The sequence below is a fragment of the Homarus americanus genome, unplaced genomic scaffold (genome assembly GCF_018991925.1).
Source record: "Homarus americanus isolate GMGI-L3 unplaced genomic scaffold, GMGI_Hamer_2.0 scaffold16894, whole genome shotgun sequence".
Taxonomy (NCBI): Eukaryota; Metazoa; Arthropoda; class Malacostraca; order Decapoda; family Nephropidae; genus Homarus; species Homarus americanus.
In genome coordinates this window covers 1,456,208-1,528,296 of record NW_024746541.1, presented here as the reverse complement: position 1 = coordinate 1,528,296, position 72,089 = coordinate 1,456,208, and the positions used below count along the sequence as shown (strand labels likewise).

At 41.1% G+C, this 72,089-nt stretch overlaps 3 protein-coding genes across 9 annotated transcripts; all 3 read left to right on the top strand.

Moving 5' to 3' along the window:
• Positions 1–21,466: 21,466 nt before the first annotated feature.
• Positions 21,467–44,085, top strand: LOC121879299 (succinate-semialdehyde dehydrogenase, mitochondrial-like). Of its 5 annotated transcripts, none has more exons than XM_042385899.1 (10): positions 21,467–21,491; positions 24,116–24,312; positions 25,411–25,541; positions 26,147–26,317; positions 30,589–30,705; positions 30,974–31,117; positions 32,538–32,681; positions 34,411–34,569; positions 40,926–41,148; positions 42,920–44,085. In XM_042385899.1, exons 2-10 carry the CDS (start codon positions 24,165–24,167, stop codon positions 43,120–43,122), a joined length of 1,440 nt encoding a protein of 479 aa, XP_042241833.1. In that variant the 5' UTR covers positions 21,467–21,491; positions 24,116–24,164; the 3' UTR covers positions 43,123–44,085. The 5 variants fall into 5 exon arrangements, with proteins under 5 accessions (XP_042241833.1, XP_042241834.1, XP_042241832.1 ...); XM_042385900.1 differs by lacking the exon at positions 21,467–21,491 and adding an exon at positions 21,603–21,627; XM_042385898.1 differs by lacking the exon at positions 21,467–21,491 and adding an exon at positions 21,616–21,637.
• A 20,726-nt stretch (positions 44,086–64,811) lies between these two features.
• LOC121879306 (keratin, type II cytoskeletal 2 epidermal-like) lies at positions 64,812–66,124 on the top strand. 2 transcript variants are annotated; one of them, XM_042385911.1, is made up of 4 exons: positions 64,812–64,916; positions 65,064–65,325; positions 65,710–65,742; positions 65,979–66,124. In XM_042385911.1, exons 1-4 carry the CDS (start codon positions 64,824–64,826, stop codon positions 65,990–65,992), a joined length of 402 nt encoding a protein of 133 aa, XP_042241845.1. In that variant the 5' UTR covers positions 64,812–64,823; the 3' UTR covers positions 65,993–66,124. The 2 variants fall into 2 exon arrangements, with proteins under 2 accessions (XP_042241845.1, XP_042241844.1); XM_042385910.1 differs by having other exon boundaries at positions 65,064–65,343.
• A 3,015-nt stretch (positions 66,125–69,139) lies between these two features.
• LOC121879302 (keratin, type II cytoskeletal 2 epidermal-like) lies at positions 69,140–70,453 on the top strand. Of its 2 annotated transcripts, none has more exons than XM_042385905.1 (4): positions 69,140–69,230; positions 69,378–69,654; positions 70,039–70,071; positions 70,308–70,453. In XM_042385905.1, the coding sequence occupies exons 1-4, from the start codon at positions 69,141–69,143 to the stop codon at positions 70,319–70,321; spliced, it is 414 nt and encodes a 137-aa protein (XP_042241839.1). In that variant the 5' UTR covers position 69,140; the 3' UTR covers positions 70,322–70,453. The 2 variants fall into 2 exon arrangements, with proteins under 2 accessions (XP_042241839.1, XP_042241838.1); XM_042385904.1 differs by having other exon boundaries at positions 69,378–69,672.
• Positions 70,454–72,089: the final 1,636 nt, after the last annotated feature.

Below are 72,089 nucleotides of genomic sequence, written 5' to 3'. Positions count from 1 at the left end.
ACCCACTTAAAAACTTCTATCATATCTCCCCGCACTCTTCGTCTTTCTAGGGAATTCAAGTTTAGTTTCTTTAATCTATCTTGATATGGAAGGTTTCTAAGTCCCGGAGTCATTTTCGTCATTCTTCGCTGCACCGACGCTAGTGAATTGATGTCCATTCTATAATAAGGGCACCAGAACTGAACAGCCGGGACCTGCCTTGCCCGAGCAACTCTACTGCCCTACTCTGTAAATTTTGTTTTAGTTTCAATATTATTAGTTTGGTAATGATCTGAAAAATGTTGTCAGATGTAATATGAAGTGGATGTTTTGTTTCTTATAAGTATAAGCTAAATAAGACTATTCTGGCTCGACAGCTCTATTTGACTAATGACCTGTGTGTCGGAGCCGTGTGTGGCGGTGAGCTGTGTATGGCGATGAGCTGTGTGAGGCGATGAGCTGTGTGAGGCGATGAGCTGTGTGAGGCGATGAGCTGTGTGAAGCGATGAGCTGTGTGAAGCGATGAGCTGTGTGAAGCGATGAGCTGTGTGAGGCGATGAGCTGTGTGAGGCGATGAGCTGTGAGAAATTAAAATTAAAATTGAAATACTTTATTGACCATAAAACTATTACATCATAAGGACAGGGTAGTATACTATTCCCACCCTCACCTTTGCCATCTCTTTCTGGGGCTTACAAAAAGTTAAAAATGTTAAAACAATACAATAGCTATTTTACAGAAGTGAAATAGCTCATTTTGGCATGAACACTGTACTACATTAAAAGAACAGATAATGTAATCCTACACAAAGAGAAATGTCATATCCTTGGAGCAAAATTCTTATACATTGCAAGAATTATTTTATTCTTTCCATTATTAATCATCCAACAAACTTGTTTCAATAAAGTAGGATCTCACTGTTCCTGTATGGTTGGATTTTTTCACATCCTAATACATAATGTTGTAGTGTATGACTGTGCATCCCTAAGACGACACAGTTGACCCGCCCCTCCAGTAATATTTGTATCCCAATCTTAGTCTCATTATAACAGTGTCAACAGATGGTAAGTTAGTCCCATAAATTACATAGTGCTGAAAACTCTCGCTACATATGGCTATCAGTTCTCTTCTTCCTTTTTCTCATTCCTCTCTTTTTCTTTTTCTTTCATTCTTTATCGGTCTAATACTTTTGTTTCAGCCTTCCCGCAACCAATATCTTTTCCTCTCACTTAAATTCTGTATTTTATTAATATGTAATGCAAAATGATCACTAAGCAAATCCCTAACTATGTCATCATTCGCTCTTATTTCACATGTATTATAACATACTGATAATCTAACCTTCCTCCATGTATGTGGGTAGGCTTATGATTCTCCAATATTTCAATATCATCAAATTCCTCCAAGAAGTGTAACCATCTCCTTCCATTAATGTTGCTGGGTCCCATAGTACCCAGGACTTCGTGTCTAGCATTAATATCACCAACCATAACACAAGCATCATTAAATAGCCACTCAGGCATGTCATCAATATCCAAACTTTGAGGATGTACTGTACATAGATGTTAACAGTACATATAGACCTTCCTTGGACGTAGATTTTAACATACAAACTTTCAACCCCATTCTGCTTGTCAGCCATTACCAATTCAACCGGTACATTTTTCCGAACATAAGTTAACAGACCTCTTGTATTAATTCTATTATTAGCTGGTAAACAGAAACATTGATAATCACGTCAATTCATCACATTACCATCCTCCGTGCCCGTCTCTTGTAAGGCTACAACATCCACCTTACACAACAGTGCACATCTGTGGTCCTAGGACGTAAGCTATTTGCATTCCATGAAAGTATACTTAAACTAGTGTCCTCCATTTTCCCTATTAACAGAAACTAACCTTATTCGCTCATTCACAAGCTGTTCCATTACTTCTTTCACTCGAGCTAATACTTTATCATGTAATACTTCGGGTATGTCACCTCACTTGCGGGTTATCTCTTCACTTATGTCCACATTTCCGGTCCCCCAAAGCAAAGATGGTTTGCCAGATTTTATGACTATTATTTTCATCCTTCTTTCCTTTTAGGTCAACATCCATATTTCTATGTTCACAAAAATGGGCAATTACCTTCTGGTTGTCCTCTAACTTTTTTTTTCTAAGCATCTGAATTTCTTGTCTGAGTTGATCTACTACACCATACACATCACTAAACTTGTCAATTACCTTCTCTTCCTGAACAACTTTTGGTGCAGCTCCTGCACCATTTACTGTTACCCTCAACGTGTCACTCTGTTCATCCTCTTCTTCCACACGTTCTCAGTTGAAGGTAGAGTTGTCTCACCTGCAACTCCTCGTCCTTCCTCCTTTTCTCGCTGCTGCACCTCCCCCATGTTCTGCCACCCCACACCACGCATCTGTGGCTTCTTATTGCAAATTGAGGAACCTGCATTATGTGTGCTTCCACAATTGCAACAGCACGACACAATATTTTGCCCGGAATTTATTTTATTTCCACATTCTATAAATTATGATTTTTTCCACAGTAACGACACCGACATTCACTTTGACATTTCCAGGCCATATGGCCCCACCTGCTGCACTTGTAACACACAACAGGTTGTTCAATAAACTTTGCAATTCTCCTATATCTTATTCCAGAAATGAATATCTTCTCCGGAGTGTTTCCCTTCATCAAGGCTACCACTTGGCTCTTCTTTTCACCCCGGATTAGCGTCGCTTTGCCCATACGAATCGTGTATCATCAAGAAGAAAATCAGGATCCAGTATAACCGGAAACATGAGGACGATCACCTTGGTGTGTTGTGTCCTGTGTCATCGTCATTATCACCTCCTTAAATCCTGTCATCGTCAAAAACTTTACCGCTTCATCCCCAGCTACAGTCACACAAGAATTATTACAACCCCCCTTAAGCCCGACTGCAAACCGAGGCAGACAAGCGCCAACACCGGAAAGACGCTGCCACCGCCCCTCCCGCACTAGATGCAGCCCTCCACATGTGCAACGAATGTGGACGACCCTGCGGGACCCGTATCAGCCTCTTTAGTCACCGAAAAACTCACCAACCGAGGTGAGAAACTTAATAACTGGATCATAGCTGGATGATCGTCATACTCGATTCCCAGTGACAGCAAAGTAGTACAGTAGTAGTAGTGAGTGTTGTGTGTGTGTGTGTGTGTGTGTGTGTGTGTGCGCGTGTGTGTGCGCGCATTTATGTGCTAGTGTTCGTTTATTGATGCGGTTTTGCGTGCACTAGTTTACATTAATATGTTCGTGGGTCTGTATGATATGTTTATAAATGTGTTTTGTGAAGGCTGTAAGTGGTTTATTTTATCATACCATTTTTGCCGTATTCAGGACGTATTCATTGACGTCAGAGATTGACTGCATACATATTTACTGACGGTATTGCATTATGACTGAAATATATATGTGTACCCAAACAAACATATCATAAAAAAACTAACATTCCTTAACGACGATGACAACGACTATGACGATGATGACGATGACGACTATGACAACAACTATTACGATGACTACGACGATGACGATGACGATGACTACGACGGTGACGATGACGACGACTATGAAGATGATGACTATGACGATGACAAAGACTACGACAATGACGACGACTACGACAATGACTACGACTAAAACGATGATAACGACTACGACAATGACGACGACTAAAACGATGATAACGACTAAGACGATGACAACGACTGCGACACCGGGTTCTATACACCCCGTTCAAGCTGACATTTTTTTTCCATTTCTTCATTACCAAATGCGTGAGGCTCTATAGGATTAAACCTGATAACTGTAATACTGAAAGATGACGCATATATGGTAATCCTCCCTCTCCCAACCTTCCTCGTCTGGGAACATTGATATGTAAATGTAATTTATATTCTCTTAGCTCTTATTAACTTGATATAAACTATCATAATCACCTGAAATAATAGATCATTAGTGTCTATTGTGTGGAAACATACAGTATTTATGCTAATACATGAAATGTTTACTATAATAGAAGAGAGTTTGATGAACCTTTGTTTTACTGCGTAACCTTATTTCCAAAAACATAAAGCTACTCTGTATGAATTTTGATGGCCTGTTTGTTCACCATTTGCATTTAATTATGATTCCACTTGAATCTTCTATCCAACGACACCCTTGTTAATTATCGTGCATTCATGGAGTGTTTCCCGCACAGGTTCCGGGCAATTAGGAAACATTAGCTTGGCTTAACATTAACACATGTGACAAAAAATACTCAAGTGTCTTCACAGTAAAAAGATAACTTAGAACGTTACACCTGTCATCAGTATACTGTTATAGTCAATTGAACTATGAGATATATTCGTCAGACTGTTGACCTGGCCGTGATGGACGAAACTATCCCATTACCTCAACAGATTGGAAAATTCAGGACCTCTCCTTATAATAAACTGCACCAGCAGCTGTTTGCGCGTGACTTTGTCACACGTATTGTCAAGGACAAGGCATTGGTACTGACTGATGCGCGCATAAAAGATGAAACCCTACCAGTATGCCTCTAAAAACGACCTGAAGTCCATACTGCCCTTATGACAGAATTCAGCGACTGGTTGGAGGAGATGGATGCTCACATCCTTCCACACGCCAATTGGGCTATTAACAGGAGGTTCCAGCATGTCATAGTGGTATCAATTGACCCAGTTTAGATGCTATACTACGCTCACTACCTTGTGAATATGGGTCTGACGGAGTTATGGGTCCATTTTGGGGTGGGTGAAAAGTGGCGGCTTATACCTTTATACATACTGTCTGAGAAATTAGCTGCTACACTCTGTCAGGTGCTTGATAAAGCACATGTTGCATCCAGTGAAAATCGGTAGGAAGCGTGGTGCCGTGGTATGCAGTCCTCTGGCTTATTTAGCCAACCTTGAGTCCCTCCTTCTCAGCGAGCAGGATATCCAGATGATAGAGCTTTCCTTGTTCAAGTATGGTCAGGGTCAAGGTCAAAACATCTAGTACTGACGTTTGATGAGTTGCGAATTAAATGTCATACTCGATGTTCCACTATCAAAGCGTTCAGTGAGCTCCCTTCTACGCCAAATGTGGTTCCGAGGGCCTTTTAGAAGGTCATACGACGTGATACTGGTGTGGTCACCCGTTTTGGCAATCACAGTGGGAACATGTTGGACCTAACTGAATTTGGATGGTATAATGTGAAGGTTTCTCTGAAGCCCTCAAGTACCAGAAACTATTACCCGGGAAACATCTGACAACATGTGAATGCGGTGGTGTGACACCAAGCATTGTGGCTGCAAGTCTGAGGGCGTCCATTGTGTGAGATTTTGCCACAAGAAAGAGAACCATTGACAAAACAATTGAACTTTAACTACTTCCTAACCTCACATTATCATATTTTACCTTTGACTTTGCATGTTAGGATGAAGTCTGGGTGCATCAGACACAAGTTAATATTAGGTGGGAATTCCATACAGAGACTTTCAATGCGTGCAAAAGTTTGGCCATTGTATTAGGGCGATTCTAGGACCATTGGAGTCCGCTCTAGGGGTGGGGCCAAAGTGGCATTCCATTGGAGGGAGGGGTTGAGGAGCCAGCCCCCTAGACGCATATAAGCTATGTCTGTTATTTTTCATCACATTGCATATATATATATATATATATATATATATATATGCAAGTAAATCACTGTAAGTGAGTGTGATCCAGGTATATGCTGATAACCACAAGGAAAAAAGAAATCACGAAGTTCCCAAGCGCTTTCGTGTAATTCACATCTTCAGGGTGAGTACAGACTAAGTAGAAGTATATGGTTATCAGCATAATTCTGGGGTGTATTCCTGAGAGACACAAAGATAAATGACTTCATGACCATTGTGACAATACCCATTAGTTGACCGGATATAACTTTTCACGAACGAGGTCATGGGTTACAGATCATTGCCGGGACTTACAGACTATTTGAGCTAACAAAGGCTAGGATGGATCGCTGAAGCTTGATGGGAAGCTTAAAATTAGTCTTTGCTCATAGTAGACACTGGCGTGGTTTGGAGGAAGATCACACATGAGTCGAGGGAAGCTAACATTGCCTGGCTTAATCAAACACTGCCGGGCACACTGCTGCTCCTCACTAGGTGTGTATTTAGGAAGTAACAATATACCGGAAGCTTGTCCTGAGCATACACTGTAAAGGAGATTGGAATTCCACAGAGAGGAGAATTTGATTAACCTTTAACAAACGCCTACTGAGTCCATGGATGGGAATCGGATATTTACAACTCCACGAAATATCTGCGAATGGATACTACAGTATATGATCATATAAACGGGAAAATACACACCGGTAGTTTACGGCTACGGTGTGTGTATATATATATATATATATATATATATATATATATATATATATATATATATATATATATATATATATATATATATATATATATATATATATATATATATATATATTTTTTTTTTTTTTTTTTTTTTTTTTTTTTATACTGTACGTGACTAGAAGCCAAACCCAATTTGCATAAACTCTCCTCGTTAAAGTAAAGTTTTTTGTCTCCTAACTGTTTCACAACTTACTAGCTTTGGAGCAGTTCGGGCAGATGGACTGTTCTTTTTAATTTTGTTATGAAAATTATTATCTCGTGATACTACAGATTACCTGGAGGAAACCTACGATGTTTGGTAGTGCCAGACTAGATAACACCCTTCCCACGTGTGTCTTGGTGAGAATACCGAATAGCACAAAGAGGTATTAACGGCAAGGTTCGTGACAAGAGAGTTGTTTATGCAGATAATAATTTATGCAGCTCATTAATAGAGGTAAGGAAAGTGAGTATGATATACAGTCGTGGACAAAAGTTTGCAGACACCGTCCTGGAGGTATAATGACATTGAATATTTGAACCTTTGAGTCTGAAGCATCATAAACAAGTTGTTCTGTTTACAACGGATGATGTGTGTATGTGTGTGCGCGCGTGCGCGCACAGACTGGTGAAATGCGTGGATTGTGGCAGTATTATGTTAGTGTTAAGGTGCAAGCATTGTTTGTTTCCTCGTGGTGAACAGGGAAGCAACTTGCATAAGTTCTCTCCTGCCAAACAAGACCCCAACGGCGGTAGAGGCGGAAGAGGTGACCACCATGGTAACCCAACAACTACACCGGCGGAAGAGGGCAATGCATGATGGACAGGCTACTATAAGGCAAAATACAAAATACTGGGCTTTCGGCAGTCCATTGCAACTTCCTCTCCCCAGTCGTTGCAACATTTACACCACTGGATCAGAAAAAGGGAGAGCCAAGATGTGTGGTTGCAGCCTACGCTCCTGCCTTCCCAAATAAATCAAATCACACGCAGCCATCATCCAGCTCATCATACCTCTCATCATCATTAAACCCTTATACCCCAAAAGCCCTTTGGCGACCGACAAATGGCGACAGGGACAGGCAAAGAGGACTGCCGGGAGTCTTTAATCACAGCTCTGCACATGGGCGGCACAGATAAGATGGTCGTTTATGCACTGGGATCTAGGCAACAGTGCAATCTGATCCTGCCTGTGCGACTAAGCAGCCCTTTCGAGGAGCCACTCTGCTCACCCCACATGTGGAGGGGGCTAGAAAAGGTGCCCTAAACATAGTCTGCCTAAAGAACAAGCTTGACTTTGCAACCGGACTCAGTAAGGTCATTCTTATGCGGTCGAAAGCACAATTATAATCACAGATCAAAATAAAAACAAAATATACAACCTCTTACGGTCGCTGCATGGAATGTCAGGACCCTTCTGGATACTGGCACAAATGCGCGTCCTGAAAGAAGAACCTCCTTTGTGGTGAAAGAGCTAGCTAAATATAAAGTGGACATAGTAGCCATCAGTGAGTCCCGGCTCTGAGACGAGGGTCGACTCACAGAACGGGGGTCAGGCTATACCTTCTTCTGGGGGGTAAGCCTGCTACGGAGAGAAACTGCATTTAAGAAGTTGGCTTTGCCATCCGCCAACGCATCCTACGCAGGCTAACTGAAATGCCTGGGATCAACGAGCGCCTCATGACGCTCAAAGTCCCACTGAATCACTCACGTCATGCCTTTGTCATCAGTGCATACGTCCGAACACTGAATGCAGAGGATGACATCAAGGAGGCTTTTTACGCCAACCTTCAGAGAGTGCTAACCTTTATCCCCAGAGAAGATAAGGCTGTGCTTTTTGGTGACTTATAAGCCAGAGTTGGTAGAGGTGATGACATTTGGCATGGAATCATTATAGGGAGAAATGGACTATGAAAGTGTAATCCCAACGACCTATTCCTCCTCAGCAAGTGGGCTGCACACAACCTCACTATCACCAATACCTTGTTTAGGCAGGCCGACAAGTTCAAGGATTCGTGGCAACACTCACGATCCAAATACTGGTATCTCATTGACTTCATCAGAGTCAGAGAAAGAGGTCACTGAGATGTCCTCATCACCCGTGCCATGCGTGGCTCAGACCACTGCGACACTGATCATTGGCTCGTCAGAGCCAAGGTCTCACTTCGAGTCGCCCCAAAACGGCGAAGGCAACAAGCCTCCAGAAGAGGTTTTAACACTAAGCATCTGGAGGATCCAGTGGTAGCACATGCTTTCAGAGAGCAGCTTAAAAATGGGCTCATATACAACCCAACAACAAACAACCCAAATCCCTATGCCAAATGGGATATTCTCAACGCTGTCATGACAAAAACCTGCAGAGACCCGGCAATCAATGTACTCATCGATAACAAAAGTGCTGCTTTAACTGACTGGCAGAACAACCCTCAGTTTCGGACCAAAGCTGATACCTTCCACAAGAAGAAAACGGTAGTACAAAAAGAACTTCCAAACTAAATAACGACGGGTTTAAAATAAAAGCATGTGAAACGCAAAAACTTGCAGATCAACACAAGATGCGCGAATTCTTCGATTCCACTAAAACATTTTAAGGGGCAATCACTCATGGCACAGTCCCCATCCGTTCATCCAACGGTAACTTCCTAATTAAAGACAAAGAGGGCATCCGTCAGCGCTGGAAAGGGCACTACCATTCCCTGCTCAACCGAAACACCGATGTGGATGTCCTGACTTCCTAGCAGATCCCTCAGCATCCAGAGCTGACCCATCTCAGATATCCTCCATCCCTGGATGGGGTAGCTACTGCCGTCAAACAGATGAAAAATAACAAAGCCTCAGGGCCTGCTGGAATCCCGGCCGAGGTGTATAAAGCAGGAGGCCCCGCTTTTTTTTTCGCCTTTTTTACGGGGATTAGCACACCCAGGTACAGGTCAATGACCCACATCGGGGCCTGGGAACAACAACAACAACAACGACAACGACAACAACGATAACGATAATGATAATGATAATAATAATAATAATAATAATAAATAATAATAATAATAATAATAATAATAAACCATAAAGAAATAGAAATAATGAAAAAAATTCAAAAGTGAAAAACAAAATATGTATGTTGTGCTGTCAATGGTAAGAGAAACAATTGATATCCTGCAATTGTGTGTAAATGAGGCAGAAAATCAGATTAGCAACCTGGGAGTTTTGTAATGCCATATGGCAGCAGGGTCTACCATTAGACAACACATTATGCTTCTAATATCTTCCCAGGCGGTAGTACCTATTTGTTTGGTAGCTGCCAACTACCGTCTCCACTCTCTCCTGGAGAATATATAGGAAAAGGAGGAACTCCCTCAAGCTCCTAAAGACGCCTCCATCGTCAGTATTGAAAAGAACATGGGAGACCGACCAGACTGTGGCAGCTACCACAGAATCTCGCTGCTCTCCGTAGCTGGTAAGAATATCGCCTTGGTCCTCCTAAGCAGACTACTACCTGGGGCGCAAAACTTCCTCCCAGAATCTCAATGTGGCTTTAGACCATCACATGGCACCAATGACATGATCTTTGCGCCCGCCAGATACAGTTAAAGTGCAGAGAACAGCGTCGTGACCTGTACATGCCCTTTATCGACCTAACCAAGGCCTTCGACTCGGTCATCAGGGAAGCCCTCAGGCGGACCCTCAGCTGGTTTGGCTGCCCACCAAAATTCATCGCCATTGTGAGGCAACTCCACGGCGGCATGAGCAACAGTGTCCTGCACAATGGTACCCAGTCTGTGTTTTTCCCCATCCAAACTGGGGTAAAACAAGGATGTGTACTGGCGCTAACTTTCTTTACCATTTTCTTGGCTGCCTTCCTTACCCGTGCCAGTGCCAATTTAGCCAAAGGGGTGGACATAATGTACTGGAGGAAGGATCTTTTTCATAATAAGACGACTCCGGCCAGAAACAAAGATGTCGGCAGCTTCCATTAGTGAACTTCAGTTCACTATTTTTTTTTCATCTGTGTAGCAGTAATTGACTGAATATATAGTTTAGTTATAGACAGACGTGTAACGTAACGAAATAAATTTACATGTGTACTATACTCAAGTTAAAATTTTGGGTATCTACTTTTAAAGATATATTAAACAAATTTAGTACTTTCACTTTTACTTAAGTTTGGTTTTCTAATGCTTTTACTCCAATACAATTAAAAATTCGTTACTCGCTACTTGCCCCAAACAAAGAGTTTTAATGTATGCGGCTAACTAGTAATAGTTTAATTAATTAATAACGGTGTGGGGACACACCATGCAGTCACATACCTAGGGGTCACGTGAGGTAAGGTGAAGTCAGGTCAGGTGGCAGTGGCCATGACAGCGGATTTTCCCTTTAATCTTTTTGTGTCCATTTGCACCTTGACGACCCATAAGAACATAAGAATGGAGAAAAACTGCAGCGGGCCTATTGGCCCATACTGGGCACAGTGGGCAGTCCCATTTACATACCAGCCCCTATAGCTCGTATATCCATCCAACCTATGTTTGAAGCTATCCAGCGTAGTCGAGTTAATGATGATATTTGGTAACTTGTTCCACTCAACCACGACTCTATTTCCAAACCAATGTTTACCTATTTCGTGCCTAAATCTAAATTTGTCTAATTTAAAACCATTGTTACGAGTTCGCTCCTGGTTGGATAGTTTGAGTACCTTTGTAATGTCCCCTTTGTTCAGCCCTCATTTCCATTTATACACCTCGATCAGATCGTTCCTCACTCTACGTTTTTCGAGGGAGTGCAAATTAAGAAGCTTTAACCTGTCTCTGTACTCAAGGTTCCTAATGCCCGGGATTAGTCTTGTCATTCTCCTCTGAATTCTTTCCAAGGATTTTATATCCATTCTGTAATACGGTGACCAGAATTGAACTGCGTAATCCAAGTGGGGTCTCACAAGCGCAAGATATAGTTTTAAGATGACCTCGCTAGTCTTGTAACTAACACTCCTTTGTATGAACCCAAGTACTCTGTTAGCCTTGTTTCGAACAAATACACATTGTTTGCTTGGCTGAAGATTCCTACTTATCATTACTCCTAAATCTTTTCTCGCTGTGGGGATCAACAGAAAACGGGAGTCAACACAGCAGAAATTCGTGAAGCCCTCTATTTTTCGTGGAAATACAGCTGTTGCAGCTGCCTTTGACAGCCCAAAGTTTAGTTCAGAGTGCATGAAGTCATAGTGCACTAGTAGGTGTAAAGGAATTTTCTGGTGGTGGTGGACGTTGCCAGTTTTTTTCGGAAAACTTGTGGCATTGGTCGGCCACCTCACCAGGTCGAGAACACCATATGCAAGTGAAATGGTAAAACAGGCAAAATGGGGACTTACACACCCCCATTAAGAAAAAAAGACTCGGACTGTTGTTTTCAGGTAAGCCTGAATATGAAAATGTATGTGAGGTAATTTTTGACATACTGAAAATAAAACGGGAACAAATAGTTGGCTTTCAACTCTTAAGAAACAATAAGGTGGTGGTGAAATTTGGGGAAAACACTGCTTTTGAAAAATTTTGTGAGGAATATGAAGACAAAACTATAAGAACTCCCAACAGTGATGAGACTTAAATTGGTGAATTTTAGTAAAACTTTAACTTATGAATCAGTTAAAGATGCTCCCTTTGAAATGGGAAATGAAATTATATTGAACATCATAAGTAAATATGGTAAAGTGGAAGGAATGAGGCTGAACACGTATACAAAAGGACCAGCGGCCGGACTGTTGAATGGAACAAGAATCTTCAAGGTAAACTTAAAGAACAACATTCCATCATCAGTAACAGTAGGTGACCATAGTTTAACTGTCCTTTATGCTGGACAGGAATACTTGTTATAAATATGGACATGAAGGTCATTTGACAATTGATTGTCACACCGAGGAAGACTTCCCTGCGATACAACTTTCTGGTGAGATCCACAGCTCAAGGGCAGGTGTTAAAGAAGGAGTAGAAAGTGTCACAGTAAGTCAGGTTCCAGCAACAACCCGGCATGGGGTAGAAAGGGAAGAAGTGCCTGTTCAGACTATATCCCAGGATGCTGTGGATCCAGAAGGTACCACACACCCAGATTGTTCAGAAAATGCAGTACAGGAAACCTCCACTACATGTGAGGCCGAAATACATACAGAGAGGAATAATGTGAAAATATGGAATGTGATAAAGCAGGTAACATGGAAGCAACAAATATAACGGGGACAGAGTATGAAGCGGCAAGAGGTGAAAACATGGATAGAATGGAGGAAATTGAAGAGGTTACCTGTATTATGTCACCAAGCAGAAACAAGAATGATGCAAACAAGAAAGATCAGAACAAACTGGTGAAAAATGAATTAGAATTAACGGCAGTGATGATGAAAATCAAGTAAAAGTGAAAACAGATGGAGGAACGAATGGTGATATTTCAAAAAATTCTGGAAAAAAGGATTGTACGAAGCAAAAGAAAAACAATGAAAACCAAAATAATTTAAGTGGTCAAGTGAATAGCCAGAGAGAAAATGGATTAGAATGTGGGAAGGGAGAAAAGATGATGGGAAGAAAATAGATCCAATTGGAAAAGATGATTCATGGTGGGAAAAGGTTGAACATGTACAAAGCTGGACAGTACGAGCAGTTAGTGGTAGTAAGGTGATGTTAAGTAAGAGAGATGGAAAAGAAATAGCCAAAAAAGAGGCGAATAAAGGGATTAATAGTACAGATGAAGAAGGAAAAAGAGACGTAAAGAGGAAAAAAGTAAATAAATGATTTTTTTTATTACATTATTATAACAATAATAAAGATGTATATAATGTTTGCAACATTAAATGTGAACGGTCAAAATAGTTTAGGTAAACAAATGGAACTATTTTCTGTTGTTAAGTATTATAATAATGGCACCCTTAGGATACAGGATGTTAAGGATCCAGGGAAATTATCCTATCAAAATGATTACTTCGAAATTATTATGAACAGTGCACATTTGTTAAAAGGAGGAACTGCACTATTAGTTAGAAAAAATTCCACTTTCAAAATACTTAAATTTGAGATGGATGAGAATGGCCAAATTTTATGTGTTTACTATCCAGATTGGCCTTTGTACTAGCACACACATTGACAAAATTTGCTAAATAACTTACAATATAAAACTCTAGATACACCTTTTTAAGTAGTCTGATGTCAGGCCAACTGGTACTGAACTGTCCATATAAGATTCCTGTGTTACCGAGAGAGAATGCACGTACCTTCACGTGGACCTAAACCTGTAGGCCTAAATGTGCCACTGTTAATAAAACACCATGTCCTTATTCTGGCCCCCAGGTATACACTTTCTTAGATATTGTGACTTTATAACTTATAATTAAATACCCTAATTCTAAATTGCACGCTACAGCAAGTGTCAGTTATCAGGTTCTGGTAAATTTCTTTACACATTCCATTAACCTGAAACTGTGGCCCTCAGGGGATTTAGGCGCCAGCACAAACAAAGGCCTTGGTGCTTGGCTTGGTATATCCACTTCACTGTATTCCCAATATATGGGTCATCCCCACACTTTGCAATCTAATATACTATAGGACTAGCCGTGTGTGTATCTGTTCTGGGCAGCCGAAACGGCACAATCGTTTTTCATCAAACTTGGTGGAAAAATCGCAAAAAATTCGTAGAGTGGAACAAACCTGGTCCCATGTCGATGGTTTCTTTAGGAAGGCATTAATTAACCATTTTATTTATGCTGGCAAAAGATGTCGCTGTATGCCGTCTGCCGGCTGGACGATTGCAGTTATCGTACGGCTCCCTCCTCCTCCCCCCACTTCTTCTCTTAGCCTACTTTTTTTTAAATGTTGTTTGGATTAGTAAAGGAAGTAAGATGAGTAAATAGAAGAATAAAGAAGGGGAAACAACAGAAAATAGTTAGAGATAGCAGGTGGGGGAGGGAGCCGAGTTTCATAATGCGTCTGGATGCGCAGTTTCAATGTTACCAGACGACCTTACAGCTACAGTGTATACTTATTCCTGTGGGTGACTCTACATGGAAAAAGAGAAGAGATAAAAAGATAATAACAGGAGTGCATGGAGAAGATGACTAAAATAGACGCAGGGTGAATATAGACAGTGAAACAGAGAAGGAGGTTGACAAGAATAGACAGATTCATACATGCACAAATATACAATATGGCAACTAACATGACAGACAGACAGCTGACTGACTGGTTCACATTAGACAAACAGGCAGACACACGCCAACAACGGATAAGACAGACAGATTTGAAGACACAAAGAGTACAGACGGGTTCACAGTCAAACACTATGCAGACGAACAGACAGTTGGGATGGCAATAGACAGGACGGGTAGACTTGAGACAGATTAGAAGGCATTTATAAACACCAAATTGACCATAGCTCCGTCAGTGAGGGTAGGAGGTCTTACATCCACCAGCATAAATAATAAGATGCATTGAAAACTAACACCCTCGCGCAGAAAGAACATCGATGATTATAATAACCACGACCATGATTATAACAACCACGACCATGATTATAACAACCACGACTATGATTATAACAACCACGACCATGATTATAACAACCACGACCATGATTATAACAACCACGAATATGATTATAACAACCACGAACCATGATTAAAACACTCACGACCATGAGATTATAACAACCACGACTATGATTATAACAACCACGACCATGATTATAACAACCACGATCATGATTACAATAACCACGACCGCCAGTAGCCACACGACTATGATCCAACCACGACCATGATTATAACAACCCACGACCATGATTATAACAACCACGACTATGATTATAACAACAGGACCATGATTATAACAGCCACGACTATGATTATAACAACCACGACTATGATGATAACAACCACGACTATGATTATAACAACCACGACCATGATTATAACAACAACGACCATGATTATAACACGACCATGATTATAGCAACCACGACTATGATTATAACAACGACAAAACACTCACGACCATTATAACAACCACGGCCATGATTATAACAACCCGACCATGATCATAACACGACCGCCAGTTAAAACACTCACGGCGATGATTATAACAACCACGACTATGATTATAAAACCACCGCGATAACAGTTACGACTATGATTATAACCACGACCATGATTATAACAACCGACTGATTATAACAGATTATAACAACGACTATGATTATAACGACCATGATAACAACCGACCATGATTATAACAACCACGACTATGATTATAACAACCACGACCATGATTATAACAACCACGAATATGATTATAACAACCACGACCATGATTAAAACACTCACGACCATGATTATAACAACCACGACTATGATTATAACAACCACGACCATGATTATAACAACCACAACCATGATCATAACAACCACGACCATGATTATAACAACCACGACCATGATTATAACAACCAAGACCATGATTATAACAACCATGACTATGATCATAACCAAGACTATGATTCTAACAACCACGACCATCTGGAAAACGATGTCGCTGTACACTGTCAGCCGGACGGCGGTTGCTCGCTAGCCAAGCACGAGCGTTCGAACTTTCACGCCTCGGTAAACTGTACCACCGGACTCGCCACCGGGCACGAAGAGCCCACGATCGCTTGTTGTTTATTACTTTCATAAAATTCTCGAATCACTGGGCTATTCGTGGTTATTCGTCACATGAGTAACGGTGTGTATTAACCTCACACAAACGTATACAAGAGATTTTCCTTTTATCAACGGATCAACCCCAACACTTCACATATATCTGATACACTTATCATTTGCAGAGATCATTGTTCTCATATATTTTCATCTGACACCCAAGGTAGCTATGTATATTAATTGTACACAGACGTAAATACCATAACCTTCAAACACGGTCACAGTTATTCACAATATTATACTAGTACGTACCAATTTGGACTTCCCAACCATTATATAAGTACCACGAGTTCTCCCTTAATACTATATGTATTGTTACGACCGTGTCATATTTTTCTATTTTTTTTATATAACATGCTTCCATGTTGTTCTATATTATTCCTGTAATGATGTGTTATATTTACTATTATATAATCTAGTCACCTTACCCTGTGCTGTTAAGGTTTTAACTATTATTATTTGTTCAAGCCCATTTTATTTCTTCATTTAGTTTTGTAACAAGCATTCTTTGTTTCCCTAACGACCATCTGCATCGTTAAACGACCCATGTTTCACCGTCTGGTCGCATTGGCGCCAACCGACCATATATATAGTAGTCACCAGTAGACGGAGGGCAGTCCAGTCCTCTTGTCATTCAGTTCACGTTCTTTTGAGTGACACCCGTCACCTGTTACTTATACTTTAAATTTATTTCTGTGTTGTTCCTGTGGCCACCAATGTGGTATATCTATGTGAGTACCTATTCATGTCTCTTATGTGTCCATCAGTGTTTGCTCAGTTACATTTAAGTAATTCAGTGTTTCACGCGAGTTAATTTCAGTGTTAGTTATTTTATATGTTTATGTAGTGTTAACGTAATCCAGTGCTTTATTTTTATTCTATATGTTTAAGCAGTTCTTTTGATGTTTCGATGTTTAGTATCATTTGTGTCTTAAAAGTCTCGATAGTGAATCAATTTGTTGTGACAGCCTACGAGGCTCTTTATTGTGCTAATATTTAAATTAATTAAATTTTTAAAGGTTTACTTATTTATTTTTATCCCCTTTTGATTTACTTCACTTTTTTTTGTTTGGTTACGCCTAGAACCTGGATATTAAAGTAAATTAATAGACGGCGTAACAGTATACAGATTTAACAATATATGCACAGATACTGGTATAACCCGTATAAAACAAGAGACAACATGCGAGTTACCCCTTCAAAGTGCTTACCGTTTGCTGTGACACTACTCAATAGAAAACTTAGACACTCCCATAGTGCGATGAGTTTAAAAGTTGTGCAGCTGTAATATAAGTCATAAAAAGATTGTAGGGACTCATTACTAATGTTTGAATTACAAAAGACGCATTCATTTTTTGTCGAATTTTCCCCATGTTGCATCGAATAGCAACAGATGAATCTTTGAAGTATTCCATAGTTACCCCCTACAATTTCTCCATCATTGAAAATGAGTAAGTTTTCTCTGGGAGGGTAATGGGTTAACTTTATTATATATAGTTTCTTCTCTTCTTTTTTTCAGGTTAGAATATTAATTTTACGAGTCAATAACAGAATTGTAAAGTAACGAAATATATTTACTTGAATAATGAACTCAATTAAAATTTTCGGGTATTTACTTTATAAGAAGTAATCAATTTTTTCAGAACTTTTACTTCTACTTAATTCTAGTTTTATAATACCTTTACTCCAGAACAATTTAAAAGAAAATAGTTACTCGTTACATTACCCAAACAATAGAGTTTAAAATCCCCAATCACAGGACACAGGAGGAACTTGGAAACTTACTAATCACAAGCGTTTTTTCATATCGTTCCATCTCTATACCCAAGCGCTTAAGACCAATAAATTACCATTCTAATAAACAATGAATTTATAAACAACGGAAATTTTCACTAACAGCAACGGAAACGTCATTAGAATGGCAACTATGAGATCGGTTTACTCTATAACGAAATTAATGTTTCATTATTGGTCTAATTTGTTAGTGTTATAATGTTTCATGTTAAGTTTTTATTCTGGCTTTCGAATGCTATGAGTTGGGTTCATACAAACTTTTTGTTGCATGGCGGTGTTTGAGCCACAGCAGTCAGCCCTGGTAAATGATGATGTCAGGGCAGCTGCAGGGAACCTGCAAGTATGTGCTGGCCACCAGGCTGGGGGTGAAGCTGCCATTCACGCATCGAGAAAGATATTTGAGCAACGCGATTGTGAGGTCGTACTCCTGGTTGATGCTTCCAACGTATTCAACATAACAAGCTTCAAGGCCCAAAGAGATGATACCACCATACAGTCGACTGAGGGAACAACGCAGGGGGATCCTGTCGCCATGGCAATGTACACACTGGGTCAATTCATGCAACATACAATAAACTATGAAACAACCAACGTCAAGCAAGTGGCATATGCTGATGACCTTACAGGAGCAGGAAAAGTGGAGGACATCAAAAAAGTGGTGGGACCTGGTAACATCATGTGGTCCACAAATAGGGCACCACCGAAATGCCAGCAAGTCCATCCTCATTGTGAAGCCTGAACACTATGAATGGGTAATGGAGGTGTTCGGCGGAAATAACGTCAAAATAACAAAAGACGGCCAAAGACATCTATGTGCTGTAATCGGCAAGAATGATTTCAAGACCGAGTACGTAACGGGAAAGGTAAGTGAGTGGGTGAAGGAAATTCAAGCTCTGTCTGATATTGCTGAAGAGGAACCACGTGTGACGTTTGCGGCATTCACCCATGGAGTCAAGCATCGCTGGAATTACCTGATACGCACTATCCCTGATATCGGACCCCTCCTCTACCCTCTGGAAGAAGCCATCAAGGTCGCTTTTATCCAAACACGCGTGAAAAACCCTTATTTAACCCCAACAGGAGGGTCACTCCTTACACTACCACCGAGATTGGGAGGAATGGGATTGACTAATCCAGTGGAGCTTGCTGCTACCGAACATCAGAACTCAGTCACGTTCACGGCAGCCCTCATTGAGCTCATACTAGCTAAGAATGCAGCAAGCGAGTTGCATACCATGAATTGAAGAAGAGTCGACGGTCGAGTACGACAGAACGACAGCACACCCAAAGTGATAAATCGCAAGAGATAAGGGCAAAAGGCTTCAGCTTTAACAAACAAGGATTTAAAGATGCCATTGCTCTAAGGGATGGATGGGCAGTAGAAGGTTAACCCACCCAATACACCTGTGGCTCATCCTACAACATTCACCACACCATAGTGAATGCATGTGGCATGACGAAGCAAGGGATCTCACGGCAAATAAACTGAAGGAATTCTGCTACGACGTCACGGTGTAACAGACCCTTTTTCCATTGGACGGTGATAACATCCATCACAGGACTTCCAACATATCCAACGAAACCCGTGTGGATGTCAGCGCTCGAGGATTCAGGATGCGGGGACAGCAGCAAACCTTCTTTGACGTCAGGATATTCGACTCCATGGCTGCATGCCACCATAACCTATCTCTGGAGGCTGCACACAAGAGGAACGAGAACGACAAGAACAGGGCGTACGGGAGATAATTTTGAAAGTGAACAAGTGCAAGATGCTGCTATGCAAGACTGGCTCAGGTGCTATCTGAACAGACACAGCAACCCAGAAGCCACGTTGTAGCCTGGTTGAGATGTCGACTGTCTTTCTCTCTGCTTAGGTCTGCTTTGCTTTGCCTCAAGGAAACGAGATCTTTGGCCCCAAAGCCAACAACAGTCACAGATATTGACTATGAGGCAACAGTCACAGAATGCTGCATGCTGTAGATCTGCGGCTTAACTAACTCAACACAGCTAGGGTAGCTCATCTTATTTTAGGATATTAATATTAAGGTAATAATATGGTAGCAAAGGTGTGGCTATTGGGGGAGGCTGAAGGCAGCGTAGAAAATATATATTTTTTTTAATATTAGTAATGTATGTAGTTGTAGTGTTTTTAGTACCGGTAGAAGTAAAAGTAGTAGTAGTAATAATAAAAACACCTGAAGTAATACTTCTGTATGAACACCCTGGCGTCTGACCCAGCAGATCAGTATGATGGAGGCACAATAATAGTAGCAGTGGATCCCAACCGGTGGACCATGAAGGTTGACCATTGGTCTAATATTACGTGATAACATCTGAATGACAACGATAATTGAATATTTTGTGTGACATTTCAACATCTTTATTCGATCATTTCAGATGATTGATAGTATTCTAATTTAGTTTTTTGTTGTTTATGAGCATAGATAATTCCTCTACAAAATACATATTTTCACATATGTAGCACGTCTTTTGGCAAGTATGGCCCCTGAGTTACGAGTTCAGCGCCTGTCCTGGGACTAAGCTAGCAAGTCATCATCCTGCACCTGCTGACAGGTACAATGTGTACGGAGGAAGAGTTTTTGGCGAAGCATTTAACCAAAATTATTTTGATGGGATACGAAACGTACACACGATTTGGTAATGCCAAAAAAACCTAATGACTTTAATAGTTGAACCATATCATTTGGTCTGATATTGAAAAAGTCAATATACAACACTTGGTGGGATTTTGAGTCGATTCAAAATAATTTTGACTGGTTTCTATATATTACCGCCACAGTAGGATAAACTAGAAGGGAGAGAGAGAGAGAAGGGGGGACAGGAGAGAGACAGAGGGAGTGTTGACAACGAGCTTTGCTAAGGTGGTAAATGTGAAACAGATGACCTCGCCTCGGGCTGACTAGCTAGACTAGTCTCTAGCTATCCAGTGAGCCATCAAGTCAGGAAGTTAATAAGTCCTACATTAAACCCGAAACACGTAAGTTTTATATGGTTTAACACCCTACTCTACTCAAATACATTATATGTAATCGTTAATAGTGAAGGAACGTACGAGTAAATTAACTATCTCATACGTAACATATGTAATTTGTACTCTGCAGGTTTTGACCGAATAAAGAACAATCGAGTCTTACGTGCAAGGGTTTCATTATCCCACAGTCGCTCATTGGGCAGTAACACTATATACAAAGATCAGTTGATTTTGTGTTGTATGTTCAAAGACATATAATCAAAATTAATTAATTTATAATATTTAAATGGAAATTGTTCGATTCCTTAGATCAAGAGTTCACCTCCAGACTTCCCTGACATTGGGGAAGAGAAACTAGTATTGGTGACATTCTCTCTTGGACTTGATAAGGTTGTAAATATGGTCATACTTATCTCTTTGCTTATCTTTTACTATTTGAAGAGTATGTGGTGATTATGATGGTCCTCAGATACCGTCACAGTTACCATATGTGTGGGTCATCAATCATCATAATCATCAAGAATTAGATAGTTTAATGTCGATACCACGAGAGCAAGATATTATCCTCATCTTCAGCAATGTGAGACTTTATTATCCGACAGCTTGTGAAATAATAAAGATGGCTATAAAAGTCAAGAGTCACCGTGGCCAAACATAGATAAGGGATGTGTACAATAACAGTCGCCGGCATAACACACAGGCAAGGCCGGGTGTAGGTGAGTCAAGGTGAGCAAATCACCAGGGCGAGTGACTGGGTCCCCCGCTGCTTTCCACGTACACTACCAACTGTACTCACACTCTGGTATGTCTGTGTGTTTTTTATACCTCGTCGAGACTGTCAAAGAGGCTAACATAGTGCTGTTCTTGTCTCTCATCCTTTACAACCGTATCTGCCTATCAAGTGAATTTTCTCAAGCCCTACACGCGAACATGGACAAGGTTTATATTGTGACAGGTCAAAGAACCCAAAGCGTTATTTGTCGGATGCACCTCATTTAGGGAAGGAGTGTATTCTGCCTCTGCCTCAAAATTAAAATAAACAAAACTCAAATATGGTGTCGAAAGAATATCTCAGACTTTTAATTGCCACCTCTATGCGACGGTGTTAAGTGGCCACCAACCCTACTCTCCTCTACACCACCTGGCTGCCTCCCAATACGGCGAATTCCTTTTGTACACAGCTGTACCGGAATTCAGACGAGAATTAAGTAACATCGTTGATGATGCATGTAAAGACAGTGAAGCAGGAGATGAGACAATAATAAACTACAATTCATCGTCATATTCTGTACACCAGGCAGATGTGTGTAAAAATACATCACTAAATTCTGAAAATTCCAGCGTAACGAATTTGAAGAATTATGTATAGCCTCTAAGACTGTGTGTGACTTTACACTCGCTCTCTGCGTAAATGTTCTCACCCTTCTTACATGAACTGGCCTCCTTACGTCGATGCTTTAGATAATTATCAGAGAATATCCGGGTATTTTAGATCATGCAGCAAGTCAGTTACGCGTGTGTCTTGTGAAGTCCTCGTCAACCCCAGCTTCCTGAAGACGAGGGTGACAGTGGTAGGAGACACGATAAGCAAGAGTAACCCAGAAATAGAACATGAAAAAAAATATGCAATTTTTGTATCTGTATCCATATATACAACAATAAATCAATCAAGGTATCACCCTCAGGTCTGAGGATTGGCGACCACTGTCAATCCAATGTTTTCTGGCAATTCTCTAATAATTCGTATCTGTCCGGGCACCATAGATTTTAATTCCACATATCCATCCAAGTCTCAACTTTCATCTTTGTTTCTGCATTCAAATTTACCCATTCGTAATTTTACTATCATTTCGCCATCTCTAATGATATGGTCAATAAACACTACCTCATTGTTGTTATTGTACCTCCCCCCCCCCCTCCCCAGTCTGTCTCCAGCTGCCTCACGAAATAAGGTTAAATAATTGGTTGTTCGCGAGTTTGTTTTTGTTGCTTTTTTTCCAGTTTCTCCTTTTATAACTTAGACAATTTTGAGGCAGGAAGCTGATATTTGGACAAAATTGTAACTAAGTACTTTAGCATTTTTTGATATTGTTACGAGTTGGGGATTTAGAGTATAGTTAAAAGTCTACCCAGATCCCAACAGGCAACAACAATAAAAAAACAAAGACAATCGGACTATAAAAGGGTAGACAAAGGATGCGAGTTTTTGTTGTGTATAATAAAGTACCATAAATTCCTTAGCAAAATATTCAGCTTTCTATAATTTACCCTTAACCATACTTAACCTAAACATTAACAGTATATACATATTTATACAACATACAATAATTTGAAGCAAGGTGGACGTGGGGAGGGTATATAAGATTACAAATACCTAAGTGCGGAGCTGAGATGGCTGACGAGCAAGGCTGAGCATTGTAGAAGACGGTAGGTAGTCACTGTGCGGTAGGTTTCCAGGATAGGTGATCCTGTGGTCACTTCCCAGAGTAAACTGAACTCTCATCGAACTGGAGCTCACGAAGAAGACTTTGAGGAGGTGACGCAACAACCAGGATATGGAGAAGGGAGACCCCGGAGTGGTAACTAAGAGTAGTATACTCGGGTTTCGTCCCTAGATGGCGTTGCTCGTGGTGCTGGGTAGGTAGATCAGGACAATAGATGGCGTGGTTCGTAGTGCTGGGTAGGTAGATCATGACAATTGGTGGCGTGGTTCGTAACAATATGTTTTAGTTTATTACTCTTATTGTAAAGTTGCTTCCATTTATAACGGGTACAGAGTATATCAGTACTAGATGGAGAGACGAGTCAATTTAAAAGTAATGACATTGTCTGGCTTAAGTAAACATGACAACATAGTGCTGTTATTGTTTTGATGAATCACTAATGAACCATTGGGATATATCATCATTTATGTTAATTAATGGATAAAATTTTACTTAAACTACCATAAGTATTTGGATGTTTAGATTCGAGATAGGCTATATTGGGTAAATTTAAGTTTTGGTCCACGCTGTACATAAGAACATAAGAATGGAGGAAACTGCAGCTGGCCCATTGGCCCATACTGGGCAGTCTCATTTACAGCCAACCCCTATTGCTCATATATCCATCCAACCTATGTTTGAAGCTATCCAGCTTTAGGTCAATAGTGACCTTTGTGTGGTTCTCACAGTAGGCTATATTAACCTTCGTCTCGAACTACAGTTTCCCAGGTTACAATAACTACAGTAAACCCGGCACCTACCTGAGAACCATGTCACAGAAACTAGTAACTGAGGCGTACGTCGGAGGGGTGTGGAGGGGCGGACGGGGAGGAACCTTCGCCGTCTACGACCCAGCAACAGGCGCAGAGATCGCTCAGGTGGCCGACTGTTCTTCCCAAGACGTAGAAGAAGCTATAGGTATGTTTACAGGAGCATGGGGGTGACGCAGACCAAGTTATATAGAACTGTTGTGACAATCACGACTCCATGGTAAGGATCTGGGGAAACTATGCTCGTCCAGTTCGTTTATCTTTTGCTATACAAAGAAGCAGCAACAAAAATAATTCAACTGGGTGGGAGGTAGAGGTGAGAGGTACAGCTGCAGAAATGTGTTCCTACGCCCCCTGTGGTAACCCGTGTCCCAAACGGCAACTTAACAGTAGCAGTATCACTATTTATGATTGAATGGGTATTGGTCGTGTAACGATGGACGTGATTAGTGGATAGGTTTGCTATAGGTCATATAGGTCGGCCGTTAGGAGACAAAAAGGGTTACCACAGGGGGTGTAGGAACACATTTCCGCAACTGTACCAGGTGAAGGCGAGTAGCACCTGGTAGAGGTGAGTGATGTATTATATGGTCTGTATTATTAAATGATACACAAATACGTGATGCAAGTCAACATCTACATCCAAAATATTTATGTCTTATTTTAACCTCTTCAATACGATGGCTGAGCACGATGAACAAGCCCCTTGAGTACGATGACTTATATACCACTGTTGATATTATGCACAAAAACCGCTACTATAATGAGAAATTTTATTGCACCATTTATTGGTCTTCTTGACATTTTCAACTACTTTAAGAATTGTTTGATAATAAAATTATAATAATATTCAATTAATAAGATGAGGGAAATAGAGAATGTAAATTAATATCTAATTAGATAGTGATTGTACATCATTTTATGTGCAATAAATACGTTGTGAAAATTGTTACTATTGTTTGTACACACTAATATTAAGAGTTCATCATAGTATCTCATAAGGAAATATCAATATTTAACAATATATGGAAGACGACATTATTCTATTAATATTTGATAGTAAGTATAAGAGATAATACTATTATACAATAAAAGTTGGATCACATATCCAAGGAGCAGTAGGATTAATTTAACAAATGCTGGGGTGGTGGAGGCAGCCATAAAATGTTTATTGACAAACTTATGGAAACAATGGAATTCTTCTTAGTGTTGATAACTAGTGGATGTGAGTATTATGGTGTTACAGAGGCAGCGTCTGAGGCATACCTCATATGGCGTCACACCTCAGTAAAGGAGAGGGCCGCTCTCCTGTATAAGATCCGAGACTCTCTGCTGGCTAACAAGGACAACCTTGCTACTACTATTACCAGGGAGAGTGTAAGTTACCTCCTTTCATCTCTCTTCATCTTTCTATCTTCGTCTGTGTGTCTGTATGACAGGGCCTCCCGCCTTTACAACCTTCGTTATTCTCTACATGTTTACAAGTATTTCTTTCTTTCTCTTTGTTTTTCCCTTCCTTTATCTCCTTTATTAGCCTTTCTTTCTGTTCTTATTGTACAATAATCCATGCGAAGGGGAGGCGGGTGAGAGAGGTGTCAAGAGACGTTGATCTCTGCGTTCAAGTGTCATATACGAGAATAACCCGTTATAGTACCTCCTTCTTTCCTCACACAGCCAAACTGTGGAATGCTCTGCCTTCTTCTGTGTTTCAATGCACTTACAATGTCTCACTTTAAAAAGCTGGTTTTCCGGCATCTTCGTGGTGTAGATTAATACAATATAACCTTTTTTTTCTATATTTACAATTTCTTTCCGTTTTTTTTTTTCGCCCCCAGGCTCCGGTGTGGGTCGTTTGACCTGTGCCCGGGTGGGCTAATTCCCGTAAAAAAAAAATACAGACTGATCAGTCTCATCTTTCTCTCATTTTCCATTATTCTTCTATGCTATGATCGCCGGTACTCACCTACTTCTCTCCGTCGCAGGGGAAGCCCTTGGGGCAGTCAGCTGGAGAGGTGGGGTTCTCGGCGTCCTTCTTCGAGTGGTTCGCGGAGGAGGCCCGCCGCCAGTACGGAGAGACCATCCCCAGCAGCGTTGCCTCCAAGCGTATGGTCACCATCAGGCAGCCTGTAGGTGTGGCCGCTCTCATCACCCCGGTAAGACAGGCTGCTTAACTCATTAAATGGAACCCAATAATGGAAACAGTACCACCCAGTAAGGTCACAATACATCGCTACACTATAGCCCAAGGAGGTCACTACATTACCACCAGTAACGTCACTACCATCCAGTAAAGTCACTACCACCCAGTAAAGTCACTACCACTCTGTTACGTCACTACCACCCGGTAAAGTCACTACCACTCTGTTACGTCACTACCACCCAGTAAAGTCACTACCACCCAGTAAAGTCAGTTCTACCCGGTAAAGTCACTACCACCCAGTAAAGTCACTACCACCCAGTAAAATCACTTCCACTCAGTAAAGTCACTTCCACCCAGTAAGTCTGGCGTCCTTGATAAAAGTCACTACCACCCAGTAAAGTCACTTCCACCCGGTAACGTCACTACCATGATAAAAAGTCCTTCCCTCGGTAAGTCACTTCCACCCAGTAAGTCTGTAACCAGCAGTAAAGTCACTACCACCCGAGTAAAGTCACTTCCACCCGGTAAAGTTAGTACCCACCCAGTAAAACCACTTCCCACTCAAGTCACAACCACTTGATAAAGTCACAACCATGATAAAGTCACTACCATCCCGAGTAAAGTCACTACCACCCGGTAAAGTCACTACCACCCAGTAAAGTCACTACCACCCAGTAAAGTCACTACCACCCAGTAAAGTCACTTCCACCCGGTAAAGTCACTACCACCCGGTAAAGTCACTACCACCCAGTAAAGTCACTTCCACCCAGTAAAGTCACTTCCACCCAGTAAAGTCACTTCCACCCGGTAAAGTCACTACCACCCAGTAAAGTCACTTCCACCCGGTAAAGTCACTACCACCCAGTAAAGTCACTACCACACCTCTCGTTAACAATATCGTGATTTTCATCAATACTTTCACTGGTTATTGGAGAAATTATGTAAGTAAGATACTGAGCAGAAGTTTCCATCTTAACTAAGGTATAGAGTATTCAGAATAATAGTATGTAATTTATTAGTTGTCATGTATGAGAGGATAGTTAAAATGAACTGTGACAATTTTCATATTATACTTAAAACTTAGTTATGTACCATGAAATAATCAAATGACCTGGGGGGCCGGTGGTAGAAGCGGTACCGTTCTTGCCTCGCAAGCGAGATGTAACGGGTTCGATTCCCGGGCCGGTGGAAGTTGTTTGGACTTACTTCCTAGCCCCCATTAGTCCCTGTTCACCTAGCAGTAAAGTAGGTACTTGGTGTAAATCGAAAGTTGCGAATTCGTATTCAGGGAAAGTTGTTGGAGCTTCCAATAACTTGATGACATAAACCACTGACTCTTCAGGCTTCTACGCCCTTAACTCATGAGACATAAAGGCAAGCATGAACTTAGCATGCTTCCCTGTTGGGCGCTGTAAACGCTTCTGCGCTTCACCTTACACAAGGATGTAGGGGGGTGCCCAATAAAAAAAAAAATCAAATGACTAAGACTCAGGTCAGAACTTAACACATGCGTCTTTACTAAAGTGTAACATGTAAGAACAACAAAGTAATGTTGACATTAATTAATCACTTGTAAAAATTATTGAGAAGGTATCTGTATTTTAGCAACAAAATTACATACGTATGTATAAAAGGAATCACAAAATCACAAAATCACATAAGTACTATACGGCCCGCAGGGTTGGAAAAAATCATGATTTAAAAAAAATAAATAAAAAAAATCGATTTATTTGATTTAAATCGGATTTTTTTTATTTAAACCGATTTTTTTTACTAATTGCATTAAAATAGTATTTTTAAACCATAAAAACAGTATTTTTCAACAACAGCTTATTCAGGATAATAAACAGAAAATTGGCATTAAGATATTTATGCAGTAGATGTACCAATGGAATTTAACACACTAATATTCTTTTTGTAACATAAAAGAAAACTGGTAACATATCTTACATTTGAGTGCACAAATCCAAACGTAATAATGAAATTTAACATAAATGCTCTTATAGGATTACAGTGTTTCAAAAATTAATAACTTAACTTCTTCAAGTCAACAGAATAATATTCTCATTTTGTAAAAAAAAAATAATACTGATAAGTTTATTTTCTTACATTTGTAGGATTATAGTGTATTAAGAATTACCGGTAATAACTTCAAGTCAACACAATATCCTCATTCTGTAAACAACAAAAATAGTTCACAACATTTAAATTAGCTTAGTTGAACATTGAAATGCTTATGTACTGTGACAAGCTTAGATGCCTTTTCCTGTCCTAGGCGATTTCTTACCTTTGAGTGTACAAATCCATATGTGGAAAAAATTCTCTCAACCCCTGCTGATGATGCAACAGCTGTAAATAATTGCCTAGGAACATCCATTACATTTTCTGTCATATCATTGGCAAAATACTGCCACCAAGCAAGGGGTGAGAGAGATTTTACAACATCTTTACCAAAATAGACCTCTTTAAATGGTGCACTTCTTCCATGGAAGGACATTAATGTTGAAAGGAAATGTGGAAGAGACTCGCACACACATACTGTTCTGTAATGTCTCGCTGCTCAGGAGTCAAATGTCTGCCCTGATACCTTGGATCTATCACATTAACTAGAAAATGGGCAGGTGTCAATGCTACTTTGATTCTTTTTTCAAAATTATCCATATCCTTCTTATCTGTTAAATACTCCTTAATATCAGTTTTCAGTTTTACCCAGATTTCTACAGCATCACTTAATAGGGTATGTTCTCTCTGGACACAGTCCAATGCCACAGCAATGGCTTAAGTCTCTCTAAATAGTCTTCTGCAGTTCTTTTTAATGCCTTATCATTAACTTTCCTTTCAATTTTCTTATCAATGTCTTCACTATTTTCTTTGCACACTTTGACAAGGGTCTCCCAGTTCTTTAAATAAGATACAACAGAATCTGTCACTGTGTTCCATCGTGTGTCTGATGGCATTACTAGCATTGTTCCTCCTGCTCTTCTATACAAAGATCCTGGGATGTGATGATTTCTGAAGTACTTAATGATTTCAGTAATGTGCTCCTTGATGTTCTTGAATTGCAGGTCTTGTGAAAGCAAATTTAACAGGTGTGCAGAGCAACCATATGTTATAATGGATTTATCTTGTCCGAATTCACTTCTCATTTTTGCTATATTAGCAGCATTATCTGTTACACAGCTTCTTACTGTGCATCCAAATTTGTCTTCACACTTTTTTGTAGCACATTCAGCTAATTTCAACAGATATTCAGCTGTGTGTCTTGATTCTGTGTCTATAGAGTCAACAAGACAAATACGGTTGTCAGCTGTTAAAGTTATGCATACTATAGGCTCATTATGGACATTACCCCATCCATCCATGGCCATGCAAACTGTTTTCCCACTAAGTTCTTCTGAATAATTCTTAATCACTAAATCGTAGGCTTGATCCAAAAGAGACCCTCCAATTTGATGTCTATTAGGTGGAACATATCCTGGTCTTAGCATTTTAATCATCTTGATGTTATTAGCCTGCTGCATTGCATATACTTTTCAATCATGTAGAATAAAAAGAGAAAACAGTTATTAGTAAAAAAATCATTTTGATTTAAATCATGATTTTTTTACTCTGATTTAAATCGATTTAAATCATGTGATTAAAATCATTTGATTTAAATCATAACAACCTATAATACGGGTATAAGTAAAGTTTGTCTCGTCACTGGTATTCACCGCAGTCATAAATCGGTGTTTCACATTAGTTAGGAGTTCTTACATTACCTATTTTTCCACACTGTTACAACTAAGGCTGACCAAAACCCTAAGATGAAAATAACAAAGTGCCAAGAAATAGACTTTGCGTGATAGATGAGCCGATTGGTTAGGCACATATAGGACTCATACTGTAGATACCAGCAGAGATTTTAGAGATACTGTCAACCAAGGGAAATTTTTATATTAAGTTGGGAGGGAAGGGAAGTGAAGTGAGCTCCGAAGGTGTGCATGACTTTATCAGTTCGTATTGGGGCGTGACTGTGGTGACGTCACTTTTCAATTCTAATTGATGAGTGGTTAATAATTCGCGCCATGCAACGTTTGACAAGATGTGACTGGCGTCGTCTTGCCGCTCACGTGTTCAGGCATGGTGAGAAATTTTTCCTGGTGTTATTGTCTCGATACGTGGCAATGGCTACACAACCACCAGAAAGGTCAATACCACCCAGTGGGTCACTACACTAATCCCCACTAAAGTTAATACCACACACTAAGGTCACTACCACCCACTAAGGTTACTTACTTTCAGTGGAACTTCCCAATCGCGATGATGGCCAGAAAACTGGCTGCTGCCCTTGCTGCCGGTTGCACTTGCGTCATCAAGCCAGCTGAAGACACCCCGCTAATAGCCCTTGCGTTCACCAAGGTAAGAGAGTTGTGGACCATGTTAGATCTCAGCTCACGATTGGTCAGTGTTTCATGTTAGGTCACTGGGTCCTATCACGTCATTGGTTCATATTAATTCATTGAGTTACGGTAAGTCCTTTGGTTATGTAAGGTCACTGGGTCAAGGTTACAGATGAAATATAACGTGTTCTCGTCTGTCTGTGTTTTATTAACTACAGTTGGATTTCAGTGTAGTGATCAAATGCAAATGTGCTCAGTGAAGGTCTTCCTGCGGGTTCTTCCCCCAGTTGTGTGAGGACGTGGGTGTGCCTGCCGGCGTGATCAACGTAGTACCATGCTCGCGGGAACGGGTACTGGAGGTAGGGGCTGCCCTCTGTGACTCTCCTCAGGTACAGGTTCTCTCCTTCACCGGGTCGACAGCGGTGGGTCAGGTAAGTCATTATAGTGTCTGGGGAACTGTGTCTAGTGGTAACCGAGGAGAACCAGTGGAGGTGTTGGTGATGGTGTTGTTGGTGATGGTTGTGTTGGTGGTGTAGATGTTGGTGACGATGATGGTGTTGTTGGTGATGGTGATGGTTGTGTTGGTGGTGTTGTTGGTGTAGGTGTAGGTGTTGGTTGTGTTGGTGATGGTGTTGTTGGTGATGGTTGTGTTGGTGGTGTAGATGTTGGTGACGATGATGGTGTTGTTGGTGATGGTGATGGTTGTGTTGGTGGTGTTGTTGGTGTAGGTGTTGGTGATGGTTGTGTTGGTGATGGTGATGGTGTTGTTGGTGATGGGTGTGTGGTGGGTGTAGGTGTTGTGATGGTTGTGTTGGTGATGTGTGTTGTTGATGATGGTTGTGTTGGTGGTGGGTGTTGGTGATGGTTGTGTTGGTGATGGTGTTGTTGGTGATGGTGATGGTTGTGTTGGTGGTGTTGTTGGTGTAAGTGCTGGTGATGGTTGTGTTGATGGTGTTGTTGGTGTGTTGGTGATGGTTGTGTTGGTGGTGTTGTTGGTGATGGTTGTGTTGGTGGTGTAAGTGTTGGTGATGGTTGTGTTGGTGATGGTGTTGTTGGTGATGGTGATGGTTATGTTGGTGGTGTTGTTGGTGATTGTAGATGTTGTGTTGGTGATGTTGTTGGTGATGGTTGTGTGGTGTTGGTGGTTGGTGTAAGTGTTGGTGATGGTTGTGTTGGTGGTGTTGTTGGTGATGGTTGTGTTGGTGGTGTTGTTGGTAAGTGTTGGTGATGGTTGTGTTGGTGTTGTTGGTGTAAGTGTTGGTGATGGTTGTGTTGGTGGTGTTGTTGGTGATGGTTGTGTTGGTGGTGTAGGTGTTGGTGATGGTTTGTGTTGGTGATGGTGTTGTTGGTGTTGGTGATGGTTGTGTTGGTGGTGTTGTTGGTGTAAGTGTTGGTGATGGTTGTGTTGGTAATGTTGTTGGTGTAAGTGTTGGTGATGGTGTTGTTGGTGTTGGTGATGGTTGTGTTGGTGGTGTTGTTGGTGTAAGTGTTGGTGATGGTTGTGTTGGTAATGTTGTTGGTGTAAGTGTTGGTGATGGTTGTGTTGGTAATGCTGTTGGTGTAAGTGTTGGTGATGGTTGTGTTGGTGATGGTTGTGGTGAGGATGGTAGTGGTGAGTATGGTGGTGAGGATGGTAGTGGTGGGTATGGTGGTGAGGATGATGGTGAAGATAGTAGTGGTGAGGATGGTAGTGGTGGGTATGGTGGTGAGGATGGTAGTGGTGAGGATGGTAGTGAGGATGGTGGTGAGGATGGTGGTGAGGATGGTAGTGGTGAGGATGGTGATGGTGAGGATGGTGATGGTTGCGGTAAGGATGATGTTAGCGGTAATCTACTGTTGTATCCTCCACAGTGGCTGTACTCCCGCTGTGGACTCACCGTCAAGAAGCTGTCACTAGAACTGGGAGGCGACGCACCCTTCATTGTCTTCCCTACCGCCAACCTGGACTTGGCCATCCCAGGAGCCATGGCCTCCAAGTTCCGAAACACGGGTCAGGTACGGCTTCTGATACATCAAGTGGGTTCAATAGACTTAACTTTTGTATCAGTTTAATTTCAGAGAGAAATGTTGTTATTTATGTATGATTATGTTGCTTGTATTGACGGCGGGAGGACCTTAGTTTTGTTAAATACGAAAGATGTCATGTTGTATGGTAGCGAAACATGGGCAGTTAAGAAGATGGCATGAGTAGTCTTGAACAGTGATGAGATGCATGTGTAACGTGTCGGTATTTACTTACTACCCCCAACGTCGTGTTACACAAAGGACCCTCATCAGATTTTGCCAACCACATCTGTTTTGGTCCTCTAAGTTATTATATTCCAGATTTTTCCGCCTCCTTCTTTATTGTTCTTAGCCAGATAGGATACACACAGTCTGCCTCTTATTTTGGCTCCCTCCTTGAAAATTCAGTCATATTCCATACAAAATACATGACTCATCCATCTCCACCGATTTTTCATTAAGGTTTCATCGATGTAACGTACAGTACGTTGATACTTTCTCTAACAACATCATTTCTTAACCGGTTTTGTCATCTATCTCCGAGTCATCTTGACTCTTGAGACATTTGTTTTCAAATACACAGGAACATGTCGAGATAGTCTTGTAATAGCAAGTATATAAGCACACTATTAGACTATATAAAAATAACTACTACGCCTTTCACTTATTATTATTTATTATATTGTTAGAGTAATATTACACATGCCCTAAGCATGGCAAAGTGCTCCAGCAGATTCTTAACCTCGAAATTGCTGACTTGTCTCCGTTCACACGGGCAGGCTCAGACACTTCACAGGACTCGACTAAAGCAAATGACCTGTGCTAAGATCTGACCGGAAGACTTCGTATACAAAATATTCCTGACCAATCCTGTAAACATTGTTCATTGTGAAATAAAGGAAAAACGTCCAGTTTCGTTTCACATAATACCTGTCACTAACAAACCCAAGGGGCAGCAGCCAACGTTATTCTTATAAAGAAACAAAGGTAAGAACTCAACCCAACCTGAAATAAGTGACTGGAGCAGCCTCATGTCCCATAAAGGTTCTCTTCCGTTAAAGAGTACGGTTTCAACAAGGGTCGTGTACAAACGAGTTACTATACCCATAGTTTGGTTCACTTTCTGCAGCCTTCCTGAGCATATCATATCTAATGATCATATATTGGATTCAGTTGTTCCATTATATCTAATCTAATCAATATTCTTGATCCTGTGCCCGTTTAGAAGAACATACTCTTGTTGAGCCTGTTTAGTGACGTTAAGAGATAGGAAAAAAAACACTGTACGGACCTAAAAGGGCGGCTGTGTATTAAGAGTATAGAGAGGTAGGCTGAGACTGAATGTGGAGGCGTAGGCCGAGAATGACCTGGGGAGAAATTGTGAGAAATAGCCTCAGATAAAAACTTGAAGAGAGTGGCTGCAAGAGCCTACACAACATATAGAGCTATCATCGGGTAATCATGGCTAACCCACGCAGGTGAGGAAAATTGTGATAACGATGATACTGATACCTGTAACTCTGTTTATATACTGTAATGAAATAAGAAAACAATGCTACCTTGTTTTCTACTGCGTATATGAAGATGCTTTGGGCTCCATTTGTAGGTAAATACATGACATTGTTATCTTGCTACCTTCTGTATGCATACAGCAGTGTTCAGTGATTCATAGGTCTGACACAAAGCTGCAACATTTTCGTGCTTTCCGTCCCATATTCAGACGTGCGTCAGCGCAAACCGTTTCTTCGTCCATGAGTCTCTTCACGATGAGTTTGTGTCGAGGCTGGCGGCCGCTATGGACACTGAACTGAAGGTGGGGAGAGGCCTGGACACCGGAGTCAACCAGGGACCTCTAATAAACCAACGTCAACATGACAGAGTGAGTCCAATTTACTATCCACATGATATACTATAATAGTACCACCTGGCACACTATAACAGTACCACCTGGCACACTATAACAGTAACACCTGACACACTATAACAGTAACACCTGACACACTATAACAATACAACCTAACACACTATAACAGTACCACCTGACACACTATAACAGTAACACCTGACACACTATAACAGTAACACCTGACACACTATAACAGTAACACCTGACACACTATAACAATACAACCTAACACACTATAACAGTACCACCTGGCACACTATAACAGTACCACCTGGCACACTATAACAGTAACACCTGACACACTATAACAGTAACACCTGACACACTATAACAGTACCTAACACACTATAACAGTACCACCTGACACACTATAACAGTACTACCTGACACACTATAACAGTAACACTTGACACACTATAACAGTACCACCTGACACACTATAACAGTACCACCTGGCACACTATAACAGTAACACCTGACACACTATAACAGTAACACCTGACACACTATAACAGTACAACCTAACACACTATAACAGTACCACCTGACACACTATAACAGTACTACCTGACACACTATAACAGTAACACTTGACACACTATAACAGTACCACCTGACACACTATAACAGTACCACCTGACACACTATAACAGTACCACATGACACACTATAGCAGTACCACCTGACACACTATAACAGTACCACATGACACACTATAACAGTGCCACCTGACACACTATAACAGTACCACATGACACACTATAGCAGTACCACCTGATACACTATAACAGTACCACATGACACACTATAACAGTGCCACCTGACATACTATGACAGTACCACATGTTACACTATAGCAGTACCACATGACATAATATAGCAGTACCACCTGAAACACTATAACAGTACCACCTGACACACTATGACAGAAGAAAGTACTGTAAATTCTGTGTTTAAAACTTTTTTTATGACTAAGATATATTTTTTCTTTGCAACTTTGAAATGTTTTTGTGTTTAAAATGTTGAGATTTTTAGTGTTTTTAAATATTTCACAAACATGACTATCAGGTATGTTGAACAATGTTGCAAGAACGTTGATGATCCGTCTTTATAATGATTGGTTAATTTTCTTCTATCTCTGATTTTTGTTTTTTGGGGACACGGAGACCTATGACTCGCCTTCTTGCTCTGTGACTCACCCTCTTGCTCTGTGACTCACCCTCTTGCTCTGTGACTCGCCTTCTTGCTCTGTGACTCACCCTCTTGCTCTGTGACTCACCCTCTTGCTCTGTGACTCACCCTCTTGCTCTGTGACTCACCCTCTTGCTCTGTGACTCACCCTCTTGCTCTGTGACTCACCCTCTTGCTCTGTGACTCACCCTCTTGCTCTGTGACTCACCCTCTTGCTCTGTGACTCACCCTCTTGCTCTGTGACTCACTCTCTTGCTCTGTGACTCACCCTCTTGCTCTGTGACTCACCCTCTTGCTCTGTGACTCACCCTCTTGCTCTGTGACTCACCCTCTTGCTCTGTGACTCACCCTCTTGCTCTGTGACTCACCCTCTTGCTCTGTGACTCACCCTCTTGCTCTGTGACTCACCCTCTTGCTCTGTGACGCACCTCGATGCTCTGTTTCTCATGAATTTTACTCCTGCCCTGTGACTCAACCTGCTGTACTCTGACTCATGTTTTTCTCTGTTGTTCTGTGGGGAAGGACGGGAGTCACAAACCATCACGATAGGTCACAGAGCACTAGAGTAAGCACGTCTTCTCTCGTATTAATCTGCTCTTATATCGTGGCGGCGAAGTGGCAGTAAGTCCCTGTGTCTACTGTATTCCACGGGTTTCATGCGAATATCAAAGACATCCCTTCTTCCCGCTGAGCAAGTGTAGGATAGACCGTAGTTATGAGAACCTCTCGCTTTAACTGTTGCTATACTTAATGATGATTATCTTGGCTCTGTGTTGAATGTTCTCTGTGTGTTGAGACCATTGCACTATAACCCCGGCGTGAAACACTGGACAACCGTCGTATATTGCTGGTCGTTGTTTCATGGTGATCTGAACTTCCTTGTGTCTATGTGAGGTCTAATGTTATACATGCCGTGCGGAACTACGGAACTTAATAATATTAAACAAAGAAAAATAAACCAAATTTGACATGCCTAAATTGGTTAATGATACTACGTTACTGGCCGACAGACGTCCGAAATATGAGCCTCTTGAACATTATATATCTGTTGTGGAGAGAGATAAGTGATATGCTCTCCTGGACGGTGAACTCCTTGATGATTGGAAGGTTATCAGATGGAGTTGCGATGTTTTTCTATAAGCTGAGGATCACAAGGTTGGGATGATAATGTGTCTCTTTCTGTCGCGAGATAAGTAGGCATTGTGGAGGTGTCAAAGAATACAATACGACGACACACTTGGGGGGTATACATTCATCAGGCTAGTCTGTGTGTGCATCGTTGTTTGGTACATTATCAGCTCCAAGTTTCCAGTACTTAGGCTTGTGGCTTTTGGGTGCAGACACTTCCTGATATTACGGGGAATTTTCACAAGTTACCGATGCCATTTTTTTTCTTACTAAGTTAATCTCGTGCCATCAATGACCTGATATCTGCCAGCTGCAGTTCTTGTCCGCAATAGTGCGTTCCGTCTCGTTTTGCAAGTGTAGTACAGGAGCATTAGCTTTAACCTAGAAAAAATGCAGAAAGCTAATCTTTTTCAGAATTGCTGCTTTAAGGTCTACGTAACACCATGGAGTAAGGTCCCCTAAAATAACACTTGAGGAAAAGTCAGAATCTAAGATGGCCGCCGTCGTAATTTGTGAATATTTGGAAAACACTAAAAGTTATAACTTGGGTATTACTTATCACAGGAAAATATGTCTTGGCTCTGGACCCAGGTTTTGGGTATAAGGAATTCAGGATACGGACAAAAACCCCTCCGGACAAAATCCCCTAGGACAAAAACCCCAGGACAAAATCCCCACCGGACAAAAACCCACCGGACAAAATCCCCTAGGACAAAATCCCCACCCCTACCGGACAAAAACCCCACATAGTAAAAAATAAAACAGAATTTGTTTAAAGTTTTCAATAATTTTCTTACAAATCCACTTTAATATTAGATCTTACCATTACTGTCCTCACTTGTTGAGACCTCAGGGGACCCGTGACCTCACAATCTCTGGTCTCTCAGGTCTGTTTAATGACGTGTGGGACCATGAGGCGAACTGTATAAAACCCATGTTCACTTGTGCACTAATTCAGTTTTCCTTAAGCAGTCTTTGAATACAGTCGGAAGCTAGATAGCTCGTTTCTATTTTTCATACAAATTTCATTTAACGTTAGGTTAGGTTAGGTTAGGTTCCAGTAGAGATGGGGGTTTTGTCCGGTAGACTTGGAGATTTTGTCCTGGGGTTTTTGTCCGGTGGGGTTTTTATCATGGACCCAAGGAATTCATTGGAATGATCAGAATCTAAATTTGAGTTAGTTTTTGTTGTCACCCTACATTGTGATGCATCAGTTTTTGGAAAAATTCTGAAAGAAGCTATAATGTGATCTCTATTTCACGACACAGGGTCCATTAGATAACATAACATAAGAAAATAAGGAGTCTGCAATAGGCCGGTTGGCCTGTGCATGGCAGCTCCTGTCGAGAGTTACTACCACTCTCTATCATCCATGAATCTCTCTACCCTTCCTTTTAAAACTCTCCAGCGTTCCAGTACTTACTACAAAGTTGCTAAGCTTGTTCCACTCGTCCACCACCCTATTTGTGAACCAGTTCCTTCCTATCTCCCTCCTAAACCTAAACTTATCCAACTTAAATCCGTTGCTACGAGTCCTGTCCTGCTCGGATATTATAAGAACTTTATCTATATTGCCTTTATTGATTCCTTTCACCCACTTAAATACTTCTATCATATCTCCCCGCACTCTTCGTCTTTCTAGGGAATGCAAGTTTAGTTTCTTTAACCTATCTTCATATGGAAGGCTTCTAAGTCCCGGAATCATTTTCGTCATTCTTCGCTGCACCGACTGCAGTGAATTGATATCCATTCTATAATAAGGGCACCAGAACTGAATCGCATAATCGTGGTGCAGCCTGACTAGCGCAAAATATAGTTGCAATAAGACCTCTGCACTCTTATTACTTACACTTCTAGATATAAAACCTAATACTCTGTTTGCCTTATTTCGAACAATAACGCACTGTTTTCTAGGCCGTAGGTCTGGGCTTACAAGTACCCTTAAGTCTCTTTCACAAATCGACTTCTATAGGTTGATGTTGTTAAGGCTGTATACATTGACATAATTTGTTCTTCCAATATTCAGTACACTTCACTTGCTGGTGTTGAATTTCATTTGCCATTTTTCTGACCACTCCTGCAGTTTATTTAAATCCTCCTGTAGTGCATTTGCATCCTGCCCTGAATTAATCTGCCGCCCTATTTTGGTGTCATCCGCAAACTTGCTTACAGTATGTCACTGCTGATCCCAGTACCTAGATCGTTTATGTATGATTATGAACAAGAGTGGGCCCAGTACTGACCCCTGGGGAACCCCACTGGTTACACAACCCCACTCAGATTTAACACCATCTACGCATTATGGGTGGTAGCAGTTTAGATAACCTGTGGAAGAGTTTCTATGCACCCAATTCAGTTTGTTCATATGATGACTGGGTATACATATGCGGGTTCCCTTCCTGCTCATTTCCTAACATCAGTCACATTCATAACGATCTTACTAGAGATACCAAGCTGCTTGCATGGGGTTAGCATCAACAGGTTCCAAGAAGTGCACAAGGTGCTTCTCGCTGGTGAGTGTGCCACTGAAACTGTACTGAAGGGGTGGAGGTGCAACAACTAAGTCAAGTTATACATAATCTGACGACAGATTGCAATGATTGTTTATCAGACCATAGCTTACAGCCCAGGGAAGAACACGTGCTCACCCACGTAAGTTGACACACCCTACAGTAATTATAGTGAGATTAAGACCTGACCCAGTAGAGGTCACGGTCACAAAGGGAACCAGAGTTCTCACCGCCACGCGATCATGACCGTGTTAACTCAAGAAAACTCCCCTCCAGCCAGCACCACGCACCTGGGCAATCACAGCTGTCTTGACACACCAAGATTAGTGTTAATTAAGAGAGGTCATCTGCCAGCTTGTGACCACCAATATAAGGGGCCTGCAGCTCCTTCACAGGGTCACACAGAACTCAGAGGAAGACGAGTCACGCTCGTCACTAGTCGAGGTCGGGAGGGAGACTTCCCTCCCCAGCACCGAGTCCCCAGCTAGCAGTCTTCCACAGGAGACAGAGTCCAGCACCTGTTGGGACCACTCTCTTCAGCAGCACCTGCTGGCATTCCCTAGCCACTGGGCCTCCCTCAGGTCACACGTGAGTCATTGTCAAAGCGATCCATAGGGTGAGTTACTTACGGTGGGAAGTGTATCCATTTCATGTTTGTGTCCGGGAGTCATTGTCTAGTAACGTCGATATATTTATCAATGCGTCCATGCCACTCAGTTAACTACTAAATAGCTGTACATAGAAGTGCGGCCATCTTGGATTCTGACTTTTCTTCAAGTGGTATTTTAGGAGACTTTACTCCGTGGTGTTAGGTAGACCTTAGAGCAGCAATTGTGAAAAAAGATCAGTTTTCTACATTATTTTTCTATGTTCTGTGAGAAAACCTGTGAGATTCCTCATGAGGTAGTCATCCAGCCAGGATCAGTGTTTGGTGAATGTCATCTCTGGAAATAAAGTCTCAGTGAGTTTGTTATAAGTATTCGGCATCTCAGTCTTCAGTGAAGATCCATATGCCAAGTTCGAGGGAGATCATCAGTGCTTGCAACTACACTCGCATGGCGCAAACTTGTGTCTCTAACGACGGAGCAGATGTTGTGGCAGCAACTGACACCAAGCTATCCAAGCACCAGGTGTAATGTATAAATTAGCCACTGTACACGGTATTCCTGTTGCTCATTCACAAGACCACCACCCAACTTCAAGTTCATTGGGTGCAGATTTATCTTTGACTCACCCTGGTGCTCTGTGACTCATGTCGCCCCCTGGTAATGTGACTCACCCTGGTGCACTGTGACTCATGTCGTCTCCTGGTGATATGTGCTCACCCTGATGCACTGTGACTCAACCTGGTGTTTTGTGACTCACAGTGTGTAATGTGACTCTCCGTGATGTACTCTGACTCCTGTGTCTGTATGACTCAGTTCAGTGTCAGGTCACTCACTTCTTCCTCTGTATCTCACCCTCGCTCTCTTTGCTTTATCCTGGTTGGTGACACTACAGCTGGTGAAGATGGTGAAGGAGACGGTAGCAGAGGGGGCGCAGGTGGTGCGTGGAGGGACGTCGATGAGTGGCCTCTACTACCCGCCCACCTTGCTGACGGGCGTTACCCCTGCCATGACTCTGGCCAAGAACGAGATCTTCGGCCCCGTGGCGATCATCATGAAGTTCAAGACGGAGGAGGAGGTGGTGAAACTGTCCAACCATACCCGGCGGGGCTTGGCAGGTAGGTCCTCCTTCCTACTCACTAAATAAACACGCCCTTACTAATCACAACAAGGAGTCTTCTTAAACTATACACGATCATGGTAATTTATGTATGTTTTTCGTCACGCCTTAACGCAGAAAACAGATGAGGTGAGACTGACCAAGCACTCGGACAAGACTTTGGTAAGTTCGTGTTCTAACTCTGTTCAGAATGTAAATAATGTTTCCTCTGACGAATACCTCTGTAAGTATTAACACAAGACAACGCTAAATTAAACCAATAATCTCGTGTATTGGTTGGCCGAGTCTCCTGTTTGTTCCACTCCTCTCCTTCAACAACTAATAATTTACGTCACCAATACAACATTTGTAGCCGCCAATAAATTGTTTCCTTAAGCATTTTTTTTTCTAAAATATGGCAATTTAACATGAGTACACATTCTTTCAAAATACCTCATTAAATAAATGTATTGTTTGATATGTGAATTGTTATAATTAATCCACTATTTTCTTAAACTGTAGCTTAATTAAAAATACATTATTATTAATAACTTAAAACATCATCTGTAGTCTTGTTATTCTCATTTTGTCCACAGTGTCGTGTGACCTTGACTAACTCACGGCAGTCTTGTTTACTACAGCTCGTGATTAACATACTGTATATTTTACCTATAAAAGAGGAAGATCAGTTGGGGAGACAATAAGATAGTAAAATTATACCCAAAGTAGGTTAGGTTAGGTTAGGTTAGGTTAAGAACATAAGAACATAAGAATGGAGGAAACTGCAGCGGGCCTATTGGCCCATACTGGGCAGTCCCGTTTACACCCAACCCCTATTGCTCATATGAGCATCCAACCTATGTTTGAAGCAATTCAGCGTATTCGAGTTAATGATGATATTTGGTAACTTGTTCCATTCATCCACTACTCTGTTTCCAAACCAGTGTTTACCTATTTCACGCCTAAATCTAAATTTGTCTAATTTAAAACCATTGTTACGAGTTCGCTCCTGGTTGGATAGTTTGAGTACCTTTGTAATGTCCCCTTTGTTTAGCCCTGCCTTCCACTTATACACCTCTATCAGGTCGCCCCTCGCTCTACGTCTCTCAAGGGAGTGCAAATTAAGATGGTTTAACCTGTCTCTATACTCAAGGTTCCTAATGCCCGGGATTAGTCTTGTCATTCTCCTCTGAATTCTTTCCAAGGATTCTATATCCATTCTGTAATACGGTGACCAGAACTGAACTGCGTAATCCAGGTGTGGTCTCACAAGGGCAAGATACAGTTTTAGGATGACCTCGCTAGTCTTGTAACTAACACTCCTTTGTATGAACCCAAGTACTTTATTAGCCTTGTTACGAGCAAAAACACATTGTTTACTTGGCTTAAGGTTCCTACTTATCATTACTCCTAAATCTCTCTCGCAGTCGGATTTCTCTATGGCATCGTTGTTCATCTGGTATCTGGTTTCCCTGTTTACATCTCCTATACTGAGTACTTTACATTTGTCCACGTTGAATTTCATCTGCCATTTCTCAGACCATTCGAAAAATTTGTTTAGACCTTCCTGTAGTTTTGCCGAGTCCTCGTCAGATTTAATAACACGTCCTATTTTAGTGTCATCAGCAAATTTACTTATGTTACTGTCAATGCCGATATCTATGTTCGGTTAGGTTAGATTAGGTCAGGTCAGGTTAGGTTAGGTTAGGTTAAGTTTTGTAAGAAACCTTTCATTTACAGTGTAATATAAGCTTATGTGTTACTCAGGTGTTAATTATCCTGCTTCACAGGTTACTTCTACTCTAACGACGTGAGTCAAGTATGGAGAGTAGCCGAGGCGATGGAGGTGGGGATGGTGGGAGTTAACGAGACTCTCATGTCTACTTGTGAGGCTCCCTTTGGGGGTGTCAAGTACTCAGGAATAGGCAAGGAAGGCTCCAAGTACGGACTTGATGAGTACTCAAGCCTCAAATACATCTGCTTCGGCGTGTAGGACTCGATAAGACGTCTTACTTCACCCAAGGACATCAACGGGGTGCATTCCGCTATACCTCTTAACCTTTGAAAATTCATTAATGCATTCAAGAGTTTAGCATACTTCATGGGCCGTCTGTGGACCATAGAGTACTTCATGGGCCGTCTGTGGACCATAGAGTACTTCATGGTCAGTCTGTGGACCGTAGAGTACTTCATGGGCCGTCTGTGGACCATAGAGTACTTCATGCCAGTCTGTGGACCATAGAGTACTTCATGGTCAGTTTGTGGACCATAGAGTACTTCATGGTCAGTCTGTGGACCATAGAGTATTTCATGGTCAGTCTGTGGACCATAGAGTTCTTCCTGATCAGTTTGTGGACCATAGATTACTCCATGGTCAGTCTGTGGACCATAGAGTACTTCATGACAGTCTGTGGACCATAGAGTACTTCTTGACAGTCTGTGGACCATAAAGTACTTCATGATCAGTCTGTGGACCATAGAGTACTTCATGGTCAGTCTGTGTACCATAGAGTTCTGCATGGTCAGTTTGTGGACCATAGAGTACTTCATGGTCAGTTTGTGGACCATAGAGTACTTCATGGACCGTCTGTGGACCATAGAGTTCTTCATGGTCAGTTTGTGGACCGTAGAGTACTCCATGGGCCGTCTGTGGACCATAGAGTTCTTCATGGACCGTCTGTGGACCATTGAGTACTTCATGGTCAGTTTGTGGACCATAGAGTTCTTCATGGGCCGTCTGTGGACCATAGAGTACTTCATGGGCCGTCTGTGGACCATAGAGTATCTATCAGTTGAATTAACATAACTACAAATAAGTTAATTGGTATGTTGGGAAAAGAGCAAATTTTACTAAAATTTGGCCAAAATTGTTTCATGTTAAACTCAAGTTGTTCAAATAATCTTTAGTGAAGCACATTGTAATACTGATGAAAATAAGTAAAGTAATGTAAATTTACTTTTAATATTTACCGTGACCAGGGCTGGTGTTCCTGAGATTGGGGTTAAAGAGACGCACAGGTAATGGTATGACACTTGTATTAACCCCCAGCAACACCCTTACACCACTAGAAAAACTATTATCTGTACACGAAAAAATAAGACATTAGTGTTAACCCTTCAACATGAGAACATAAGAATGGAGGAAACTGCAGCGGGCCTATTGGCCCATACTGGGCAGTCCCGTTTACACCCAACCCCTATTGCTCATATAAGCATCCAACCTATGTTTGAAGCTATTCAGCGTATTCGAGTTAATGATGATATATTTGGTAACTTGTTCCATTCATCCACTACTCTGTTTCCAAACCAGTGTTTACCTATTTCACGCCTAAATCTAAATTTGTCTAATTTAAAACCATTGTTACGAGTTTGCTCCTGGTTGGATAGTTTGAGAGTATCTTTTGTAATGTCCCCTTTGTTTAGGCCCCTGACTTTCACTTCTTATACACCTCTATCAGGTCGCCCCTCGCTTCTACGTGCCTCTCAAGGAGTGCAATTAAGACGCTTTTTTTAAACTATCTCTATACTCAAGGTTCCTAATGCCCGGGATTAGTCTTGTCATTCTCCTCTGAATTCTTTCCAAGGATTTTATATCCATTCTGTAATACGGTGACCAGAACTGAACTGCGTAATCCAGGTGTGGTCTCACAAGAGCAAGATACAGTTTTAGGATGACCTTGCTAGTCTTGTAACTAACACTCCTTTGTATGAACCCAAGTACTTTATTAGCCTTGTTATGAGCAAAAACACATTGTTTACTTGGCTTAAGGTTCCTCCTTATCATTACTCCTAAATCTCTCTTGCAGTCGGATTTCTCTATGGTATCGTTGTTCATCTGGTATCTGGTTTCCCTGTTTACATCTCCTATACTGAGTACTTTACATTTGTCCACGTTGAATTTCATCTGCCATTTTTCAGACCATTCGAAAAATTTCTTTTAGATCTTCCTAGTTTATGGAGTCCTCGTCGATTTATTAACATCGCCCTATTTTAGTGTCATCAGCAAATTTACTTATGTTGTTGTCTAAGCGATATCTATGTCATTTATGCATATAATAATAATAATGGTCCGCTACTGAGCCTTGGGGAACTCCACTTGTGACGTTGCTCCAATGGGGACTTAGTGCCGTTAATGCTCACTCGCTGTTTCCTGTCCTGTAACCACGCCCTAATCCATTTAAGGATGTTACCTTTGATGCCATGTGCTTCTACCTTTCTAATTAGTCTTTCGTGGGGACTCTGTCGAAGGCTTTGCTAAAGTCGAGATATACCACATCATAATTGTGCCCCTCGTCCACCGATTCGAAAACTGATGAAAAGAATGTTAATAGATTAGTTAGACAAGAACGTCCACTTGTGAAGCCATGCTGGGAATCATTGATCAATCGGTGCTTCTCCAGGTGATTTCGTATAGAGTTTGAAATGATTGCTTCCAGTAATTTGCCTACTATTGATGTTAGATCTATCAGTGGTAGTTAGAGGATAGTGATCTATCCTCTTTCTGGAAAATCGGGTATTACATTCGCTATCCTCCAGGATTCTGGTACTACACCTGTTTTTAAGGACATGTTAAACAACTTTGCTAAGGGCATACTAAGCTCTTCCTTGCATTCCTTTAATACTCTGGCAAATATCTCATCGGGACCAGGTGACTTATTAGGCTTTAGTTTGTCTATTTGCTTACTAACATCGTTACTAGTCACTACTATCTCGCTTAATTTGTTTTCTTCACTATCTCTGAATAGAGTTGGTGCCTCGGGTATCATGTTTAAATTTTCAGTGGTGAAAACTGTTGAAAAATATTTATTCAAATTATTGCTCATTTCTCCATCGTTATCAGTGAGCTCGCCAGTATCTGACCGTATTGGTCCAATCTTTTCCCGTGTTTTAGTTTGATACATTTGGTAGAATCCTTTGGGGTTTGTCTTCGCCTCCCTTGCTATCCTTACCTCATTATTCCTCTTGGCTTTCCTTATCTCGGTTTTAACCCTACTCGCCAATATCTTATAATAATCACGGAGGTAAATTTCGCCACGCTTTATCCTTCTACCTATAGCCTTCCTTTGACCAATGATGTTCTTTAAATAATTATTTATCCATTTAGGGTCATTGTTGTCTGATCTAAGTTTTTTGTATGATATGTTCTGCCTTTGTGCATTAAGCAACTCAATATTTAAATTGTCGTGGAACTCGGCAATCTCAGATTTCGTTATCAGGTCGGTGTCAACCATCAGGTTCGCGGGTGGGGTGAGGTCGGTGTGAGTCACCCCTAGGCATGATACCCCTTCCCTCAACTGCCTCTTCAAACTCTCAAAGTTTGCCCTTCTAAAATCTGGGACTTTAGTGGAATTTTCCGTTCGTCCGCCCTGAAAATCTAACTGGAATATAATTTCTTTGTGATCGCTGTTTGCAAGTTCGTTCCCTACCTCAACATTGCTAATGAGGTTTTCTCTGTTCGACAGAACTAAATCGAGTATATTATTACCACGGGTGGGTTCGGTTATATGTTGACTTAGGAAACAGTCCTGGATCGTTTCGAGAAAATCCTCTGATTCTGAGTTACCCGTAAGGTCAGTCCAATCTATTTGGCCAAAGTTAAAGTCGCCTACCATACAGACTTGGTTGTGTATGGAAGCCCTGCACATTTCATCCCTAATAAGTCGCTCATTAACTCTATCAAGATTGGGAGGTCTATATATTACTCCTGTGATTAATTTTTCCCTACAATCGAATAATTCTATCCAAATTGTTTCTGTATTCTGCTCAGTTTTTATTTCCTTGTTTATTTCACACTTCAGGTTATCCCTGACATAGACTGGTACTCCGCCTCCTTTCCTGGTCTGCCTGTCGGTATGGAACAATTTGTAACCTGTAATTTGGTATTCGGTACATACCAAGGCCCTACTATCATCCATTTTGTTTCTCATACTTCTACTGTTCGCGTAGTAGACATTTAGGTTACTTGTGTTCTGAGTCCTCCCTTTACTGCGTTTAGGTCTTAACTCGCTGTCTAATTTAGTTTTGTCATCATTCCGAACACTATTTCCCTGTAATCTTTCACTTTGTTTACCCGCTCCCACTGCAGTTCCCTCCACCCCCGTGCCCGTATGTTCCCCTAGTAGTTTAAAGACTTCGATATCTTTTGAATTTCCCCCTCTGGAGACCCCGCCAGAGTTGCCACCCCATCCCGAGACAGGTGCACCCCATCCCTATCATAAAGATCCCTTCTGCCGTAGAAGTTGTCCCAGTTGTCAATGAATGGGACTGATACTGACTTGCAATATCTGTCAAGACGGTCGTTGACACCAACTGCCCTTGACAACCATTCACTGCCAACTCTCCTTCTAGGCAGGACACAGCATATGATAGGGATCCCTCCCTTAGTCCATTACCAGACAAGATATTGTCCATCCTGTCAATTATATCCCCCACCCCAACTCCTGGCAAACACACCTTCATCTGAGCAAGAGATATATACACCTCAGTGGGATGACTTCCTTAATAATCACATCTACTAATTGAAGTCTAAGTAAAGTGAGATATGGAGGTGATCGTGCCCACCTATAACACGACTTGCTTTCTGCTGGCAGTGGTGCCTTACCAGCTTGCTTGCCAATTTGTTCTTCACTTTAAGTTATTTACAACCTCTTTCGCAGTCACTGGTGACACTATGAACTGATTTAGCTAAAGGCACAGTACTGCACTCCCTGGTTGGCCTTTATCACAGCCGTGACCACAACTCCGTAAAAAAACATAATAAAAGTTTTGTCATATGGCAATGATTTCGTGGTTGTAGGCCTCTTGACCTGGGCTGTACCTCCATCTCGATGGAGATTGAGTTTTCAAATATACAATCGCGTCTAGCATAAAAAATCCTACATCGATTTACACTTTCACAAGACTAAGGTGATCTTGAAGATCTTATGTAATCACTGTCCAATTTCTGCCGCTCAACAACGAAGGCCCGAGTGCCGAACACGCTTTGTTACAGAGACCCAGCACGACCAGACCCGACCCGCAACGACAACGATATCCCCGATGTTCGGGATTGATATTCGAGTTTGACGAATCCATTTGACGGGTTACTTAACTGTAACCCAGCATTCGGGATTGCTCTTCGGGCTTGCTGCCCCGGATGTTTAAAAAATTGGCCGTATATCTACAAACTCTTGTTACTCTACACATTGACGTGTGAAAATCAGAAAACGAACTTATTTTAGTTTCCTAAGATCAACTTTTTAAACAGAACCCTGACTGAGCTTTCACAGACAAGAATTAAATTGATTTCAAGGTTGAGAATGGCAATACAGTGTGGGCAGGGCCTAGGACAAGGAATATCAGCTTATCTCCCGTTAGATGGTAAAGATAAAACTAGTGACACTTCCCTTCAGGATAACTAATTGCTTTCGTAATTAACGTCCTTATAACAATTTTACTATGAGCTTCAGGCTCTCTGATGTTCATAAATGAAAAAATGTGACTTCAGCATCAGGTAGCAACTCCTGGCATCTCTAGGGACGACGTCAATGATACCTCATTCTTACAGTAGGCTCTACCCTGACTTATATTGACAATTTCACTGACAGTAAATATAATTGAAGCTTTCAAAATCACTCACAAATGATCTTGAACGCTTCATCTGTAATCATACCGATCTAATTTGACGCAAAACAATGGTGTTCTCTCTCGATTTCAAATTTTATGAACACCCAATAAGGCAATTTATAAATACCCGAGTCCCTGATAGAGTCATATACAGAAAATGGAGGAACTTAGACGTCCTGAAGCGGTTGGAGAACGAACGCTTTAACTTGGTGACTCAAAAGGTTCACAGATTTTGTGGGCGTGGAGCACAATATGAATTATTAGGTGTTAAACAGATTAGCCACGCTATTGTGACTATGACAAGCTGATTGGGAGGATGGCAATTACAGTAAGTCACAAAACTGTGCATAGAATATATACAGTACACCATGTAATCCGAAGACTTGACTCTACCGAAAAGAGCAACTGTAGCAACAATACCATTACCAAGAAACAAAAGAGCAATAGAGTAACAAGAGAACAGCACGAACTATCAGTGTTATATATTACTGTACAAATAATTGTATAAAGGAATAATTTATATTATTACAGCAACAACTGTATTTATTTACTTTAAATAGTGGTTGTTTATATGTAGACTCACTGTAGGGAGGTAGATTTATATGGAGACTCACTGAGCAGGAAATAAATATGGGATTCAGAAGCCTGTGCCTCAATCTCTCCTACATAAATAGCCTTAAGAAATGAAGACACCACAATCAGAACACTACAAATATTGACAGGAGCAATAGAAGAGAAAGGTAAACACAACATGAAAAACTATACAGTAGTCAAGTGGAGATTATTACCAGCAAAGCAACAAAGTACACACATTGAAAAAATCACAGTACAAATATGGAATAAATGGAACATTAGCTGACCACAACAGCCATAAATATTATTCTAGTGGGATAAAAAAAATTAAAAGTTAAAATTTCTAAATCATTTGCATTAAACCTCATTCGTTCATCAATTTTTTTTCGAATATTCGGGGATTTCTTTACATAAATGGTGAGAAATATTTGATTTACTGAGTGTACAAAAATGCTTTTTCTGTGTACGTTGTACATCTATATAACTTAATTGTAATTTAATTAAGTTAATTAATTACCCATATTTAATGTAGGTTTATGGTTGCAGAATATTCATCAGACAAAAATAAGCATTTAAAGTTTCCTGTGTAGAGCCTTTACATACTCTCTCCCGTCCGTCTAACTGTGTGTACACATGTGGTTTACACACAGTAATTAAATTGTTAGGTATAGAACAGCCAAACTTCATGAAGAAGTTCTTTATATACTGTTGGTGAGCCCTAGTGATTTTAAACTTTGGTCCGAGGCGGGGAGGCAGGAAGCAGCCACAACCCTTCTGGCTCTTGGTATCTTTTTGTGTGCATATTATCATGCTTCTCCCTCAACAGTTCCATTGTCACTCCTCCAGGAAGGTGGTGGGTGTCCTGTTACAACAACCTTCCTCTACCTTCTCTATTTCCTTTATCCCTCCCTTGGCTTCTCTTCAAAGTATTATTCCAATTCTTAACCCTTAATGCCTGCCCAGTGCACCTGCCACAGTGCTCGTGTACACTCTCTTAACCATCCTCTCTTTTAGCATCCCTTTTTACATAGTACCATCCTCCCGTTCTTTTTTTGTGTGTGTATACAGTACATTAAAATTGTTCTACAACATTAACTTAAACACCTCATCTTTAGCGATCATTCACTTTTTCAATTGGGTTCACTTCATTCCGTCCACTCTTATAAAACTTACAATCCTTCATCAGATTTATTAACATAAATTTGCTACAGGTTACCTTGCCTTCCTTTGCCCAGTTCTCACAGTGATTGCAGGCTGTATTAGTCCTTCTACACCTGGGAATTTGCAGTTACCTGTGCATATTCTCCCAGAAAACCTTGCAATTGCCTGTTTTGGTTTGTGTATCGTTATGCATCTTTCCTTGAGTTGCATATGCTAAAAGTGTGCTACAGCAGAGTTGAATTTGATAATTGTATGTATGTTATGTATGTTGTATGTATACCATGTATGTATTTTATATATACACATTACTTCTCTAGTCAGTAGTGTGTGGCAATGCCCCTGTTTCATGTCACTACACGCTTAGATAAATGTGCCTGGCGACATCTGGAAGCTGCTAATGTACCACTTACCACATGTCGCCTGAGAGGTCAGAGAGAGGTCAGTTGACCCCTATAGGAATGTAAGGACTACCTGCGCTTGTGAGCGCACTCCTGTATATTTCCGTTAATAAGAACCTACAAAACTCTACAGGTGTTTATGATCGCTCCTGTAGTTAGAACCAAGTACCCCGAACATCTCCATGGCGCAGTGAGTATCAAGTGATCGATTAAGTGGAAATAAGTGCGTTCGTGTAAAATCAAGACCGGTAAACCTCCTCCGTCAACTCACTCCATCAAACGTCTCGCATTGTCTCCCACAAAAATTCGTTTGAATGACCAACGAGTTTTGAGCAATGTTTCCATGACCGCAAGTTCCTGTGAAGTTTCTTAAGTGCCCCTCGTGTGTGTAGTGCTAAAGTGTGTGTCCTTGTTTTAAAGGATTCCCTGAGGTGGAAGGCTGATATAGGGCATTTGTGAGGAGTGGTGCGTCAGCGCGTCTGTCCCCGGCCGCCTCCAGGGTAACTCACCCTCCTAACGCTCATCCCCCACTGCTCACCCCCCACCGCCTCCCTCCGCGCTCCCCCCGCCTACACACACCAACCCACGCACGGACACACCGACTGCGGTCATTTCTTCATATATATTTTATATATATATATATAAGTTACTTATCTGTGTATTCAATTAATTTTGTTGTCTCAGATCTGGTTGATACGACGGGCCGACCAGTCAACAAAGATTCGAGATACAATATACAGATAAAGTAATTATGCCCCCGGCCTCACGCAAGGGTGTCCCCAGCGCCCGGGTGAATCAGACGGATGACAGCTCTACAGAGATGGATGAGCAGTCAGAGCGCGACGCCCCACCCTCTCCCAACACATCTCCCAGCCACACCCCTCGACCCTCAGCCTCGTCCTCAGAGATAATTGCTCTGATGAAGCTTACGAGGGAGGAAAGGCGAGAGGACGAAGCGAAAAGACGTGCTGAGGACCACCAACAGAGATTGGAAGATAACGAACGGTTTGCAGTTTTGATATCTAGCCTCACTGCTAATCAAGCCCTTGGCCCTTCCACTACTCCGTTACCGACTGGCTCAGATACCTCGTCAATGCCCTCTACCAAAGTGGTTGTCCAACCCCCACCCACCTTGAAGCCTGATGAGACTTTCCAGATTTTTCGTGAGTGGCGGCGACAGTGGACTGATTATGCTACAATGGTGGATCTCCAGAGCTTGCCACAGCCTAAACAGCTCATTCAGCTACGCATGTGCCTGTCTTTGGGAACTCAGCATGTGTTGGAACACACGTTGCAAGTGCCCCCGACGTCTTTGTTGTCTGTAGAGGAGGTACTGGATGTTCTAGAACGGCACATCAAAGGTCAGTGGAATGAAGCTCTCCGCAGGAGGGAAGTGTTTAGCTGTAGACAGATGGAGGACGAGACTTTGACGATTTCTACGTACGACTCAAGAGAGCCTCGGAAGAGATAGACATATGTCCCGGTAATCACCAGCAGTGCGAGGAGACCCAGTTGAAGCAGGTGATCCTGATGGGTGTTGGACGAGGAGCTTGTCTAACGCCTCACCTCCCTCGGCTCTTCCTCCTCTCTTAAGGATGTATTGACAGTATGTCGCTCCTATGAGGCTGCCAGGTGTGCTACCTTTGCCATCCGAGCTCCCCCTACAGCCGTACGGGCTATGTCCCAATACAAGAAAGACAAGAAGTCTACCCCCAACGCCTACGCCCACCACGCCCACGCCCGGCACCCTTTGCAACAGCTATGGTAGGCAGCACAGAGCACAGGTGTGTCCAGCTGCTAAGTCTACGTGCGACAGTTGTGACCGCAAGGGCCACTGGTCACTTACAGTACAGTGCCCAGCCAAACGCGTCCAGTGCAATGTGTGTGGTCGTCTGGGCCACTACGACAAGTGTTGCCCGACAAACATACCCAAGGGACAGCGTCGGCGGAAGCAGCAGCGCCCTTCCACCAGTGAGGGCTGCCCACAGTCGCCAAATCAGAGGCACGACGACCCTGGACAAAGCCCGACCCATATTAGGAGGGTTTACTCCTCCTCGCGTCCCAGGACCAAAGTCCCCCAGCACGTCAGTGTCATCGTGACCTACGGCAGTGTGTCATCCTGTCTCGAGATGCTGCCCGACACCGGCGCTGAGGCTACAGTCATCGGTCCCCAGCATTTGCAATGCTTGGGGCTCTCTCCAAGTGATCTAGGACCGCCTTCCAAGGACCTCCGCGTCACGGCAGACGGTTCACAGATGGCCCCAGCCCTAGGTTCACTCTATGCACATGTCACCTTTGGCAACAGGTCGTGTCAAGCATGGATTGACGTGCATAATGGTGTCCCGACTCCTTTGCTGTCCTACAGACATTGCCAAGAGTTGGCCATCATCTCCCAGGACTTCCCAACACCGATTCTCGAGGTAAAATACGCCAACAGGGTGCACGAAGGGAGCAGCAACTACCCTGCTGCCGCCCTACCCCTACCTCTGGCCAGTGACACCTCTCCTTCGGTAGTTGTCCCTGCTGCTTCACGTCCCCACGCCTTGGCTCGCCTCCACGACAGTCACTGTGGAGCCGAGGCCACCAAACGGCGTGCAAGACAGACTGTGTTCCGGCCTGGCATCGACCCCGACATCTCCAATGCTGTCCAGGCGTGTAAGCCCCGCCAAGTACTACAACCCAGCCAGCAGCAGGAACCCTTCATGAGTGACGACAACCCCACCCGCCCCTTTGAGTCTGTGTCGGCCGACTTTTTCTGTGTGTCAGGCGAGTCCTTCCTGGTTATCGTCGACCGTCTCTCTGGTTGGCCGGTTGTCATCAAGTGCGGTAAGGATACGACATCTGCCGCCACCATCAGCAAGTTCCGCCACTACTTCCGTTACGTGGGCGTTCCTGCGCGCCTGCGAACCAACGGAGGGCCCCAGTTCACAAGCCGGGACTTTGCTGTGTTCCTCGACCGATGGAGAGTCCGGCATGTGTTGTCACCGCCTCATTACCCACAGTCCAATGGCCACGCTGAGGCTGCTGTCAAATCCCTGAAGCACCTCATCCTCAAAGTGGCCCCTTCTGGAAATATTGACTGCGAGGCCTTCGACCAGGGTCTCCTTGAGCTCCGCAACACACCCAATTACACCGGACGCTCCCCTGTCCAGGTCTTGTATGGACGCCCCCTCCGTTCTTGTGTCCCTGCTCACCCTCAGTCCTTCTCCAAGGAGTGGCAGGCCAAGAAAAAGGATTGTGATCGCCGAGCCGCCGAACGTGTTCAAGACATCGTCGCCCGCTTCAACGACCACGCCCATCTTCTCCCCAGGTTGAGTGTCGGCACCCAAGTCCGTGTTCAGGACCCGACCTCCCTACGTTGAGACAAAGTGGGCGTAGTCATGGGTCTCGGTAGGTCACGGGACTACCAGGTGCGGTTACCCAGTGGTCGTGTGTGGTGGAGGAACAGCCGTTTTCTCCGCCCCGTAACACCTTCCGCTGACCCCATCACCAGTGCTGAGTCCCATATCCCCCCCAGTGATTAAGCCCCTCGACGCTCAGAACGGATCCACAGGAAAAGGTCCGCTCAAGACTTGGCTATGAGCGTATAAGGGGGGGGGGAGGTGTATGTATATTATGTATGTTGTATGTATACCATGTATGTACTTTATATATACACATTACTTCTCTAGTCAATAGTGTGTGGCAATGCCCCTGTTTCATGTCACCAAACGCTTAGATAAATGTGCCTGGCGACATCTGGAAGCTGCTATTGTACCACTTACCACATGTCGCCTGAGAGGTCAGAGAGAGGTCAGTTGACCCCTATAGGAGTGTAAGGACTACCTGCTCTTGTGAGTGCACTCCTGTATATTTCCGTTAATAAGAACCTACAAAACTCTACAGGTGTTCAATGTTCTGGGTAATAAGTTCAATATACAGGAGCGAACACAAACACCTGTATAGATTTTGTAGGTTCGATTTACTGGATAAGAGATATGTACACAGAGGGAAGTAGTGCTCTCCGACCTGGCTGCTTGTCAACTGCTCTATAGACGACGTATGGCAAGTGATACATTAGCAGCTTCCATACGTCGCCAGGCACATTAATTAAGCATGTGGGACATGGTAATAACATTGCCACACGCTGCTAGCTAGGCTGAATAAATAATATATATAAATGGAGCACATACATCATATACATACCTAATATATAATACAGCATACATAATACAGAATATACATACAACAGGAGTTTATGTTCGCTCCTGTAGTTAGAACCAAGTACCCCGAACATCTCCAATAATGTATTGAAAATCTTCCTTCAATATAATGTATTCATTAATAAAAGAATTTAATATGCACTATTTTTTTTTACTTTGTTTTAATAGTTTTATGCCAATGATAGTGAAACCAAAACTAATTTTTTTCCACTGTAATTTGTAAAATATGTTTATGTGAATATGCAATGTGGTACATCCTCAAAAATGTGGTCTATAGATCTGACAGCCAATTAGGGGCAGTGTGGATAAAGCACACTGTATACCAAGTCTTCTGTCAGAAAGTAGGCAAAGTGGCTGGCAATTCTTCAAATGACTTTCACTTCCCCAACAATATCACTGCTGGGTGATCTAGGAGTGCTCTGAGCATGAACCCATGGGGCAAGAAGTGAGCTCTGTACCAATCTGGCCACTGTACTGAAGAGTTAACTGCCTTTCCATAAAATTATAAGATAAAATGCATCAAGTGAAGCATGAAAAGATATAGGAACAGTAAAGCTAAGGACAGATGTGTTACAAAGAAGCCACCTCGTGTACAATAAAACAATACAGTACTGGACAGATAGAAAATGGTGAATATTTAAGAATGATGATGCCATTGAACAAGGCTTTGTCTAAGGTATATGGTAATACTCTAGTTGACCCTTCCTTAAAAAAAATTGGATCTTCCCCGAGTCTAATTAACCCCATTTATCATAATCTATTTCATTTATTGAAAATACCTGTAATTGTTACTGAAGTTTTTCAAACCAAACTTAACCTAACCTTATATACTCTAACTTAACCTAACCTTAGCAACCTAATAACGTATTATTAACTAAACGTTACCCAATACAGTAACTAACCATACCTAACCTATTTTAACTTAATTCTTAGCCAACTCTCTCTTCACCTTGTAAGGGGAAGGAAGGTGTTTAGGCTTCAAAGTGGACGAGAGTAATCATCCTCTGTCATGCTCACATTCTGGCAGGACTTCTTTTTCCATCAATTTAGAACAAGACGGAAGCAAATTGTTAAGGGTTTTCACTACTCACGCTGTTAACACACCAAATTGTAATATATATATATATATATATATATATATATATATATATATATATATATATATATATATATATATATATATATATATATATATATATATATTACAATTTGGTGTGTTAGCAGCGTGAGTAGTGAAAACCCTTTTTTTTTTCTTTCCTTTTTTCTGGCGACTTTGACTCAAGAGAAATTTTATGGCAATTTTTTTTTACAAACAATGAAAACCAGTACAGTATAATTTTCTGAACATATATTTTGAAACTAATACTATATTAGAATATAACTTCAGACTGCATCTTGTATCACTAGTAAAGAAAAACAAATATGAATGAAACAAGAATCAAGTTAAAATTTACTTCTTGTTTATATAACGGGAAAAAATTATGCCAAGAACACTGAATTCTCCTTCTCACTCTCGCATATTTGTTCGTCATATAAATACCTAGACCAGTGTGTGTGTCCCATGGTAACTGCAAGTCACTTTACAGTCCAGAGAGTCAGTCAGCGTACCTTTTTATTTTAACTGAGCTTGGTGGAAATCCGGCAGACATACAGGGTTCAGGACATACGGTCAATAATCTCACTAGTTATTTATGAGTGTCTGTAGCTTAAAACACAGTCTTTTATTTAATGATTTAAGTGTTTTGAAGTATATTATCAGCAAATGTTTCGGAGTGATTTAACAAATACGTCAGAATAAGGTGTGGAGTCTATACTGCATCATAGTTAATTAAATTATGTTTAGTCGCACACAACGTCAAATATCATCCCAAATATTATTCTTTATTTCGCTGTTATAGAGTATCAAGTCTGGCCAGTAAGTTGGTGGTGCAACGCTAACTCGTGTATCTCTCTCTGGTCTTACCAAACACAAGTTTTCTCTGGGTGCTTTTGTTTCCTCTTGTACTAACACTGCTGGACAATAAAAGTAATGCCAAAATAACAAAGGGCAAACCCACCGCCCTAACGGTTAGTAGCTGATAAATGATGAAATGATAAATGAAAGAACATTTATTTCATTTCGCGGTGAATGAAACGAGGACTTGGTATACTCAAACAAGAGTTTATTGTTTGGTGATCAACAACTGAGAAAAAATACTGCCGATAGTAACTCCACTAGACACATCTTCGTAAGGAGTCCCGGGTGATGGGACGACATAGGTTTGCCTCGGACAGCAAATAGTTTATTGTGCACCCCATACCCTGTGAGCGATAACGCAAAAAAGGGTATTTAAGGGTAATTAAGAGACACCAGTGGTCAGGATATTGTGGAGTTGAATAATAGAGTATATTTAGTACACTGTTTAGTTATGTAAATTAGTTTACTTAGCTATAGGTGTGAAATGTGAGACGACATAATAACAGTGAAATGTGAGACGACATGATGATAGTGAAACGTGTTTTTGCTGAACATTGACACAGGTATTTCATTCGTCGACTTGCACTGGATTATTAACACAGGAAAAAAAGAAATCAGAGAACGCGTGTTACATGAAATATGCAAGTAACCTCTAGGACACAGAAACAAAAGAAAATCCAAGTGCATGTGCGATTACTGTAATCTCACATGTCACTCTTACTGTCCTCCCTCTAGTCTGAAGGTGTGAATAATCATGAATGTACTGGAATAATTTCATACGTCTGTTTCCTATGATGAATATATATCCACCAAAATTATGTTTACTAACGATTCATCATTATTTTTCGTTAATTTCAGCAGTGTGTTATTAACGTGGGTAATTTTTTAGCTGTTCGCGAATTTTTCCTCTACGTTTTTAGTATGGTACAGTTTTTTATGCATCAACGAAGGTACAGTATATTACTATGCTGTTTCCGTGGTAAAGGAACCGAATCTTAATACGCTTGAATACTAAGATAAAACCATATTTCTTATATAGAAAGCGAAACTATATGACTTGACACTCGGTGTTTAGCGAGGCTGATACTCAAATAATATAGGATGTGGATCAGGAGCCCGACTAGTGCTGAAATCTCGTTGTCCTTCAGAGTCGTTGATCATACAAGGCTAAGCTAGTCCGTGGTGGTACTATTTATTATGGTCGGAGAAATATCAAACGCTATCAATAACACAAAATTCAAACTCAAGTCTATGAACATAACAATAATTTGTCTTAAGGAACCTGGTATACTGTATACCCCATAGGGTAGGTGCCATCTGCCATACAAACACATGCACCTAACAAAAAATTATGACAATGTAAAGTTCCAGTTATTGAGCCAGAGAGATATGTCACGCAATTGTCTTTAGAATAAATAAAATAGGTTCGTATTCTAGACATTCACGTAGTTCCAGTCATGAATTATCAAGGGTTACTTGCAACATCAGTGATACTTGTAAATTGGAATTCCTCTCGAGTTTTGGATAAGAATTTGTTAACTTTATTTTTTTTTTGTTCAAACCTGTAATGTTTTCACCAATGTGTGTATGTCTGCACTGTCTATGTACACAGTATGCCTGCATTGTTACCCCACTTAATAGGTGGCGGAGGCAGCCATTCTAGCTACATATCTATTATATTCAAACCTGTAGTCATTCAAACGGTGGACCAATTTGACGTTTGTGAGCATTTTTGGGGCTGCTAACATAAACATACCAAATTTCATCGCTATCTTGAAAACTGTGGTCATATATAATAAAAAAATATATAAAATTACAAGTGTTTTTAATGAGAGGATACCACCTCTGGAGGTGGGGGCCTACCACTAGGGTCAACCCTAACGTAACTTATATTTAACCTAACCTATTTTAGTTTTAATCTGGTTATCTTATGGTGGTGAATGACGTCCTAATAAAACAACAAATTTGGCCAAACACACACACACACATATTATATATATATATATATATATATATATATATATATATATATATATATATATATATATATATATATATATATATATATATATATATATAAAGAGAGAGAGAGAGAGAGAGAGAGAGAGAGAGAGAGAGAGAGAGAGAGAGAGAGAGTGCGGCTACACGTGTTCTCTCACCTCGGCGCTTACTTATCTTGCCCCCAATGCCGCAGGGGCGGGGAGGGCAGGTAAGCTCAAGGGAAAACCAGGAGGAAAAGTAAAGGAACTCCAGCCTTCAATATTTCTTTGTCCCAATAGTATTAGAGACTCTGGGGCGCTAAGGCCCTAATGTTCCTAAATGAGCTGGGCTCCAGGCTTACTGAAGCCATATCAAAGTTACTTGTTCCAACATCTTAACATAACGATTCAGGGATGGAATACTTGCTGCATAATGGGATCTAGTCCCTCACCCGCGGAGCTCGCAGTAGTCTTCCACTTACGATGAATGAGTAAAACAACGAAAAATAATATGAACGTGACTGGCCTCGCCCCCTGACCCCACGTTCCAATGGCTTTCGCTATGAGGCTCGTCCTGCTGCCTTACACACCGGCTAACTTAGTCACCATGATAAACCCTACACACACACACACACACACACGCACACACACACACACACACACACACACACACACACACACACACACACACACACACACGCACACACACACACACACACACACACACACACGCACACACACACACACACACGCACACACACACACACACACACACACACACGCACACACACACACACACACACACACACACACACACACACACACACACACACACACACGCACACACACACACACACACGCACACACACACGCACACACACACACACACACATGATGCTGCTTTGTATAAATCCCACATCCAAGTCCTTGTACAGTGCAAGATAATGTCATGTTAGAGGCAAATTCTTAACACTGGGGTGCCATTGTCTTCGTGGAGGTCAGGAGTGCGTGAACTGTGATGGTAAATCACAGCCGATATATTTTTTATTTTACACTTTGTGGTATACCTAAGACACCCCCATGTCACTCAAGGCTACAGTGCACTAAAAAAACTAGAATAACCTAACCTAACATAGCCTAGCCCAACCTAACCTAACATAGCCTAGCCCAACCTAACCTAACATAGCCTAGCCCAACCTAACCTAACCTAACATAGCCTAGCCCAACCTAACCTAACATAGCCTAGCCCAACCTAACCTAACATAGCCTAGCCCAACCTAACCTAACATAGCCTAGCCCAACCTAACCTAACATAGCCTAGCCCAACCTAACCTAACATAGCCTAGCCCAACCTAACCTAACATAGCCTAGCCCAACCTAACCTAACATAGCCTAGCCCAACCTAACCTAACATAGCCTAGCCCAACCTAACCAATCCCAATCAAACCTAATTTATCTACTCTAACATAATCGACTTAATCTACCCTAACCCAATCTAACCTAACCTAACCTAACCTAACCTAACCTAACCTAATCTACCCTAACCCAATCTAACCTAACCTAACCTAACCTAACCTAACCTAACCTACCCTAACCCAATCTAACCTAACCGAACCTAATTTATGTACTCTAACATAATCGACTTAATCTACCCTAATCCAATAGGGTGTGTCATAGGAGGGAAGATCAGCTAAAACTAATGGCCCATCACTTTTTTGGTAGATATTAGTGTATATAAACAGAAAATAATTTCAGTTTCAATATTTTGCAACCTTTTGCTAGGTAAATTTTAGCGTGAAATTTATCGAAAATCTAACGTACAGCTGCATTAGTGCATTACAATTAAATAGTGAACATTGCTTTCTGACTTCATTCTTTAACAACCCAACTAACAATATTTTTTTCTGTTTCAGGATTCTGATGCATTTATAAGTTGATAATATTTGCGATGGCTGCTTGTGTCAGGACGAGGAACCAAAATCCAGCCATCTCAGTCACTATCTGGGTCTGGGAGAGCCCTGAAGTCGGAGTTGCCTTACATTAGATGCTTTTGCAGATACGGTGTTTTAATCTCAGGCAAATCAGTGAAAAAGAACCAAAGTAACTACACAAACAAAGACATTGCCAGTGATATGACCAAAGCTGTCTTGGCACAGTACACCTGGAAAACTTGCAGTTATGACAGCTTTGCCAAGCAACTGACCAGTTATTTGACATAATTACTTGCAAGTGCCCAATTGTTCTCTTCGTCCTGAGTTTGGATGTAAAGTGATCGTGACTGTAAATCCGAGGCCCACATCTCCTGTATTTGCAAGCGTGAACTGAAGATTCCTGTGATCGAACTGGCATTTGTAAAAGCACAGAGAGAGAAGACTGGCAGTATAGGGGCTCTCATGATTTCTAGCCAAGATATTCCGGAGTTCAAGAGACAGGAGGCTGCCACAGAGAGACAGAAGAGGAGAAGAGTTGCCGAGGAAAAGAGACTTGAGAAGGCCCAGGGTGAGGTAAAAAAGGCAGATGATTGGAGTCAAGCTAATTCAGAGTTTAATGATTCCCCATGGCTGATCCGAGTGCTGACCAGGAGAATGGTGACTTTGTCCCAACCCAGAAAAATAATGATCCCAAACCTTCCAGGCATAAGATTCGAAATAGGAAAAGATATCCCGAGCATAGCTCTGGCCAAAGCATGCGACACCACACTGGTCTCAGAGAAACTGCAGAGATAGCAACAGCTGCCTGATTGACGGTGGTTTGATAACACCTGATGATGTTCACCTAAGATGATCATAACAAAGTAACGAGAGCTCACAGGAGAAACTTGTCAGTAACCCAGAAGAGGAGTTTGATGGGGATAAGAGAAATGGAATCAATTGTTTGTTCTTTGATGGGGAGAAGGGATGACACTAAAGTGTTCATGAAAGTTGGAGATTCTGACAAGTTGTTCCCTGCCATGGTGAAGGAGGAACACTACTCCTGCTGCAGTGAACCAGGAGGGAAGTATTTGTGGCATTTTACTCCAGAGAAAGATGACATCAGGAAACCAGCTGAGATAGTGGCAGATAACATTGTGAACTGGCTCAGAGAGAGGAACGTAGACCAGACCCTGCAGGCCATTGGAGGGGACAGCACCAACACGAACACAGGGTGGCAAGGGGGTGTCATACAGTGGATAGAGCGGAAGATTGGGAGGAAGCTGGTCTGGATTGTTTGTGACCTCCACACCAACGAGTTGCCACTCAGACATCTGATCCAGGAGCTGATGGCAAGACTCTTTCAAACAACAGATGGTCTGGTCCCCTTGGCAAGATGCTGGACTCTGCCACTGAGTTAGAAATAAATCCGAGCTTCGAAAAAATCACAGTTGGCCCTCCACTCGTTGAGCTTGCACATACCGTCATTGACGACCTGAGTACTGACCAGTACTATGGTTACATGATTTGCAGTGCCATCAAAACTGGGGTCATGCCTGATAGACTTGCTTACCTGCAGATAGGTCCAGTCTCACATTCTAGGTGGCCTCACAACGGCTCTCAGGTTCTGCAGAATTTGGGTCGCTCATCATAAACTGAAAGGGAACCAGCTTCACAACCTGAGACTTATTGTCCAATTCATCGTGAGTGTCTACTTGCCAAATTGGTTCAACACCAAGGTCAAGTCATCGTTCTCCGAAGGTCCGAGGCATGCTCTCTTCCAGCTTGAGCTCCTGAGGAGTCAGCCAAGGAAGGTTGTTCAGATTGTGGAGCAGACTGTGAGGAGATCTTCCTGGTATGCTCATCCTGAGGCAGTTCTGCAGACAATGCTCTGCAGTAAGGATGAGGAGGAGAGAAGAGTGGCAGTCACAAAGATCTTGGATATGAGACTTATGAGAGGATCTGGGCATGACGAATCAGTTGGTGACGATTCCTTCAGGGTCAGGAAGACTCCTGAAGTCAATCTAGGTGCCAAGACCCTCACTGATCTCATAGATCTGGATAACATCCAGGCTGGCAGTGAGCCCCCTCTTACCTGCAGCCTCACCAATGTTCAAGTCAGAGCTTTCCTGGACAACCCCATGCATGTCCCTGCCTGGCCCTACACACCCAGAGTATAGAGCGTTGTGTACAGCAAGTGAGCCGAGGCCAGCAGTCACGTGTACAGCCAGGAGAGGAGGGAAAGCTACCAGCTCAGGTGGTCAGCAGGGAGGTGATGAGTAGAAACAGAAGCAAGATAGACATGTTCTCTATGGTGTGCAGCAACACCGGGTCGTAGTAGTAAAACCGGTTTTTGTATTTGATGATTTCGTTTTCTAAAGGAATATTAAATTTAATAAATGTGTCAAGATCATTCGTTTCACTATTCTGGATCATTTTCATCCTAATAAATTAACCTGATACATTTACTTTACTTTAAATAAGCTATTTAGTGGTGTTGGTAAAAGGGTGGGAATACTGAATTTTCATAAGATTTCAAGTTAAAATTTACCAAGCAAAAAATGAAAACTTTTCAAATCTGAAAATATCACATGATTCTGCACATAGAACTACATCATTAATACCATGGGCCGATTTTTCAAACTCAAAAAAAAAAAATTCGCCTCCGTATGACACACCCTACTAACCCAATCTAACCTAACCGAACCATTTCCTAGATGGGAACAGATGCGAACATTGTCTTTGTGAATGCTACTTTAAGAGAATCAAGTGCCACGAAGCTCTGAACTTTTATAACACTCAGTATTGTTACAAGATTAAACAGAAACAAGGCGAGAAATAATTATTATATTCTAATGGCTGATGCTGGCTGAATTCATTCTCATATCTTTCGTTTTGTTTACCCTTTCTCTTCCTCATTTCACACCATTTTCAACAGCTATTAACTGGGGTGCAGGAATAAGGAGTGGTCATAGCATACAATTCCGCCATCCGGGTTTTTTATCACCTTACCAGCTGTTCGGGCGGTTGGTCTATACTCTATGAAGTGTTAGTACAGGAGGAAACCGGGGACTGGGAAACCTGTGGTGTTTGGTAGTGAGGGTCACACTGGATAACACCCTTCTCGTGTGTGTCCGGACCAAGTAGGACTCGAACCCTGAACATAGTCAAGAAATACGCCCGTTAAAGCTGCACCAAGTAACTAAGAAAATCAGAGTCTTTCCTTTTATCAAACACAGTTCTAGTTTACGTAGGAATTAATTCCAACAATATTGTCACTGTATTTATTAATAATGACTAACAGTTGAAGAATAAATATATTTAAGAATACAGATAATCGCAGGACATTTCAGGACATTACTGAATGAGACTACTGAGGCAGTTCAGGGGACATCATTAGCAAAACTGAATAGAGTAACCTACTCGCAACACAAAAATTTTATTCAATACTGTACCAGTCTATTCTCTTCACTACGAGAATATAATTTGACTACAATAATATTATACATACATCAATAGAGAGTTGTGTTTGGAATGAACATTAAAACTGTCCTGATACATATTTATCGCTATTTTCATCATTTAAACTGTCATAGTTTGTGTTCAAATCTTCAACAAACTTTGCTTTATTATTGGAGTAGACTTATCGTATTTCAGGCTAATATTCTGAGAAAATCGCACAACCTGAGTAAGAATATTTCCTAGACGAAAAATTATATGACTGTCCACAAAATATACTGAGTCATCGATACAAGTCTCCTTCACCTGTCTCTCCCCGTCATAACTTATTATTTCCCCAACTCAGTGACTCCGGCTTGTCCCTCCGTCCCCCTGACAACTCCCTGCTTCACCTATCAACGGTAACTGATGACTCATCATGACTCAAGGTCGTGATATACTTCTATTGCTATGATGAATGACTTCCTGTGGCAGGTGAGTATAAATATGCCAGCTGCTCCGTACAGTCGTCACTTGTCTTACAGCGCCACAACAACAAACATGGTGACCAAGAGAGAACTTGTTTATATCAATTCTATTAACTCCATTCATGAATGATCTTACTTTCAATACAACATTATTGAAATTTTTCTTTGTCTTATTAAATTTTTGTAAAGTAGAAAATAAAATTTTACTTTTTCTTTTTCCCAGATCCGTCAGGTGTTCGCCATCGTTATTCTGTGCCTAGCTGTTGCCTCTGTTAGCTGTAGTGGAGGATACGGCAGTGGAGGATTTGGAGGTTTTGGAGGATTTGGCGGTGGAGGATTTGGCGGTGGATACGGAGGTGGAGGATTTGGCGGTGGTAGAGGATTTGGCGGCGGTAGAGGATTTGGCGGCGGTAGAGGATTTGGCGGCGGTAGAGGATTTGGCGGCGGCTATGGAGGTGGATTTGGTGGTAGAGGTGGATTCGGAGGTCGAGGTGGATTCGGAGGTAAGTGGATAATCATGATGGTATCTCTTAATAATATGCAACAAGAACCATATCAACAATACTTACTATTTCATGTGTTTTATTAATGTGTTCTATTGAACACCTGAATCCATATACACATGATATTTTGTGATAAAGTAATTAGGATAATATTTATATTATGTGAAAATAGTATATTAACCCCACGAGTGTAATGAACCTGATAAAGACTTCAAGTGATCGTACTAAAGTTTTGAACAATTGTACTCAATACGTGTATCAGTTGTACTCAATGGATATCTTACTTACCGGGCTTATTCATGGTGTTGAGGGGGTTGCCAGAGTACTCGAGGTGTCATAAGTTACTTCATTTTATTTCTTCAACAGGTGGTTCGTTCGGCGGACGTTCCGGCGGCTACGGTAAGTAGTTGATGTAGTTCATTCTTTTTTGTTACCTTTAAAACAAACACGAAATAGTTTAGTAATAATAAAATCTTAAAAAAAAAACATGTATTTTTCATGGTAGTGAGTAATAAATCTGCTATTTTTTAATTAAATTTAAAATTAATCACAAACATACATTAAATATTTCCAGGTTTCATGAATTGAATATCTCAGCGTTATGTGTATTATAATACAAAGTATTTCCTCCACAGGATACGGCAAGTAAACGAGAGTCTTCACTTCATGACATCAAAGAGGAAGATCTTCAAACCTTTTCAGTCATTAAACACGACAACAAAATGAACTTGTTTATATGAAGGTTTTATAATATTATGAATAATAAATATTCTTGGCAGTATTTCACATTTCTGTTATCCTCCGGTACTTGATATAATCATGAGTACTTTTAAAAATATACTTCCTAAATATAATACGACATACAGTAAAATAATTTTGGGAAGCAAATCCGATCGACATGTATTCTGAACCTAAGTTGGGTTTCTTTAATTACTAAGGTTTCGGAAAATCATTTTCCATCTTCAGAGCCAAGAAAACAGGCAAAAAGTTATAAAATTACAGGTAATGTACAAGAAAAACGAAACACTATTCTAAACGTTAGCGTCTACAAGACCTTTCAAAGTAACGTAACATAAATGATTGGAGATGTACGTACAAAACTAAAATAAAATAAAAACTAAGACTTACGAGCCCGTGTGAGATAAACACAACAGTTTACAGAAAGCCATATCACAAATGGATGGCTTTACTTCATATTGATACAAGGCTTCCATAAAGGTCAGTCTTTCAGTTGCACCTGCCAAGAACTGAAAAATCAGACTGAGAGAACGGGTGGTCAACTAGTCATGTTGGTGAGCGTGGTTACGGATGGCTGAATGAGGTGGTTGTGTGATTTAAAGGACGGAACGGCCCAAGTGCTCATGGATGCGAGTTAACAAGTGCCTTTTTGTTTTACCTATATATACTGCCCTCCAGCTAGCACGCATAAATTGATAAACAACTGAAGTTTGCAAGTGTGTGGGTGTAAGAACAAAGAGAGTAAGATTGGAGGAAACTGCAGCGGGCCTATTGGCCCATACAGGGCAGTCCTGTTTACACCCAACCCCTATCGCTCATACAGTATATCCACCCAACGTATGTATGAAGCTATCCAGCGTATTTGAGTTAATGATGATGTTTGGTAACTTGTTCCACTCAACCTCTATATTTCCAAACCAATATTTACCTATCTCGCTCCTAAATCTAGATTTGTCTAATTTAAAACCATTGCTACGACTTCACTCCTGGTTGGATAGACTGAGTAAGGTGGCTTCAGTTTTAAGTAATATATTTATTAAGCTCAGGGGATTGAAGATTAATCTGTGAGAAAATTGTGGATAGGCTTCATTAGAAGTTTCTGAAGTTGCCTAAAAATAGGCAAAATATTTGGCTCGAATTCAAAACGGTGATTTAGGGCCGTTATTTGAGCTCGGCTCAGGCCTGCAAATATAAATTCCTCGATCAGAAATTTCCTGCAGTGTATTACCTATATTCAGAACATCGACTTGAACCCCCGGATCGAGTAATCTGTTGCATTATCTTCAATTACGAGCAAGGATTCGAACACTGAAATTCCAGTCAATCACGCTTCAGTTACACCATTATGACAGCCAATCACCATCGAGAGTAATGTTTACAAGATTATGTCGGCAACTATGATTCGACGAATTTTTATGGAGGAGGAGAAATCTCTCCATGCACATCAAAATTTACTTTTATTGCTATAATTACAATCAAATTATAATCAAATTATAATGATTAGGGTACTTTGTTACAACGTGGCTGCGTTGTTATGTGATAACAAAGAAATTCATAGAAGAAGAACAATTACATACAAATTGTAGATATAATCCGGGACAGGTGTCATTATTCATAACCAAAGCAAGATGAATCAATGGAAGGCCCAGTAACCTTGCTAGGGTCAGTGACGTTAGGTTTCTTTCTGTTCTTTTAACCCCACGTTTCCCCTCATTAGTAATGTTAAGAAAAGACATTGCTTAATTAATACATTAAAGTATAAATGCACTCAACATTGATTCAATTATATTAAAAATACATCACAATAGTTTTCCCAAAGAAAAACACTCAAAATAAAGAAGCGTCAGCGTTCTTTACATTTACCTGCTGGATCTTCATGGATCCTAAACACGAAAGTGTGACAACACATTACCATAAATTAATCAGTAACCAGAATCTTTCTTACACGGAAACTATTCGTTGCTAAGAATCTCAAAGCAATCATCAGTTGATGAATGGGAGGTAGAGGTGAACCATAGCCAACAGGTCTGTCAAGTAGATGCTCCATATCACGGAAAATATCAAGGAAATCTCCCTTGTTGAACCTATATCGTTGTTTAAATTGCGTGTCATCATAAAAATTTACAGAATTCTGCCTATCACCATCAATCTTTTCTCTACAAAATTTCCAATATGGTGATATCGCCGAAAACCGCGCTCTGGGTCAAAATTCAAGTTGACTTGCTTCAAAGATCAAAAGTTAAACCCGCTTCCAGGCTGGATTAACGCGAGGATCGACAATAACGATCTCAAACCCGGTTTGAATACTTATGTTGACCCAAGATAGCGTTCTGAATACCAACAATCTTAAATCGTCGCTCGATCCTTGGTTTAAACCTTCAAGAGGTTTCAAATCACTGTTCTGAATTCGGACCTTAATTACTGTTATATTAAATAAATATTACCTGACGATCCTTGGCCTGAATGAATTCAATGCACGTCTTCTATCCTGAGTGTCAGTGATTCCCTTTAGTATAGTATGTATTATATCCAGTGTCCTTAACGACCTATATAACCTGCATTCATTCCTAAATGACAAATGGTAAGAGACTCTCAGGCAGTAGGTAGTAGTGGTTGGTGGTTCGATCTCCGGACATTTCCAGTTCACCCAGCTGCACTTTTTATTTTTTTTTTATTTTTTTTTTTACGGGATTAGCCCACCAGGACACAGGTCTATGACCCACATCAGGGCCTGGGGATGATGATAATAATAATAATAATAATAATAATAATAATAATAATAATAATGATAATAATAATAATAATAATAATAATAATAATAATAATAATAATAATAATAATAATAATAATAATAATAATAATAAAAAACACAAATAAATACAAATAAATATAAATATCAATAGTGAGAAACAATATATAGTATACAGGTATATAAGTTTACAACTTGGGAAAGTGAATGTGGTCGTCCCTCCCTCCCCCTGACAACTCCCTGCTTCACCTATCAACGGTAACTGATGACTCATCATGACTCAAGGTCGTGATATACTTCTATTGCTATGATGAATGACTTCCTGTGGCAGGTGAGTATAAATATGCCAGCTGCTCCGTACAGTCGTCACTTGTCTTACAGCGCCACAACAACAAACATGGTGACCAAGAGAGAACTTGTTTATATCAATTCTATTAACTCCATTCATGAATGATCTTACTTTCAATACAACATTATTGAAATTTTTCTTTGTCTTATTAAATTTTTGTAAAGTAGAAAATAAAATTTTACTTTTTCTTTTTCCCAGATCCGTCAGGTGTTCGCCATCGTTATTCTGTGCCTAGCTGTTGCCTCTGTTAGCTGTAGTGGAGGATACGGCAGTGGAGGATTTGGAGGTTTTGGAGGATTTAGCGGTGGAGGATTTGGCGGTGGAGGATTTGGCGGTGGATACGGAGGTGGAGGATTTGGCGGTGGTAGAGGATTTGGCGGCGGTAGAGGATTTGGGGGCGGTAGAGGATCTGGCGGCGGTAGAGGATTTGGCGGCGGCTATGGAGGTGGATTTGGTGGTAGAGGTGGATTCGGAGGTCGAGGTGGATTCGGAGGTAAGTGGATAATCATGATGTTGTCTCTTAATAATATGCAACAAGAACCATATCAACAATACTTACTATTTCATGTGTTTTATTAATGTGTTCTATTGAACACCTGAATCCATATACACATGTTATTATGTGGTAAAGTAATTAGGATAATATTTATATTATGTGAAAATAGTATATTAACCCCACGAGTGTAATGAACCTGATAAAGACTTCAAGTGATCGTACTAAAGTTTCGAACAATTGTACTCAATACGTGTATCAGTTGTACTCAATGGATATCTTACTTACCGGGCTTATTCATGGTGTTGAGGGGGTTGCCAGAGTACTCGAGGTGTCATAAGTTACTTCATTTTATTTCTTCAACAGGTGGTTCGTTCGGCGGACGTTCCGGCGGCTACGGTAAGTAGTTGATGTAGTTCATTCTTTTTTGTTACCTTTAAAACAAACACGAAATAGTTTAGTAATAATAAAATCTTAAAAAAAAAACATGTATTTTTCATGGTAGTGAGTAATAAATCTGCTATTTTTTAATTAAATTTAAAATTAATCACAAACATACATTAAATATTTCCAGGTTTCATGAATTGAATATCTCAGCGTTATGTGTATTAAAATACAAAGTATTTCCTCCACAGGATACGGCAAGTAAACGAGAGTCTTCACTTCATGACATCAAAGAGGAAGATCTTCAAACCTTTTCAGTCATTAAACACGACAACAAAATGAACTTGTTTATATGAAGGTTTTATAATATTATGAATAATAAATATTCTTGGCAGTATTTTACATTTCTGTTATCCTCTGGTACTTAATATAATCATGAGTACTTTTAAAAATATAATTCTTAAAAATAATACGACATACAGTAAAATAATTTTGGGAAGCAAATCCGATCGACATGTATTCTGAACCTAAGTTGGGTTTCTTTAATTACTAAGGTTTCGGAAAATCATTTTCCATCTTCAGAGCCAAGAAAACAGGCAAAAAGTTATAAAAATACAGGTAATGTACAAGAAAAACGAAACACTATTCTAAACGTTAGCTTCTACAAGACCTTTCAAAGTAACGTAACATAAATGATTGGAGATGTACGTACAAAACTAAAATAAAATAAAAACTAAGACTTACGAGCCAGTGTAGAAAAACACAACAGTTTACAGAAAGCCATATCACAAATGGATGGCTTTACTTCATATTGATACAAGGCTTCCATAAAGGTCAGTCTTTCAGTTGCACCTGCCAAGAACTGAAAAATCAGACTGAGAGAACGGGTGGTCAACTAGTCATGTTGGTGAGCGTGGTTACGGATGGCTGAATGAGGTGGTTGTGTGATTTAAAGGACGGAACGGCCCAAGTGCTCATGGATGCGAGTTAACAAGTGCCTTTTTGTTTTACCTATATATACTGCCCTCCAGCTAGCACGCATAAATTGATAAACAACTGAGGTTTGCAAGTGTGTGGGTGTAAGAACAAGAAATGAGATTAGAAGAGCTGTATGAACTATTAGCCATACAGAGACTGATCCTCTGTTTACCCTTCCCTATCTAACTCTTGGTATATCACCCAGCATATGTATGAAGCTATCCAGTATTTGAAGATTTATTGATGTTTGATAACTTGTTTCACTCAAACCTCTCGAACGACAAATGCCTATCCTCTCTAAATCCTGATTTGTCTAATTTAAAACCATTGCCGACTTGCTCCTGGTTAGATGAACTGGTAAGTGTATTTGATTTCGTATTATGTTATTGATAAGCTCGAGGATTGAGATTAATCTGTGAAAAATTGTGGATGTATTTGTTTAGAAGTTTTCTGAAGTTGCTAAAATAAGGGCAAAATAATTTGGCTCAATTCAAAACGGTGATTTTGAATACTTCTTTGAGCAAACCGGGCCTTGAAATATAATTCCTCGATCAATTTCCTGCAGTGTATTACCTATATTCAGAGCATCTCGACGAACCCCGGATCAGGTAATCTGTTGCATTATCTTGATACGAGCAAGATCCGAACACTGAAATTCAATCCAATCACGCTTCAAATTTACACTGATTGACGGCCAATCACCATCAAGGGAGTAATGTTTACAAGATTATGTCGGCTTGTTTTGCGTTGTTTTGTAGAATCTCTCTAATGCCATCAAATTGCTTTTGTTATATGTTATTCAAAATTATAATCAAAATTATAATGATTAAAGATGCTTTGTTACATAGCATGGCTGCGTTGACATGTGATAACAAAATTCTTGAAGAAGAACAATTACATACAAATTGTAGATATAATCCGGGACAGGTGTAAATTTTATTCATAACCAAAGCAAGATATGAATCAATACGATGATAACCTTATAGGGTCGGTATTTATAGGTTTCTTTCTGTTCTTTTAACGTTTCCCTCTTAGTATGTAAAGAAAAGACATTT

Bases quoted from the DNA above. Each gene is read 5' to 3' on its own strand.
- LOC121879302 (XM_042385904.1), top strand. From the start codon at position 69,141: ATGAATGACTTCCTGTGGCAGGTGAGTATAAATATGCCAGCTGCTCCG. The intron at 69,231-69,377 runs GTGACCAAGAGA...TCTTTTTCCCAG, and splicing joins GCGCCACAACAACAAACATG to ATCCGTCAGGTGTTCGCCAT. The intron at 69,673-70,038 runs GTAAGTGGATAA...TTTCTTCAACAG, and splicing joins AGGTCGAGGTGGATTCGGAG to GTGGTTCGTTCGGCGGACGT.
- LOC121879299 (XM_042385899.1), top strand. From the start codon at position 24,165: ATGTCACAGAAACTAGTAACTGAGGCGTACGTCGGAGGGGTGTGGAGG. The intron at 26,318-30,588 runs GTAAGACAGGCT...ACTTACTTTCAG, and splicing joins TGGCCGCTCTCATCACCCCG to TGGAACTTCCCAATCGCGAT. The intron at 30,706-30,973 runs GTAAGAGAGTTG...TTCTTCCCCCAG, and splicing joins TAGCCCTTGCGTTCACCAAG to TTGTGTGAGGACGTGGGTGT.
- LOC121879306 (XM_042385910.1), top strand. From the start codon at position 64,824: ATGATGAATGACTTCCTGTGGCAGGTGAGTATAAATATGCCAGCTGCT. The intron at 64,917-65,063 runs GTGACCAAGAGA...TCTTTTTCCCAG, and splicing joins GCGCCACAACAACAAACATG to ATCCGTCAGGTGTTCGCCAT. The intron at 65,344-65,709 runs GTAAGTGGATAA...TTTCTTCAACAG, and splicing joins AGGTCGAGGTGGATTCGGAG to GTGGTTCGTTCGGCGGACGT.